This window comes from Anoplopoma fimbria, chromosome 19, assembly GCF_027596085.1.
Source record: "Anoplopoma fimbria isolate UVic2021 breed Golden Eagle Sablefish chromosome 19, Afim_UVic_2022, whole genome shotgun sequence".
In the NCBI taxonomy this organism is placed as follows: Eukaryota; Metazoa; Chordata; class Actinopteri; order Perciformes; family Anoplopomatidae; genus Anoplopoma; species Anoplopoma fimbria.
Window position 1 is genome coordinate 21,520,297 of NC_072467.1, and position 72,089 is coordinate 21,592,385.

General features: G+C 41.8%; 1 protein-coding gene across 2 annotated transcripts; it reads left to right on the top strand.

Annotated features, from left to right (window-relative positions):
• The first annotated feature begins 28,488 nt into the window (after positions 1–28,488).
• wnt7bb (wingless-type MMTV integration site family, member 7Bb) lies at positions 28,489–57,638 on the top strand. 2 transcript variants are annotated; one of them, XM_054619259.1, is made up of 4 exons: positions 28,489–28,559; positions 35,644–35,870; positions 53,252–53,523; positions 57,159–57,638. In XM_054619259.1, the coding sequence occupies exons 1-4, from the start codon at positions 28,489–28,491 to the stop codon at positions 57,636–57,638; spliced, it is 1,050 nt and encodes a 349-aa protein (XP_054475234.1). The 2 variants fall into 2 exon arrangements, with proteins under 2 accessions (XP_054475234.1, XP_054475233.1); XM_054619258.1 differs by lacking the exon at positions 28,489–28,559 and adding an exon at positions 31,155–31,237.
• Positions 57,639–72,089: the final 14,451 nt, after the last annotated feature.

A 72,089-nucleotide genomic window follows, 5' to 3' on the forward strand; every position in this document is an offset into this window, starting at 1 on the left:
CCTCTGAGTGCTCTGCTGACATACAAATGGCCAATTCAAGACCTCTTCTTTTTTATTTATGTATTTTTTTTACATTGCCAGGGGGTAGACGTTAAAAAAAGAAAAAGAAAACGGTAAAGATACCCAGTAAGAAGTCAACAGGTTGAAGATTTGCCACATTTTGAGATCAGTTAAGGTTGCCTTATATTCTTCACAAGACATGATTCCACAAGTATTTCAACCCAACAGCTTTTTTAACGATCTTATGCCAAAGACTGAACACATTGCACCATCAGTGCAACATCACCTGTCTCCGGCTTTTCACCAGCTCTGCCTCGCCAAATCATGAAACATCTCTTTTCCCTCCAACCAATCAGATCTCAATCTGTGGCTGTTCTCATGCAAAGAAAGAGAGGGGAAGGCCAATGAGAAATGGCCCTCCTCCTTCCCCTCGTATCCTACACACACACACACACACACACACACACACACACACACACACGCACGACAATCACCGTCTGAGAAATGCCAACGGACGGGCAATCAGTCATTGTAATTAGGCGGGCTGCCATTACCGAGCCTTCATAATTCAGGCTGGAGCTGGAGGACATAGGTAGTGAGAGCCCAGCTGCCGGCTGCCACAGCCCACCCCTGGCTCACCCAAACCTCAACACAGGCCATTCCCTCTTCCCTCTTCCCTCTTCCCTCCCTCTGATGGTTGGGGTGGGGGAGATCAGCAGAATTATAAGGGGGGCAGGCTGACTGCAAATTTAAAAACTCCCTCCCTCCCCATCTCCCTCCCTTCCTCCTCGTCTACATCCCAGAGCCGCTCCCACTCGCACTTTCTTTTCACTGCACTGCAGAGTTTTGTTCTCCAAACTGCATGAGCGAGGCAGCAGATACCTCGTGCTGAGAAAATGGCTGTTAAAAATAGGAAGGGTCTCAATCTAAACATGTGAAACACCTCTGTAACAAGTGGGCAAGTTTCATTTACCCCAGTACAATTTTATTTGAAGGAGTAAAGCCTGCAGATGGGTGTTGTCCACGCTGTTTCTAGGTGTTGGGAACACTGGATTTACAGTAGAGACACAGCTCCCTCTTTTCTCTTGGGAATTCACAGCTAAACAGGAAGCTTTAGCAGTATTCTGCAGAGATTTATTTTAGTTGCAAAAAGGCCGTGGTTGACTCAGAAACTGGCTTTGCCTGTCACATAGGACCTGAAGTTTTTTTGGCAGTGAAATGAAGAACTGCAATTTCAGCCAAAATAGACAATAAAGCAGAATGGAGAAACATGCCAAATTGCCGGGGCAATTCAGTCCAGAGGCTCATTTTTCCAAAATGATTCACACTGGAAAGAAAAGCATTTCCCTGTCCTTAGATGAACTTAGTGTGCTCTGTGTCGGCTTATACAAGGAAGCGATGGGGGGAGGGAGGAAAGCGCCTGCACACTCAATCACACACGCACGCGTACACATGACCACACAGCCATCACTGTAGATTCTTTGCTGACTGTGGAATTAGGTCATGCACAAAAAGCAGCAAAACACAGACATTCATATAAACATGCACTACTTTAAAATAAATAAATAAAAAAAAAAGACATTGTCAAAGTCCCAGGGGAAAAAACACAAACTTGGAAACTTTGGAAGAAAAAACCCAAACAAGAACAGCAGAGCCGGGTTAGTGCCATTTGGCATGTACTGTACCCTGTACTGTACACTGACAGCTTGTACCATAACTACGGAACAAACAGTTTGGAGGGAAGGAACAGCAGCAGCACAGTTGAGGAATGAGGGAGGACTGAAGGCAAGTTTTGCATCAGTCAGCAGTGTCCTGAGGCCGGTTTATTGGCTTGTCTGGTTCTGCGGCCTGACAGTGTTCACCTGTTCCTTCTCCCCACTGCAGGGTGACAGTCAACAGTCCAATGCTGCACGGCAAGAAGCTCAGACTCATTCGGCATTATTTCCATCATCCACAAAGACTGCCTTTGAAAAACTGAACACATACAGCTGTGGCCCAATATCAATAAATATCACAAAATAATAAAAATGCTTTTATGACCAAAAATACATCACAGCTTACAAAATAATAAAAATGCAGCCTACTTCTGTGTGTCGGCATTACATGATATCTAAAGCTTGTGATAGAGGAGCCCAGCTCACTTGCAGATATCCTCTCATTATGTCTAACAATTCGATCTTGCACTCAGCAAACATTAAGCGTTAGGTTACAGATCATAGCCTTCTGTAAAGTTTTTGAGTGGGAGCTTTTATGCACGCACAACTACACCGCTACTCATATTTGAGCAGCTGCTGTGCGGTGCATCAGTGACGTGTGACAGATATAATATGATATCAAAAGAATGATCAGTGAAGAAGGAGAAGAATGCCGAGGACCGAAAATATGCACTCAGCACAATCTATTGCATGGAAGTCATCAGGTTATTAGTTATTCAACTGTCAGGCTAAATCATTATCTATGCGTCGTCAGTGTTTAGACTTTGCTTACACAACAGATTATGGTAAAAAATCTTTAATGGCAGCTGTAATATAACTAATGATTCGCCCAAATGTTCCTCCTCCGCACAGCTATAAACTGATGAGCTTTCCATTAAAAAGCTGAATATGCAGCAGAGATACACACACATCTGGACAGAGGCATGGATGTGTTTGGACGACGGGTTGGAAGGGAGAATAAGCAGGCTGCGTCATATTGTATAACCTTTAATGTTGCTGCAGAAAGGAAAAATCCTTGATTTACACAAAATGTAGGTAAATACATAAAGATCTGGACAGAATTGCACAGGAGTTAAAGTATAATTTAAAATGTTAACATGAATAGTGAGCTTTGTTATGGCTGCCAAAAAGGTTTTTGGCAACGAGGGTTCTTTAAGACACAAAGCAGGAGTATGTCTCAACTTTTTAAAAGAGGGTTTCCTAAATGTTTGTTCCAGACGTTCCTGTTCTGCAACTGTAAATAAAGTAAAAGCAGCATTTCCTCTTTAGGAACGGCACGTGAGATTGGAGCTGAACTGCAAATCTGCTGAAAAGTCTTTGAGCGAGGAACTCAATCTGTGACCTTTGACCACCTTGGAGGTCAAAGAAAATGTCCAAAAGAGGAACAAGAGCTTCAGTGTTCAAGTTCTAATGGGCAGTTTGATGTGGTACAGGGTTTCAGACTTTGGGTTTGGTGTCTTGTTTTGTTAAGAAAATAGAACAAAAAAAGATCCTGATTTATTCTCAAGCGTCTTCAGAATGTCTGATATAAAAGAGGTTGTCATGATGAAATGAGAAATTTCCAGTCTTACTGTAAAAGACAGGGAGTCTGGTTACAAACAGTTATGAGCGACAGGTCATCACAGTCGAATCATATGTGTCTGTTTTCCTCATACAGGTCACAGCCACAGAAACTGCAGAAATGTCATCTGATAAGGCATAATGCAAGCTGCAGAAAAGTCGTTATTTTAATTTACGGCTCCACAACTCATGCCTGATTTTTTTAAACTCATGACTTCTTGTAAATATACAGTACATACTGTACTTCAAATTGTGTTGTACCACCTGATTCAAACTAGATATTGCATCTTGTGCTATTAAAGTGTTATCCGAAGACGCATTATGTTACCTTAAATGTGTACTGTGTGCTGTATTTTGACAATTATTACCTTGATGTTTTATGTTTTTAATAATGTCTTCATCTGGGCTCTTCCTCTATAGGTCGTTCTGACCCAATAGTCTCATTTAAATTTAATAAATCATATTTCTGTAGTCTTTGGACCAGACCTCTCTGCCTCACCTCTTTCTGCTGCATAAAAAAAGTATTAAAAAAGTTTAACGTAACTCACAATTTTCTCCGCCCTTGACACTAAAGCATTCCTCATCACAGTATTTTCCATTTTTCAAGATTTGAAAAATACACCAAACTTATAACCCTTGTGCTGGATGGATTATACCCGTCTGTGCTTTAGCTTTGTTCATGTTTGCACTCAACAACATACTGTATGCATACATTACACCAAACATTGACACTGTTCAGTCTCACAGAGTAAGCTTAATGCTTTTATTTATTTTTTTGCTTCCAATGACAGTGACCCTGAAACCACTTGACACCTACCAACTAAAAAGCACTGTGTGCAAGCACAGGAAATAAACTAAAAAGAGAGAAACCACAACTGAAAAAAAAAAACGTTACACCACAGAACCAGTGCAAAAATAGTTTCAAATGCTAGTATAAAATAAAAAAAAATCTATAGTGTTATAATAAAAATAATAGTATGATAATTAGAAAGTAACTGTGACACTAAAGGAACATCTACCATAAAGACACAGTCAATGTTAAGTCTGTAATGTGCACAAAAACACAAACATCTCCTATTGAGTATAAAACCTTTCTGCCTGCATTAATAAAAATAAAAATAAATATATATATATATATCAGAATAAACCACAACACGTCAAAAGTCCCTGCCTTGGGACAAAGAAGGGCTGCAGTGGACTCACCATAATAACGCACCATGTGCTCGGTGCCTGTCAGCTGCATGCCTCCTCCCGGCGCGTCGTCCACGGTGTCACGGAGAGCAACAGGCACCGAGGAAAAAGTGTCACATTAAGGCACATTCTCTCCGGCTGCAGCTGCTGCGTGTTTTTTCTTTTAATTTTTTTTTTTTTTTTTTTATTGTTTTGTTGTTGTTAAAGGCTTTTCAGACATAGTTGAGGGAAGCACGGTCGGTTTTTTGGAGAATTCAAATAGCTGTAGAGAGCGATCCTCAGCCTGAGCTATAAGCCTGCGGGTCTGCCTGACGACTTGTCGTGAGGACCAGGGACGTGAGGATTACTCACATCCCGACAAAAGCCTCTCATCTGGCTCATCCGCTGCGCACCCTGTCCCCAGTGTCTCCACACGGCTCCACGGCGGCTCTGACTGCCTCCGCTGTGCGTAAAGGCTGGACTGCAAATTATTATTATCACAGCCAACAGGGGTTTTTTTTTGACTGCTTACTAAATATGCATTATGCCTCACTCGTTTCGTCCTTTTTGTCGTCGCTTTGGTGGAGGATTCAAGTCAAGTTCTTTTTTTTTTTTTTTTTTTTTTTTTTTTTTTTGCTGGAGAATAACGAGTCGAGGGTTTTGGGTTCATATAGAGGAGTCATGGTGGCCACACTGTGCGTGTCATATGATTTGGCCTACATTCTGCCTGCAGGACGAATGAAAGTTAATATTTGATGCCAGAGGACTGATCAATATCACACATCTGCTGTAGTGAAGAAGTAAAGGGAACTGACTGACTCATAGGTTCATCTTACAGGAGCCGTTTAAGCTCTCTGAGCTGGGCTTGAAGTTAATATGCTTTGACGTTTTATGCAGATAAAATGTCATTATCATACTTAATCAGCTTGACCCTGCAGAGAAAAAAGAATATGCTCTTCTTGCCCGGTGAAATATATCTTAATGCATGCTTAAGCTGATGAATGATCATAGCACATAGATATAAAGTCATAAGTTAAAGTTGTGATAAATAAAAATCACCTCATGAAGTGCAGCACTTGATGCGGTTACAAGAGATTCTCAAAACAGCTGCCTGTGATCAATGCGAAGTTCAAACTTTCTCAATGCAAAGTGTTGACAAATGAAACAATGGTCATTATTAGCCCAAATGTTATTCTTTAATAATTGTACTTTTCAATTCCCACTATATTTCAACAGTTTGATGGCTCTATTTTGAAGCCAAATCATGTCAGAAATACTGCAACATTTATTTTTTCATATGTTTAGTGAGCTTTATCCCAAGTGTTTCTTAAATTATTTTATTTTGTTTTGGGAATAAACACATTCCCATTTGTAAATCCCAGCAGCCAAGCACCAAGCATCCTCCGGTATTCCTTGTGCACTTAAGCAGAGAGTTGATCACTCTGCAATCCTTCAAACAGACTAAAGCCTTAGGGAGGTTTTAATGGTGACTTGAGCCCATCACTCAGAATAACTCTCACTGTATCTTGACTTGCACCTGTTGCATGAACTGCTCTAAAATACCAGACTTGACAGACAGTAAACACAGGCTGTGCTCACTTTTCATCATGAGCACACAAACAACTTTGACCCAGCGGCATGTTTTGCTCTAAATCTGGGCCACTTAGACCGCTTGATAGCATCTATTAATACAAACACCACCTCTCGCGTTAAAGTGACTCATGTTTCTGTGGGGCCTCGCTCAGATTTATGATCATCTTGATCCCCGTGCAACGCTGGGGCCCGAGCAACACGACCCCGTTGACCCCGTACTGCATAGAGACAAGGGTAATGAGATTAGCCGTGCATGAGTGTGACTGTCGTTTGTGATGTGTCCTCTCCAGATTGTGCGTGCACAGCTTTCAGGCTCTGCAGTTCAAGTGACAAAATCACCGCGGTTAGGAGGAGGAGGGGATTACTGGGCGGGGTGATCGGGTTCACAGAGCGGCAAGCTCGGGCAAGAGTACGGCACAGCGAGGTTGGGCCAAAGGAAATTACATAAAATGTTAGGGATTTATGAATGTATTCCACAAAGAACTTCCTGCCTCTTTAGGATTTAAGGTAAGGCCTATTTTAATTCACTGGAACAAATGGTTCAGTTTTCAGGGCCGTGTTGTAAGCAACAGTCAGAGTTCAGTGTTTTATGGTATCTGCACATTTCAAAGAATGTGTCAAAACTGTCTTTTAATGTTTGCCTAATCATTTTTTTTTTTTTTTGCTTCCGTTAGGATTTCCTGCATGCCCTGGAATTCCAGATAAAGGATAGAGTTGTGTTGCAAAGTATTTAAGGCTGTTTCAAGATAAGATTAACTATATTGATCTCCGGAAACAATCTGCGTTCCTGATCTCATGTGGTGGTCAGGCCTGTTGTTACTCTTCAGAGCACTTGTTGGTTTGAGCCTTCATGTAAACGGACCAGCTCAACACACGGGAAGTCTGTGGAAGCACCACAAGGTTTTGCCCTCAACACCCACCCCACCCGTCTGGGCTGCTCCAGACATGGACTCAAGGACAAAGACACAACTATGATTCCGCACGTCAAATCAAATCACCTCCGTCGACTTGATATTAAACTGCTCGCAGACATCTGCCCAGCCTCGATACTTGGATTAATTATATGTTGACTACTGGATCAGAGCAGTGGTTATAGCTTCGTATCATCAGTGGGCAGGCAGTTGTCAGGCCTTTCATGCTGCATCATAAAGGCATTTCCTGATGGGGTATGAAGATAAGTAAAGGCCACAGTTTATGTCTCTGAGGTGGATTTGCACATTTAACATCTTTCTCAAACTGATAAGGCAAGTTGTTTGTCGTTGTATTTGTCAAATTGTGTTTGAAATAGTTTGTTTTTCTCCCAGGATAGCTGCTCTCCGTCTCCACCCTTTCCAGCACCACACAAGTTAAAAAGCTAGATTCTGATTTTGGATTGAAAGTCACTCCGACATTTGTGCGACGGAGCCTGAATGCACAAATCCGTACCCTGTTTCTATACTCTGTTTCAGACAATGAATCTCTTATGCCGCTCAATCAGGAGTCCAGACACAACATGCTTGCAAATGCAAAACCACTTGATATTTAGATTGAGGATTACGACTTACTTGTCCCACTGTTCGGCATCATCCGAAAAGCATGTGAATTCCAGCTCTGGGGTGAAGCGATGAGGTCGCCTGTGGCTGTGCCGAGATGTTTTGCTTGAACGCTCCTTGAGACTGTCTGGAGGCTCTTTACATGCTAAGCCGTGCTTATTTGTAAACAGAATGCTTTGCTAAAGTTCTCCACGCTCACCCTAGAGCCTCTGAATGAGGCCACTTTGCACAAAGAGGCCATTCTCACTGTTGACAGGACCACCTTTTTTGCTATTTATACTTTATATTTGTAGTAGAGGCCTGTATTTGCTTTGGATTGAGAAAATGGGGCTATTTCTTTTGCATAAAAATGCATTTAAAGCATGCATTAATCATCAAATTGAGCAAAGCATTGTGAGTGATTGACTTGATGTCAGTGATCTTTCACAGTACCCAGACCACCAACCTCAATGACAGTACACCCCTTCAAATACTGCATGAAATCAAACAAGATTGTAAACCAGAACTGGCACCAGACCTGCCCTCGTGTTAGTCTGTTAACTTTCCGAGCTACCTCCTCAGGAAAACATGTTCATTAAATCCCCAGCAGGAGTCCCTACGTGGGCTTCACCCTGTCATTGACAGATGCATGAATGACTCAATATGCGTCTGGATTTGTAACCTGCGAGGGCTTAAGGAAAAAAAAAGAGACAATGGCAGCCGAGGCGAAGCAGCAGAGCCTTCAGTCTAAACACAATCTCATTGTTCCTATTTTCCACAGCAAGGGGGTTAGGCATACTCTCGCCCACCCCCCACCCAATAACACCACCAGAACCTCAGTCCGCTGTCCCACCCCGGTCTCTGTCCTCCACCAGCTCTGAGTGCTGTTAGTGGGCCAGTAATTAAACAGGACTGCCTCTCACTTTCTGCAGCTCCATGGGGGGAGTCCCGCCATGAAATGCACTCCTCATTCTGAGTACAGACGGCAGCTGATGAGGGATTATCTGCTGGCCGAGGCATGGCATACTCCCCACCATAGTCTTCAATTAGTTCAGTTCACGGTGATGTATTGGATTGACCTGCCACTATACCTTTCCCACGGCTACCCCACACCAATGTATTGCAGCATATACTATATCACTTTGGTTTTTCCTATAAAGGGGCGTCAAAATTTGCTTTAAACGCCATTATTTTAATTTGGCAAAGATACAAGTGATAAGAGCCACACTTACAACTTGTAGGTTTAAACTAAATTGTATCCCAAATGGTATTTGCTTTTAAAATGACATGTGTTATACAGGATCATAATTCAAGTTCTCTCAACCACCTAACAAAACACCTTTTTTTTTTTAAATTTGGTTCCTTGCATCCTTAAAAAAAGACACCAAAACACATTAAAACACTAAAAAAAGTCAGTTTGATCCTGTTCTCTGTAGTTGGTCAATTATTTGGATGTCTAAAGCATGAGTTTAATGCATCATAAAGAATTGAAGTTCAAGTTCATTGCCTTATGCCGTTATTTTATCCAAATCAAAATAAGAAGATACCCGAAGACCTCTTTTACATGGAAAAAAAATGGCATTGGAATCCTGTGAGCTGTATAGTTATGAGATGGTTAGGGTGGAAAAGGTGTTTTATACCGACTGCCTTTGACAGAGACAAAAAAAAAATAATGAAACCGGATAAAGAACCCTAATTAGATATATCCAATCAAGAACAAAAAGAAATAGCTCAAAAGACATCACTGGCCTACCAATCTCAGCTATTATGGCTCAAGTTACTTTGCAGCAGCTACACCCGACTCTCTGAGGTAAAGCCTCATAACAGGCATGCTTCACAGTCTGTTCCTGTAAGTCTTGGTCCATTTACGGTTTGAACAACTGAGAATTCAGAAGGTGTGTCTCAAATTACAAAAAAAAAAGAAAGAAAACCTATTAATTACTTAGACTAAAAGATTTTTTCCAAAAGCTCAGGTTGGAATTATGAAACACAGCTCAGTGACTTGATGAGTGCAATACTTAGGCACTCAAGTAGTTCAAGTGCAGCACCTTTAGCTGTTTACATACAGTACATTATATTTGATATATGTAAATATGAATTTCTAGTTCTATTTCTCTATATTAGCGAGTACAATTATCATCCACTCATGTTACCAGCCCAGGCTGAGATTTGTTCATGCCTTGCTGCAAGTATTCTGCAATACGCAGAACTCTAAAAAACAATTTTAGTTAAATAGTTTATCTTTCAGCAGGCATCTCAAGTTCTGGAGACATGCATGTTAAATTGAATTGGGTCAGTATTAAATGAGTAGCAGTGTTTGGAGAGGAACAGAACAGAACATTTTGTTCAACCAGTTCTCACTGCTTTAACATCGCTTGGGAATACGTTGTAAAATGTTGGCTCTTATACTTAATGTCACTCATGATGGTCTGATGCCAAGAGGCTGTTAAACTGTGAAGAAAAATAGGGCCTTTTGGTACATGAAAATAATATGATAGGGATCAATAACTCCATGTTGTTAGCGCGAAGGTTATTCAATCCGCTCATCAAACGGCAAAGTGACAGCCAGTTAGGTTGGACTAGGAGGTTGTGAAAAGAACCTCTCAGTCACGTCTCCCTCTCTTAATGATCAGCTGGTTTTTCTATAATAAGTCACCAACAAAATGTCTGAGAAACATGGAAATTGCGAAGAAGACAACTCGCAAGGCTCAGGGTAAACCAGCATAATCTCATATTCAAATCAGAACACTTGGGACATTAAAGAATTACTTGTTGCTTACTGCTGCACTACTGCTCTGACTTCAGCCTTGTATCAACTTACTATTATAATTATTATATAAAACATAGCACATACTTTGTCAAACTTGAAAGATTTTACATAATACAAAAACACACATGGAATCTATTTTTGTAAAAATGTGTGAAATACATTAATGGAGCCAGTGGGTAAAGTCTCATAAATGTGGTATCTGACTGTAAGATGGTTTTATTGCATTACATCTCTACTTGCCAGACAAAGTTATATTTATATTCAAAAGTTTACTTTCATATTGGATAGTCAGAGCGGCACTCTCTATTGTTGCAAAGCAGCTGTGACGGTTGATGTATTGGCAGTTTAAAACCTAATTCACTAATGGTTATGTCATACTGTCTCATATCACTCCTGTCCCTCCAAGAGCTTGTCTCTTTTTACCTTCTGTGGAAACCAATTTACGGGCCAATGCTGTCAGAAGCAAAGTCATGTAGTTAGACCTTATACTATTAATTTCCAACAGACAGAGTCAGAAAAAGAAACTCTGTACATGAATCTTCAGACAAAACCTGTATAAGACTTAGTGAACCCTGAACTTCAGTCTACATATCTCTTTCTCCCTCTCTTTTGCCAGCCACCTGTGACATACATATTTGCAAATTTGAACCTTATTAATTACAATAAAAAAAGGACAAGCTCTCTCTTTGCAAATTCATCTTTTTAGATCCACCACAGCCGACAATATAAATATTGGTTGTAGTTCATGGAATCAGGACAAAATTAAGCACTCTAATATTTCTATTACTACTAACCTTTCTAATTCAAGCAAAAGTTCAGACTTGTGCTTCTGGTAGGAAACAGTTAAAAATATAGTGACTTAAGGGTGTGCCTGCTTCATGTCTGCTAATTGTAGATGATTTATCAAAATCTTTCATATCTTTTATCTTAGCTGCAATTCGGTTAATACCGACTTCATGAATAATTTCAGTGAATATTGGTTGCTTATGTAAATATGCTCCATCTTGTTAATCTTCACTTGCAGAGGCAAATCAAATTTATTAGAAATCCTACACGAAAAAGCTAAAGGCATTACATAACCTAGTGTAACCATGCATGAAGAGTTAGTTCTAAAAAAAAAATTTGCACTTATCTTCTTTAACAAAAATGACTTCAATATCTCAGGCAAAGATTCCACACACAGGGTTAAATGTTGTCATGCAAACTTAAATAAAATAAAATAAAATAGAGCACACTCAATGATCTTTGCAAGCTCCAGTGCAAACCATTCAACTGGTGGTTTAGTCTAACGTGCACGGCAGGTCATGTTACTCTATTATAGGAAGCAGGACGACCGTAGCAGCACCGTAGTGTGAGTCACATTCATGGTGAGAAGGGTCATCTCAGGTAAAGTAATCACGTGGGCTCCCTTGGCACTTCAACTCTGGCACTTCATCCTATTATTGTTGAGTAAAGCTCAGCCCATATGCTGTTTTATGCAAGGGAGTCAGCCTCACAGTGGCACAAGGCCAGAAACGCAGTGCACAAACAAGGCATACGACAGCCCTCGATTTACCTGTGACCTGCTTTTTGAGGACAAGTCTGAAAGGACGAGGGCGCGTGCCAAGTGTTTTTGTAGAAATGTGGGTTTTGTTTGTTTTCCCTCGGAGCGCAGTGATAGGCTCAGATAGGCTGGCAGACATGCCTTAACAAGATGTGGGGCAGGCCTTGATAACATGCTCGGATGAGCTGTCTATCTTCAGTCATGGGACTCCATGAACTCGCTCACCCCGAGCCAGCGCAAATGGAAAACAGATTCAAATATCAAAGTATAGCAGGGGATCTTGTTTTGTACCACTATTCATACAAATACGTGCAGCGTGAGTACAATTGTGGCTCATGCACGTGCACATTTATGTTTTGCATTCAATATTGCATTCAAATTGTGCATAGATTTCTCCGTGCGGTGTGTTTGCATGCGACAGTGCACAAGTGATCTTTGCATGTGGCGTCTAATGTTTACCTCATGTGGCCTGGCCCTGTCGTTTGTCTGGGCATTACCGCATCTGATCCCTGTCAGTGCTCTTGGATCATCTCCATTTGAAGGGTTTTATCCCTCCAGCTGACCCGGAGGATCTTTGCCGTTTCGTTTGCAGTCATTGGACCATCCCCACAGCCCTGCTGCGGTGCTCTTACTCAACATGGCATGTGTTATTCATCACGATGTCAAGAGCTGTCAAAAGCAGCCATGACAAATGCTGCCTTTCTGTTTATGAAACGATCATGTTGGCCTCTCACTTCAAGCCTCCATTATGATCCACGGTTGAGTGCTCCGCACTTGCAAAATCTGTTTTTTGTGGGCATGCCGTGCCATAATTCAAAGGCAGGAGGACGTTTCGTTTGCATAGTCGTTCTCCACCACATGTTGGTGCGGTGAAAAAAAGCTGAGAAAACAACAGGAAAGCCATTAGTATAATTAATGGTCATATTTGTGGACCAACATACTCTTTCCCCTTACAGTAAGTGACCTCAACGAACTTACAGCGTGAAGCAATCAACGCTAGTCACTGCACAATACGATTACTGTATATCTCTTAAACCCCCCCACCCCCCACCCCACTGCTCCCAGAGATGACAAACATGCATTGTCCTGGTCCAGGGCCAGAACAATCACTTCCTTTGTGGTGGATCGTCAAGGGTCGGGCAAGGTCAAAAATCTTTAAGAGCTGGAGGACTGTAAAAAATGCACTTATAGCAGGATACTAATAGAAGCATTTGCAGAATATTTGACTGTGGACCCATTACAGCCAGTTGGAATCAAGCCTCCTACTTGCATACATACATTTTGTTTTTGCATCTTAAGTTTTCTCAAATTATGTGTCCAGACAAAGCCTTCCCTCCGTCACAGAGCTGTGCTGAAGATATGTCGGCTGGTGCATGGAGACAGTTTTGTCCCTTTCCTGCGTCACTCCTTCTCTCCCTTCACCCCTCCTTCTCCACACAGGCTGAATCAGCACACTGCCCCCCCGGTGTCGCCTCGCAATGGCATCACCACAAATTAGCTTTGGTGAGCCGGCCCATGCCTCACAGACGGAGAGCTGTCTCCTCCAATGACAGAGCCGGAAGGGGACCCTTGTGGGCGGGGTATGAATTTGAAACAGCCGAGATGGCTCATGTGAAAGAATCAACTGAGATTTAAGGGGAAACAGGCATAATAAATCAAAAAGAGCTCATGGAGCTTCTCTGTAATGTTGGCTCTTGTTCGTATTTTAACATTTAAAAGACATCTGTATTCGCTTTTGCTGTGTGAAGACCACAGGGTATTTGTCATGATGAAATACATGGCTGAATTCTAATCATGCCTGATAACTAAACATCAAGCAAAAGGAAGGAGATCAGTGTAAATTGGCATTCTATGTGACCCGTATGATTAGAGGGGAGCTTGAGCAGCAGAGTTTACACGTGCAGAGAGAGGCAGAGTCAAGCAGTTTATTGCCTGCTCTGGTAAATGTGAGAATTGGTCTGGACACAGCGAAGATTGATTGTATACGCTGCACGCTCAGTCAGTATAATTTACTGGGTCAGTGGATCTTGATTTCTATCTTTCTCGAAATCTTTGAAGCATTTGGGGAAAAGATAATCTTATTAGCAGTATAATATTTTCTGCTATTGTATCAGGATGCCTGCTGACACATGCAGAAATAACAGATGGAGAAATCATTAGAAAACAAAAAAGAGAGTAGTAAATAAAATCCAGTGGAAGCAAAAATCGTATAATTTCATACCATATTAAAGGATAATTCCAGTCTACAAAAGTCTTCACGTTGCTTGAACTTTAGAAGCCAACAAGCCATGTTCATCACGCCTTTTTGGTTTCAGATGTTCCGAGTTCAAAACAGAGGCCATCCTCTTATCTTCTCAAAATCTAAACAAGTGGCAACACGAATCTGGATCCATCAGCACTTCCACCGAGTTCCCTCCATAACTGGCATTTCTACTCCGGTCAGTACTTCAGGATTGGTGCTGCCTTCCTTGGCCTCACATAATGGCATCCCAGAACACTCAATCCAGATCATTGGTCCTCCCAGGTGTATCTCCGCTACATCTGCTCTCAGATCTGCTCAATAGTCCGAAGTAACTGGGAGTTTTGGGGGTTCCCTCGTGTTGCTACGGCAGATTCCCTGTAAGATAAGATAAGATAAGATAAGATAATCCTTTATTAGTCCCGCAGCGGGGAAATTTGCAAGAAGCTACCCCAAAATTTGTAGAAGCTACCCCAAAATTAATTCAGCAAAGCGGATGAGCAACAAGTAGTTCAAGCCACTTGGAATACTTAAAAAAAATAATCTTTTAACAGCATAAAGATTACTGGTTTGAAAACTTAATGGGCTGTTATTGGACTTGCATTTCTAAAGTGCCTTTCTAATCCTCATACCACTCGCGCTTTACACTTCATGCCATCGTTCACCCACTCATGGGCTACCCTGCAAAGTGCCACCTGCCCATTAGGCCGAAACGCATTCACACCCATTCATACACCGACAGCACAGCATCAGGAACATTTGGGGTTCAGAGTCTTGCCCAAGGACACTTTGGATGAGCCAGGGACCAAACCTGGCTGGTCATATACTAGATTTTTTTATTTGTCAATAAATCCGTTGCAAATACCAAAACCAACAATGTGTTGGTCAAACTCAAGGAAAAAAAACATTACAAAAAATACATTTTTCAAGTTGCGGTTTCACCCCTGCATAGATTAAATCATGTGTGTTGTACAATACAGCAGTGGCTGTTAAAGACACACCTGGTTGAGATCTGGACTCTACTGTGTGCACCTTTCTCGTTGACATAATTTTTTTTTTTTATTTAATAAAGAGTCACCAGACTTAGCAGTGGCCTAAAAAATCTGACCGGGGAAAGAAAACACTATTTGTCTCTAAAGCTTTTGGTGCTCTAGGCAAAGAAGTAATGTAATGTAATGTAGTAACTAATGTTCCTAAGGAGTGGTGAACAAAAGACTGGGGTTGTAGGTTACTGGGGAGGGCCTTAAACCAATGCAAGGTGTTGATAAAAAATATTCTACTCCGAGAGGTTTAAAAGTTTCCTCTACGCAATCATGGACATGAATGACATTTCCTCACTGGGGAATAATCAGATTGCCCAGTGCCTTTGTGATTATTATTCAGTTTGTCGAAGTAGCGCACACCACTTTATATTCCAGGTTTTTTACGTCAGTCCGTGTAGAATGAGAGGAGACAGTTTTGACGACTCATTCCGGTCGAGATCGGCCTGAGATTGCGCATTTAAAGAATTTACATACGTTTGAGGTTTGAGTGCTTTGTGTAGCATGCTAAAACAGAACCCGGGCGCTATAATGCACTTTGACTCGAAGCAGTAGGCACAATGTCTATCTTTGATCAAGCTCTTTGTGAATCTTAATAGGGGGTACTGTTACTGTACATCGATACGCCTGGTGGGACTTGGAGCACGGTGTTTCCGAGGCGGACACTGTTTCAATCTCACGGCAAGGCTGGAATTGGAGGAGATGTGTTCCTCTGAAATTAAAAAGTGGTGTGCAATCAAGAGTCAAGAGCCCTCCCCCAAACGTTCCCCTTACACACTCACTTACACACACACACACACAGACACAATCCAGTTTGCAAACCAATCCACTGTAGTGTTGGCTGTAGTCAGGAAGTGCTAATGAAGTTATTAATGATATTCATGTGTGCGGTGGCGTGCAAGTAGGGACTGGGCCTCCATTGGCCAGCTGGTAGATCCGTCTCAACTTTAGTTGATTGTGACTAATAAAGTGGGGAAGAAAAAGAGAGAGAAAGAGACTTTTGCTTTCTGAGTTTTGTCCTAATTGAGCACAGAGATACTGCAGACAAACACATGGTAAAACGACCACTTCGACAATAAGGGAAATGCTGCATGTGATTAAGTGATTAGGGGTTAATCTCCTAGAAACACACTTTGATTGCATTAGATGGCTGCTCGGATAGTTAACACTTCAATTGTTTCCTTTTGTTTAAACTATTAAAAGTCATGAACCGTGTAGAAAACAACTTGAACAAAAACTATCAATGCAGACACACTTTTTTTTAATACAGAAGGAGTAACAGATGCACAGATATAATGTACCACTGTTCACCCGATCATATGAACGTTCCGTTATCGCAGCGGTAATTTTGAGCTGTGAGTCGCTCCTGCAAAGATGGCAGCAATTAAGATGGCGGAGGGACTAGGGGGACAGTCAGACCAAGGCTCCAGGCGGGCCGGATCCACTGGCTCAACTACTATGGGGACCTCCTTCCCACTGCTGCCTCAATGCTTGTCCAACAACTCCCTCTGCTGGCTGACCACGTTGGTCAACATTCGAGGAGCAGCTCAGTTTAATCCGACGCCTAAGAGTTTTTATGCATAGAAATAGTGTAAATCCATGATCAGTCCCTTATTTCAACATGCTTTTCCACTTCCAGTCTTTTCCTGTTTAAGTCTGTCTTAAAGCCATTGTCTCGAATTTGTTTAAAATCCACTTCAAAATCTATAAAAAAATGAACTAAAATTCTAACTTCATGCATGTCCTATGCAAATTTATATTTGATAGTCAGCTGAAGGAGACAGAAAATAAACTCAAAATGGAACAAGCTCATTGTGTTGCATTTTGTGCCGCATACTTTGTCTCCATCTACTGGGAAGAGCCGTCACTTTGTTTTCCAAGTTCAATCTAGTGGTTCTCAGTGGCAGCTAATATGTCCACAAAGGCCTCAAAATGTGGATAATTAACAATAACAAAACACCAAGAAAAGGGAAAATTGGGTAATTTTAGGTTTTGCTGCTAATGTTGGCAGTATTTAGGAACATTGCACTTGCCAGCATATTTAATGTCAGCACAGAAAAGTGATTTGTACTTGACTCCAACAGGGAGGTAGAGTCAGGAACAGATCGCATCACAAAGAACATATTTAAATATTTCAGACAAATCACATATAGATTATAATGTACCGAGCTTATTCTTTGGCATATTGCTCTAATTTATTGTACCACACACAGATGGGCAGCGATTCCCAAACACGTCATCATTCGGATGGATTCCTGATGACAGCGGTCAAGTCTGAATTTCATACAGGAGTGCCAGAATCCAACCACTCATTAACCACCAATATATCCCTCAATATATTTAATCGCTTGGTTATGAATGATTTATTCGTCCGACAGCATGCGGCGCCAGCACTGTGCACGTTTGGGAGCCATTATTCTGTTCAAGCAAAACCAAGATAAAGGAAAGACAAATTTATTGCCCTCGTGCACCATTGGTCCGAAAAAAAAGAGGAATTGCATTGTCCACATTTGCTATCTGCCACTTTCTGTGAGCTTTCTGTGCGTCTGCGTCTCTGCCAGCAAGCGTTTGCTACAAATTCCACTAGATTCCAGTAAGTCGTGTCAGACAGCTTTCCTGGGCTTAACGGGAAATCTGTCTTTAGGGGTGCAAGATTATAACCTCTGCAAACCGCTGGTCAATGGAAAAGTCCTAATCCACTCACAGGCCAACGACTCCTGGGTGTAATATTGGCTCGGGGAGATACAGAGGTGGCCGATTTGACCAAAAACAAATAAATTCTGTAAAGAATAAAATAAATACTCAGAGCAGAGCAGCATGTGGGGAACGGGAGAACATTTTGGTCTCTGTTTTCTTTCAGTCACTTTTGGTTATGTTACGACGAAGACTAGAAAGTGCTGCTATGAAGATGTGGGTCCACGTTGTCCCATCGGATTAACTTAAAACTGCAATTACCTGGATACTTCAGTATTGAAATTCATGAACTAATTGCAAATGACAATGTGATGTGGGAGTTATATATTCCACATAAATTCCTTTCACATTACACTGCCATTCCACTCTTACAACAGCCTCTCATCAGAAGCTGATAATGGCTTTTTACTCTTCCACTCGGCCTAATCGTTTTACGGCAGTCCGAACAAAGGAGACGTTTCTTTTAATTCTCTGACGGAGTGCATCTTGTAAAAAAAGTGTTGGACGCACCGCAGCAAAATAAAAACCAAATGGCAAGCCTTTCATGTCTCTGCAGCTTCAGTTTACAACGGGGTTTACTCTATGACTGAAAATGTCATTGTCATGCTGGTGGTGGCTGAGGTAATGGCTCCGGGCCTCAGTGCGGAGGATGGCTCCCCTCTCTGCGAGTCCGCCAGCCGCTGTTGTCATCTTCGCCCAAAAACCCTGAGACCAGACAGAAGGAGGAACCGAGGACGATGAGAGGGAGACATGCAAAGAAAGAGAAAGAAGAAGAAGAAGAAGAAGAAGAAGAAGAAGAAGAAGAAGAAGAAGAAGAAGAAGAAGAGAAAAGAAAGGGGGATGCCCTCAGAGCGGTCACAGTCCGAGTCCAGTGGAATGCCAAGGTGCCCTTTGACCTTGGCTCCAAAATTCTCTCTGTTTGGAGGCCCCATTTGGAGTTGAGCCTGCCGGCAGGGAGCTCTGGGTTTGGCAACGCTGGCTGTCACTCTTCTGTCTCCACGGAAATGTCTTCTTCCTCCCGTCGCCGAGGGGAAGCTTGAGGGCAGACGCTCAGACCGACAGACAGACAAACCGCAGGCAGTTGAAATAGCAGTCACTTTTTCACAGGAAGTCGTTGCTCACTGGGATGCTTCACTGCTCAGACACAACAAAGTGGGCTTTTACAGACCAAAACACACAGGAAGAAAATTGTGGGGTTAACCGGAGGACAGGAGCAGGACGAGAGTTGAAATAGAGTGTGTGTTGACTGTACATGCAAATTGTGTGGGATTGGTGTCCTCGAAGCAGCCTGGGAAAGGGATGAAGTTGAAGTAAACAAATGGCAAAATGACAAATGGCCTCAGATAGTGCGTTCACAAGGAGTTTGTTTCTCTTAAAGTGGCCCTATTATGTTTTTCCACTTTTTCCCTCTTCTTTAGTGTGTTATATATATTTTTGTACATGTAAAAGGTCTGTAGAATGTAAAACCTGAAGTCCATGCCTAAAAGGAGTTACCCTCCCCCTCAGAAGCTCCTGAGCTGCCTGAAACGGCTCCATTGAATTCTCTCCTTCACTTATGTAACATTATGAGGTCACAATGTTACAGAAGTGACGTAAAACTCCTTCCGGCTAGTTTGGCCCTCAAACAACAAAACAGAAAGATGGAGCTGAAGCTCCGGAGGAAGAGTTTTTTGAAATGTGAAACGTTGATCAATCACAACAGAGCGGGCTAGCTGACCAATCAGGGCAGACTTTTCTTTCTAGAGGGAGGAGCAAGCGCTACAACGGAGCATTTCAGAGAGAGGGGGAGGTGCTGCAGGACAGCCAGGATGAGCAAAACAAGGCGGATTATGAGCATTAACGCACGTAAACATGTTGTAACTGTAAGTTGAGATAAAAATATGCACCCGGAAAATAGCATAATAGGGCCTGTTTGAAAAAAAGGTTCATACAAGTCTCTGTGCAGTCTGGTTGACCCTTTCAACACATGTATTAGTATGCAAACTGATAGCCGGTAAGCTGTCAGTGTCTTTTACACCAATGTCACCTGGACGACGTCGCACACATTTATTGTTCTCGGCAATTTAAGTTATTCTGTCTGTGACTCTCCTGTTCTCTCTCATCTGACTTCCTCCTTATCCACTGCAAGGCCTGTGCGCACTACAAGAACCTCCCTGACCCAATTTAGATGTCAGATTACTGTTGTGGAGTCAAACAGGCAAACAAGCAGTGTGTGTGGCTGTGTAACGGATCCATCCAAACATTCCTTTGTGTACGTGAGGCCCCTGCAAGGTTCAGTGTGTAGCTGACACAACAAAGGGAACCTGTGTTTGTCAAGCAGCCCGAAGCCAGGCCCAACCCGGGGCTGCCAGAGAAGCCTGGGACACTCTGAACCCACCTGAGTCTGGATGTCCAGCTCATGGACACCATGCAAAAATTCATTTGCCATTAATTTGCTTTCTAATGTGGATCTTGTGACATGTTTTGAGTTATTTATTTTGTGCTGTTGGTCTGTAACTCATTGTAGCTGCAGGGATATTCAGTTGGGATAAATAAATTAAATGCTCAGTGACTTATTTTTTCAAACGAGGACAAGATGCTAAGAAAATGAATGCTTGCTGAGATGAAAGAGAAGTGGGATACTGATATATAAGATGAATCAATGAACTTCATTTATGATGATAAAATGAGAGATATTTATCTAAGAAGCCTTAATCCTTATGTGCCCAGTGGGGATCCAGTATTTTACCACTTAATGCTGAGACTGAACAATATGTGTGAAAAAACAGTGGTTATGAGCTCCTTTTTGTTTTCAATTAAACTTACGGACCCCACATTATTTAGTTTGGTGATATAATAACAGAAGAAGACTGAGATGAGGGAAAATGGGAAGAATTATCATGATCAAAACATTTAGCTTATATCAAAGGCGGTTGATTTCTTCCTTCAGCTAGTCTGTCATTTGAAATGTTGAATATTAAGATACCATGTTATCTGAAATGTAGACATAAATATAATGTCGTATTTGATGAGTAAGACAGTTTATTCTTGACCTTGAAAAATAAATCTTACTCAAGGTTCACTTACTGTTAGACTAAATACCTTGCAGACAGTAACTCAGTTTCACAAAGGTTATTTTATCGTCTGATGCTCTTCTGACACAACAGCAGCCTTATATATGGGAGACTGTGCTTACCACAGCAACTACAACCTCGACTGACATGGCTCTTACTATTCCGGAGCTTTTGAGTGCATCTCATGGTCGTCCTCAGTGGATGGATAGTTGTCCACATGACTTCAGGGGTTATGATCTCTCTCATTTATCATCTGGAAATGTGACAAAAGTTTTAAGATCGCATGCCTTGGTGAGGACAGCGATCAAACTTCATCTGCTAAGGAAGACTGTTCAGTGTATTTGAAAGCTCTGGAAAAAGCTAAATGGACATTGAGTTAATATTCAAGATTACTCGTGAACCGTTATTGGTGTTTTTCTTTTGGTTTTGTTGTGTGACCAAACAAGGCTTAATTGCTGCAATGAAATAAAATGTAAAGAAATGTAAAAAAAATGTCTAGCTGTGTTGTGCAATTGGTTAAAAAACAAAACACCAGTGGCGTAAGAAGGGGCCTTAAAGTGGGGAGTCAGTAGCCTTTTCCCTACTTCCTACACCGACCCAACTTCCAGCGCCCTTGATCAGACCACCCATTTTCAAACTCACCCTTCATTTTCATCTCAACTACAAAATCTTTAAAGTTTCGCGACTGCATCTTGCACCCTTGTGACACTAGCATGTAGACAAAAAACTGTCCACAGACGGACAGAAACACCTGGCAAAGTACTCAAAACTGCTTCTGTGGTAGTTCCCGCTACAGTAGGACCACATCTTGCCATGATGACACACACACAGATTCATAAGGCGTAAAACAATACCAACCACACACTGTAGCGGCTTTTAAGAATGTACCAGATATTGCATAGTTTTTTAGGCAGAAATGTAACCATTGCGTAACTCAAAATCTAGGCATGCGCCTCGATGCGATTTGAGGGATGATTGGTCAAGCTAATTGCTCCCTTATATCAACAGTAAATTTAGGTTGAATATCATTCGACATCAGCCCTCCTGAAAAGAGGCAGCACTGTAAGGAAACATTTTTGTGCCATTTCTCTCCACCGCAGTCTATCAGGCCGGTATTATTAGGCCTCACTATCCAGCTGCCAAGCCATCAGCGAGCAGGAGTGAACGCCACAGATGGCCTTTACATATTACATACCCAGTGTTTGATGTCAGGATGGTATACGAAAAAGACACACTGACAGTGCCAAAACAGTAAAACCGCATTTTCATATCCAAACATATCAGGCCATGGGTATAAAAAAAAAAAACTCAATCTGCCAAACGCAATGCTGAAGATAAACAACATGGATGGATGGAAGGGAATGGCATATGCAGAGACAGAGCAGATCGAGAATAGCCAAACATTTTTTTGAAATAAATGTTTTCGACATTGAGCTGATGCACTCACTCACTCACTCACTCACACAGAAGGGTTTATGTTGGGTTCGTCAGCGGAATAATGAAATTCTCAGAAAATTAAGACAACAGTAGGGCCTCTTCTTTTTGAATTTGACGACTCTGAAAAAGTCATTTAAACGTATGATGTGATTTACAGTAGGACAGTAAAAAATAATGTTCTTTTGAAAATGTCTTTTGTTCACAGTCTGGAGTTCATTGTTTGTCCACATTTTTTATTAACCTCCCTACAACTGAGCAGAGAGTGAGAGCGAGGACAACAATCTTCCACTGGCTTTGTGAGCTTGGTTTACCAGCTTCTTCCCGACAGCAGGTTTGTCTTTGTGACTGCCATTGTTAAGGAAATGAAATAGTGCACGACTAATATCTCTGTGACCCCGACTGGAATGCCAAAACACTATCAATTGCCCGAGGATAAAAAAACGCGGGGCGTAATGTATCAGGTGCATTTCTGAGATTCTAGCTGATTTCTCAATGAACTTGGCCCGTGTGTTTTCCGAGTGCGCCCTGAGGCCAAGCCTTCACAAAAGCCAGCCTCAGAGTGTGCTTGAATGGCAAAGGGGACGGAAACCAACGCTGTTTGAGCTAGGTGCAGTGCAAACACAGACAGTGCATGGGTCATTGTGTGAGACAGAGAGGAGAACGAAGGACTGCAAACACTCCCAGCTGTTCTGAGTGAAGTTTGTGCGTGTGTGTGTGTGTGTGTGTGCGTGTCTGTGCACGTGTGCGTGCACTTGTGCCCGTCCATAGCTGCGGTCAGATACAAATATGGAGCCACGCCTTATGTCAATGCGCTCTGTTTAACTTTCGCAGGTATGTAAACTCCAACGCCAAAGCATGCATTTGATGTATCCGCAAAGTTTACCCGAAATGGGAGGAAAGTTAATACCTAATTCGGTTTTGCAATGTTATCTCATCCATATTCCTGCCTATTGAGGCTCAGAACATTCTCTAATAGCTCTCGACCAATGAGACCAATGTGCCCTGGGATCAATGATGCAAGACGGTTATTTAAAGATCCATACAGGCCATGTTGGAGCGCTAAGAGCCCTCTAAATGTCATAAAACGAACCTCAAACTTACTGTTTTATGTCATTTATGCTTTATTAATGCCTTTTTTTCATCGTCAAGCTGCCATTTTTTGAAAACAAAACAGCAATTATCCAGTTGAATTGTTGCTTCTGGAAATGGGGAGCATGTCATGGTATCAATATTTCAGATGAAATCCCGTCCGAAGTGCCAAACTGACGAAGACTCTGTCTGTTCTCAGAACCTTTCTCATATCCTTGGGCTTATTAGAGGCCAACAGAGAGTATTGCTTGTGTTCGCTCCACTGCACACAGGGTCTTTGCTACAGACACAGACACAAGCCATATGTCTGTCAGATTTTATTGTGAATGTAATGCCTGGGTTCCATTCTCTGACCGAGGAGACTGGATGTGGTCTAATGTAGTTTTTATTGTAACATCAGTCCTTTTGTTGTTGTTGTTTTTTAGCGATGACATTCATTGTTTCTGCATTAAGTGATCCCTGTCCTCAGCTTTACTTCGCAGCTTCTATTAAGTCAAACAGGGCGGTATCCGTAAGAATTTAAAAACAGCAGTGACGTACCCTGAATGCACTCCACCTTTCACCGCATATCCCTTAAACGCAACCTAATGCCTCTTGGTGGACGTCCCGTTCTCGTTCCAACGGTCAGAGCCCATCGGCAAACTATGCCACAATGGCCTCAATCTTTCACATTACAATTCAAGCATGTTCTTTAATCACTTGCTGTATTAACTATAAGTTATCTTGCAGTTTGCATATCAAAAATCTTGGTCTGGATGTGGGTACAACCACTGATGATATTGTGATCTCTGGAAATAATATAACTTGAGTCCAATCCCTGACAGAGCGTCAACTCAACATTCTGGTTTTTCAGTCTATCGTTTCTGACATTTGGAAAGGGAAAGCTCAAAAGATTAATCAAAACACACTTTTGGGAAATCATCAATGAAACAATGGATTACATATAATTGAAGAATTGGCATGAATTGAAGTGCACAGACACATTTGTTTTTTTCACGATTATACTTTATTGTGCTTCAAGATCATAAGCAAATATGAGCCTGTAAATCAAAAGTGTTAGAATGGAAAACATAAACTGAGAAAAGAAGATGTTGTGTTGTGTGGCACCAGAGACTGTTCGAGCATAATGTATTCCTGGTGAACTATCACATTAAGTAATTATTAAAGGTATATTTTATTACTTCTGTGAAACATACATACCCAATACAGTCATGTACTCATGAGCCAGGTCTAGAGACATGGCACAGTAGCAACAAATCCTAATCTCTGTCATTCTCAGGCCTCCAACTTGAAACTGGACTCTTTTCTTTCCTTTAAGACGTTTCATTCATTTTACTGAGCGTTCTCTTGAATAGGGGGTTCAGTTTTGGCGTTGTGTTCCAGACTGTCACATTTGAGTAAATTGATCCTGCCTCCCTGTTCTGTCTCGGAACCCTGGCCTGATCAGGAAAATACCCATGACAGTTTGGCTAGCGGCCTTGCTTAGAAGTGAGTCTTATTTAGAATAGCAACATTGCAAATTAGTGTTTGAAGGTTTTAACATGAGAAAAAAAAGCACTGCTCTCCTTTTGAGTTTCTGGTTCAAACTTTATACAAGCTCCCCAAGTGGTATCGGACGCTTGTGAAGGCCAACCCTAAAATAAAAACCTGCTTTCCATGGAGAGGGCATGGCGCAGCATTTCAGCCGGGGCTAATCAGCCAGTAAGAAGCAGGTTGGGATCCATGCGGACCCGTCCTGCCAGATCTGCATGCATGTGTGTGCACTGATATATCAGCGAGCATGGCAAGGAATTAATCAGACTACACCCTGCTTCACTATCCACAGCTGTGTGACCGGGCAGGAGAGACTAAAAAGGTCAAACCCATTGGCCGAGATGGGAGGACTGGCGGAGTTGGTTTAACCTCTGACCTCACACTCAGATGTACGAGGAGACGTCTGACATCCAGGTCGAGGAGGTCACTTTCTCCCAAGCGTACTTCTGTGAATCGTCTTCCTCCGGGGCTGCTTCCTTTCACCGTGTCATGTTTTCTAACTGAATCTGAGCTAATTGACGGAAGTGTTAAGATTAAGAAGAATAGGGAGTAGGAGGGAGATGGGCCATGGAGGTGGAGAGGGGGACTATGCCACTGCATAATAGCCGTTTCCCCCCCTCTTGCCTGGGGCCCAGAGTAGATGTGGTGGACCCAGCCCCAGACGCCACTCCATGGTTTGGCACGCTCTGCATTTCAGCCCTCTCACTGTTTCCAGCTGAACCAGCTCCCATGCAAACACATGGGCAACCGGTGGGTTTTCTTATTTAGTTGTCGGTCAAGAGTACTTAATAATATTCAAAAAGACAGTACGACACATCATCCCGTGCCTTCCAAAATACGATCCCCCTTCTTCTTCCCTCTCCTTTTCTTTTCCCACGATTTTCCCATGCAGATGAAAAGGAACAGATACACAATGGTGCAATCTTGAAAAAAAAGGTTTGGCTGAAAGTTATTAAAGTAATAGGGCAGAATGAGATGAGGGTAAGTACGGAGCGAGGAGGACAGCAACCGCCTTTCAGGAGACTGCAAGAGGACTTATTTCAAATACAATGGGCCCGCAATGCTGCGTAGAGCACAAGCAGTGATGTGGCGTATGACTTACTCCGATTGATATGTCCTCGCTGACCCAAATGCTCTCATCCCTTCCCTCAGCTTTTTGAAGTTAAATAAACAGTGTGTCACAAGATCTTCCACATACCACCCAAGTGCTACAGTGTGTGTGAGAGTCTTCCTGTGTGTCCGCGGTGCATGTGTCTACAGCGTTTTATGTGTACTTACTGTATGCATGGACACACAGACACAGATAATGTGTGTGAGCGTGCACAGGAATGCGTGCGCCACCAACGAGCGAGCGTGGATGTGTGTGACATGTCTGTAATGACAATGGCGGGTGACAAATAACGCTGACGCACACTGTCCTCGGTCTCGATCCCGCTTTAATAAAAAAGTGTTGGCTCTTTGAACATTTTAATTAAACCAAACAGGACCATCCCCACCCAGGCCTCGACGATGAGCTATGTAGCTACATTTGAAGACAAACAAGACCATCTGTTACGGGGTAGACATCAAATGCACGTCTTTTTTTTTTTTTTTTTTTTTTTTGTCACCCTGGGCCCGCATGTTGACTTTCATTATTTCTAAAAATCCATCTGGAATTTTGATGGGCATGTTTTGAAGGAAAAGGCCTTGAAACCACAATGCAGGGATGTCTTGAAACAAAGGTCTCTGTGGTTTTGTCTGTTTCTCGTGGTCAACAACAGCCCGGCAGTCTCTGTGCTCAGATAGCTCATGTCTGTAATTTTAGTTTATTCCATCATTATTACAACACGTTAGCCATGTCTCGTGTAGTTTCTTGGAAATATACTGAATTGATGGTTCATGTGTTCTTTTAAGAAATTCAAGACCGTAAAATTTAGGGAGAAGAGAATAGGGTTCCTTAGAAAAAAAAATTAATTTTCTGATTTAAATTGTGCTGATTAAAAAAAACGAGTGAGGTATAAATTCTAAGACCTGCACAATGGCCTCATTAAAATAACATAATTATATTCTTCATATTTCTCTATTTAAGACTTACTCACCATTAACTCCAATTGTGGTGGAAGATTGATTTAAAAAATGGGATATGTTGGTGGTATTTAGTTAAATAGCACTTATAGTGAACTTTCTGCAGAGGTCCCACACTGCTACTTAAATTTGAGGCTTTTCCATGAAGTGGGTGATTTTAATTCAAAGAGTCAGGATGAAAAAAACAAAACCTTAATTCCATATGTTAATTATCTACTTCTGAAGCTCCTTTTAAGTTTAATTTTCCACAGACGTTAATGCATTCTCAGATTGAACCTTATAACTGCTCTGCAGAGCGTCCACCGTATTTCATTCTGTCCCACTGCAGAGGTCTTCACTGCATGCTCAACCACATCACTTCAGCAGTGTCTTATTGCCACCAGAGGGAGTCTTCTGAGTCAAATAATAGCTCCCAAAGGAGCAGACTCTGAATTCTGAACATCTGCTCAAAATTCACATCATCTTGAATCAAGCCCCCAGAAATTGGAATATTGATGTTTTGTTTGTGTTGTTTTGTTCGTGCTTTGCATCATTAATCAAAGTGACTGACAAAACCCCTCACTGACACATATTCATCATGACGCCAGTTCCTTATTATTAGTCATTATTAGTCATGCAATTGTCATTTTTATTCATGCAGCTGGAAAGCCATTCCTCCGTCTGTTTGACTTTATGGGGCTTACTGTTGTGGTGGAGCCCATCCGGGGAGCCCACACTGGTGGGGCAATGCCCAGTGTTCCAAGCGAAGAAGCACCAGCCTATAGCCGGGGCCACAGGCCTATAAAAAGGCCATTTCACTCAGTTTCTTTTTAGTTTTCTGTACAACAACTACACGTGTTGAGCTCAGACTGGAAGCCCGTCCCATACCCTGCATATCCACGCTAGAGGAGGAGGAGGAGGAGGAGGAGGAGGAGGAGGCGTGCAGCCCTTTTGTTACCTGTATTACCTGGCTGTTGCAAGTTAGTAACATGGACTGCGATTCTCTAAGATGTCTTCAGAGAACTGAAACGCCGAGCGATGTACAAAAGCTTTGAACTAAACGAAACCCACAGAGTTGGCAGAGCACGACTAGTTCTTTTTTTTTTTCTTTTCTTTTTTTTTTTCTTCTACCTGCGTGACGCAGCGAGTGGGAATGGTTAATTAGGCTTCTCTCGTGAAAAGTAAGGACGAATAGGAGGCACTTCCTCCAAAGAACTCATTCACCTCTCAAGTCCGACCCTCTCTCGAGTTTCATTTTTGGAGTTCTTATAGCCACCTTTTTTTTTTTTCCCAGGTCGCCATCAGCATCTCACCTGTGCTGCTGGACCATGGATTTCACACGGTCAAAGCTTCCAAAGGCAGCCCAGCTTCGTGTCGCGGAAAACAGGCGGTGTACGTGCATCTGGAAGGGTTAAGGGAACCGGCCAATGTGAAGGGGGGAACAGCTCGAGCACTTTATGTTACAGCGCATGGCCTCTTGGACAAAGTGGGAACGATCATGCACAAACCCCTCCGAAACTGGAGTCTCTACGTGTTCCTGTGTTTTGGCATCATATACCTCAGACTGGGGTGAGTTTGCATAACTTGTGATTACATGCATGTGACTGGGTTTTTTTCTCTCTTCTCTTCACCTGCGCAAACGCTGAATATCAAATGTATGCAACATTATGATTATTGGCCTTTTTTTTAACAGGGAAGCGTGGGCTGCCCTCTGACCTCAGACTTTAGAAGGATGTTAGAAATGAGTTTTTCAGCAGGTGTATGAGAAAAAAATAATAATAATTGTACCTTAACGCCCTGCACATGGGGAATGTGTCGTGCGTAAAAGTGCCAGATCAGGTAACAGTGCAATGCAATCGATTCGTATTCGCTTTCATGGAGCTATTTAGTTCACCTGACGAGACTCCTGCTCCCTTTTGTCGCACAGGATCATTTGAGCCGCTGTCATTGCTGCAGATCCAGCTCACCCTGCATACCTGCATTAATAGCCGCAGACTGAGTTGTATTTCCACATTCCATCGGCCAGACGGAGTTTTTTTTTTTTTTTTTTTTTTTTTTTTTTTTTTTTACCTGTTTTGCAATACTTCACCTTGATGCATAAACACAGAAAAGACTTCTTTCTGTTCTCTTAAGTACAACCATACCGCGTTAGGACCCTCAGGTATAGACGCATTCAAATCATAACGAGTTATGTCTTGTGAAAACCTATGTGGGGAAGTTTATTATGTAGTCGATTAATAATGAGTTAAGCCTAAAGGCAAACAGGTAGGTCTGTTGCTATGCATAGATTGTTGCAGTGGATGGTAAACCAAATCAATTATGTGTTATTTTCGGTTTTTTTTCTAACACTATTGCATATTATTCCTCAATATTACAAAGTTCATTTCATTGTCTTTTCTTGCACAACTGCCAACCAGTTGCGCATAAAATAATTAGAAGCTATTAAAAAGTAAGCCGTGCCATATGGAAATTGGTTACTTATTAAAGTCCATACAACTTGAAGGATTTTTTTTTTATTTTTTTATTTTTTTACTAATCTCACGGTGTATTTGGAGATCCCTGCAGCCACAGAGAACCAAACAAAACAAGTGTCAGCCCCGCCTGTGAGAACCTCGTGTGGAGTGAAGCGTGTAAATGACTTCAAGTTCCACAGATGCTCATATCACATGACAGCAGCTCCAATATGAGGTGGTGTGGGGGGGGATCACCCATCTCTGTGTTCACTGAGCCCCAGCAGTTAGCTCATTCCTTCCATCCTTTCACTCTGCATGGCTAAATCTTTCATGGTACCCTCTTCATTCACAATGACTTGAGCCTGCAGGTGTTGAGTGAGAGTCACGATGCTGAGGAGATAAAAGCCTTCCACTCACTGAGCTCTGCGACAAAATCTCCCCAAGTATTTTATTTCTCTTCTCAGATCCAATCTGAGAATGCTATTTTTAAGCCTTTACCGATCCTACAATCTGAGGAGAATATTATCCAATATTACACCAGGGGCACAAAATGAATATTTCAATATCATAGGGAGACGGTCATCAAATACCATCAGAGCACAGCAGACAGAGCAGACAGAGCAGACATATTGTAGACGCCTATAGGAATATTATAGTTTTACCACAGGATATAATAACGTCCCCCAAACTCATATTTGAGTACCGCAAATATGCCTTATTTTATGTTTCTAGGGCAAATGTTATAGGAAAACATGTTACAAGAGGATGTGGTCCTGTGTATATATAGGCCCCAGGAATATTATAACAATATTATAGGAATATCCAAGGTATAAGGACATTTCAGCAGGATAATGACTCTCACATTGACACACACACATACACACACACATACACACACATTATGAGCTGAATATCAATCATATTATTTGGACTTTATTGCTTTAATGTGACACCAACTTGTTGATTCAGAACGACAGATCCTGCCAGAGAAATGTGCTGATTTTTTTTTAATTTTTTCAATTTATTTATTTTTTTGCACACGGAGCTGTGATGATGGTGTTAGGCTCAAGCAGCCAGCGTCTCTGTTTGTTTATTTTTGGCTGGATGGTTTTTTGGGTGGCGGTGGTGGTGCTGCTGGTGGTGGTGGTGGTGGTGGTGGGAGGGGGGAGAGGGGGGGGGATAGATATGATGATGAATGAAAACCTCCCGCACGTCCACCGGGGGGTGGGTGGGTGGGGTGGGGGGGGGATCGGATCAGTGTCACCCTATTGTCCCCGGCTGTGGCAAAGTGGGCGGATAGCAGTGTCTCTCCCTCTGCCCAATGGCAGGCACGACTCTCATGAGAGTGGAGAGAGGCACTTTTCTGCCATGCAGAATCCCTAAAAAAACCATCATCATTCCGGCTCGGGAGCCCACAGCACTGTGTAACAGCCTCCGCCGCTGAGAGATGACAGAGCCAATCCCAGCGCACACACGGCCCTGGGAGCTCGGAGCTGCGTAGAGCCACCGCACCAAAAAAAAAAAAAGACAAGGAGACTCACGGCACCTTTTTTTTTTTTCCACCTTTTTTTTTTTTCCATTTTGAGCCAAAGGGGGACTTTAAAACTGGGAATTAAGGGAGTCTTTTTTTTTTTTTTTTTTTTTTTCTTCTTCTCATCCTGTCCGCGTCGTCTTGACTCTATCCGATCGTGGCCATTTGCTCAATGTCATCATGATCATCTTCTCGTCGCGCAGTGTACTGCTGTCTGTCTATTACCCGCAGATCTTCCTCATCCTGACGAGTGGCAGCTACCTGTAAGTTTCAGCCAATTAACTGAAGGTCCTTAATTAACTTCAGGGGAGTGCGAGCGCTCATCTTCAGCAATACTGAGACGCACGGGGGTTTTTTTTGGGTTGTTTTTTCTTTTGCTACCGTGCAGCTTTCCTACCGGACAACTGAGCTTTTATATTTCCTTTTTTCCCCCCTAATCATTAAACGCCGGTTGTGGGATGAATATCTCCAGTTCTCCGCATCCACGGGTTGCATATTCACATTGTGTCATAGGACTGTTACGGCGCAGGGAGCAGCAGGCGTTGCAAAAGTGCAATTTTTACAAGTAAATGTGATTTAATTCTAGGATTTATATATTTTCACACACTTCTCTAATGTTATGCAAGCGCAAAACTCAGTAGAGAGAATACCCATCAGTGGAAACATCGCCTTAAAACGATCCACGTGGGAATAAACTAATTAGGTGAAAACCTGAACGCGTTAATGTGCAGTCTGCAGGGCGAAATATCATGTATTGTGAGTAAGCAGTGGTGGTCTAGTGTCTAGTTGTAAATATTGTAAATATTTTTTTAACATGATCAGAACACATTTGGGTGACTGCTACATGGGTTCGTTTTGGCCACAGAGTGGCAGAGATGTTCAAGACAATTGGATGCTGAGAGTCGCTCTGTTGCTTTCCTGCGAGGGGGATTCGAACACAATCTGGGCACTTTTTACACACCGTCGACCGGTCTGAGCGTGTGAAAAGATCATCTCTGTGAATGAGCTCATCTCGGGTTAATTCTCAGTATTTTCTCTGTTTTCATTTGAGCCCACATCTTTAGAATATCTTGCCTGCAACATGCACTTGATTGACACCCTAATGCGCTGCGGCTTTTGAATTAAACGATAATTACTCTTGCAGGAGAACACTGGCTTTTTCTTAAAGTCGTCCAGAATAATTACTCACCCATGCTCCCTCGCTCCTTCCTCTGCTGCCCGGAGACCCCAAAACCTGATGCCGAAATAGATGCGGTTTTTTGGGTTTCTGTTAAAAGTGGGCTACCCTTCTAAGTATAGCAATGGCATTAAAACTGCATACCATTGTTTGTTTGGATTATTTGAGTGTGTTTTTTATTGAGCATTAACCACAAAATATATGTTTTGAGGAGAACATTTCTATTTCTACGGGTACAAAATAATGCACTGCCCCTTCCTCAAAGCTTATGTTTTGGCTGCAAAATGTGTTGAGCTGTGGGCGACAAATGAGCCGTCAGCAAAAGGATCTGACCATGTAGAGTATTTGGGCAATTGCACCTCAAGCTCTAATATCCAGGAATTTTACACTTAATGTTCCAATGGCTATAATCTGATCATTTCCACTCTGTTTTCTTAATATCATGCTGGCCTAACCATTTAAAGATTTATTTTAGACAGACGCAAATAGGATTTTGTGAAGAATTAAACACCTTCAGTGCACTGATCATCTTATTTGTAGATGAGCAGCAAAAGAGGAAAATCATTTTCTGCACGAACATAACAGTTCATTTCCTGCTCTTGGAAAAAAAAAAGAAAAGCATTTATTCACTTGGTCTAGTAAAGTTGTGTCATTTTTGAGAGTGCATTCCTCGGTGCAAGATGCATGCCCGGGAGCTTAATAGTGTGTCAGTTGTGTTCAAAGTGCTCCATGTGATGGAGTAGGTGGCTGTGAGCACGCTGTATGCCATGACGTAGACTACAGTTTCTCTTAAGGCCAAACTACCCTGTGATGGGATCTGTAAGCTCCTCACCGCTCACACTGAGACTGCATTGATTTTTTTGGATTTTTTATTACGTTTTTCCAAAAGAAATGAATTTTTTTTATTGTGAGGTCAAACTGGCAGAGGCCTCTGTTTCTGTGACGTTTAATGTCGGCTGTGTAGTGTGATGTGTTCTCTACCACGTCACAGGCTTTGTGATGAATATAACAGACAGTCACCCATGTTTTGTGAAAAATAAAGATAAAAATGAAGAAGGATAAAGATTTTTTTGTGCACAGCCAGTGTATTGATCTGCAGATCTGACAACATCTCATTTTATGTACTTGACAGTATCAATGCAAGGCATAGAAATGACTGCCACCTGTTGCTTAGTAATGAACAAAAACAAAAACTACTTTATGTCTCCCTCACAGCTGCTAAAATGACACCAGAGATCACTCAGAACACTGCACGCTTTGCATCAATCTGTATATTAGATCCAGCGCTGTAATACATTAAATCACACTTCTGAGTTGCGGTCCATCTGATGGCAGACCTGTGACCGTGGGTGAGCCGTCCCCAGGCCGCCGGCGTACACACAGTGCATACGCCAAGCAAACAGAATCGCATCTGTGCACTTTGATGATTTCAAGGATTTAAAAGCTTAGCTCTGGAATTCTCTGTCTAGTGCTGTCTGATGGCTGCCCGCGGTAGACTGCGATTCTGCGAATTAGCAGGTGAATGACGTGAGAAAAAAAAAAAAGCCAAGAGGGGGAGTCATTAGGAGTTCTGTTTTGCCAGAACAATGTGCAGTTGTTTGAGCTTTTAAAGTGGCGCGCTGGAACATCGGAGAGATATAAAAGACTCTAATGTATTTTATTGCCTTTGGATTTACATAAACAAACCAGTTCCATTCACCCATAGCATTCATTATGCAAGACGGCGAATTTCTCCAGTCGCACATTACTTGTCTTAATGAGCCTGACCTTTTTTTGGTTTGCAAAAGACTTCATGTCATTGTTGCCATGAACAACCACATATACAGCAGAGGGTCACAGAGGGTCAGAGGGGTTCAAGCTTGTTTAACAGCAGCGAGAGCGAAAGCAGCAGCAGGCCTGAGTGTTTGCTGCAGACACTTGATGAATCTTTGGTTACGGTGTTTTTGTATTTTGGAAGTGACAGCTTTCAGTTTTACTGAGAAAAATGCTTATGGTTCTTTCTTTTTTTTTTTATATACATATAACTATGTTTACTGTAACTAAAGAAATCTAAGCTCAGTAAGGTTTTGTGGTGACTTTTAGAGCAGAGTTTTGCAAAATCAACACAATGGCTCTTTCCCCTTTATATACTTGTTGTGCGTTCCCCTGACTGCACCGAGAAGACAGAGAGAATGTGCGTAGTCCTCAGTGTGGTAACAGATATACTCGCCTCGCTGCAGTTAGGATTTATTTTAACGTCATGTGTTTGAAATTGAGATTTATGTTTTTCTGTCTTTGTGGAGGAAATCGAGCAACTAGCGGGAAGTGAGCACGATTCTCCAGAGGGCGATCTAATCATTGATTATATGATTGCTCTTAGTCAGTGGGTCTGCTACCAAGATCACCGTGAACTACGATCCACAGAAACCGTTGTGTCTGTTCACAGTGTCTGCCCCCTTCATCCATTCTCCCTTCCTCACTCTTCTTTCGCTGCCGCTGCTTTTCGCTGACACACAACTTGCCTGCGTTAGTTTTCCCCGTTTGTGGTGAAGCCTCTGGAGGTCGACGTCATACTTCAAAGCCGCCGTTCTTTGCCTCCACGCTCTTTTATGGCTCCCCGTCCCTGACATGTTTGAAAAGTGTGTATCTACATGGTTTTGAGGGCTATAAACAAGAGGTTGTGGAGATAGTCAGCGCTTTGTTTGGCTCTAATCTGTTTTTTTTTCTTCTCCATGGTTGCAAAGGCATCTTTAACACATGTTTGGATATTATCACAGAGTGTGATCAGATGTAATAACGTCTCCCTCAGGAGAAATGAGACGGGTGTCATTTACTATGCAGTGCATTAATACTCTGCAAATGACATATTTTCCATGCAAACCAACCTTAGGATGTGGCTAAAGTAAAAGCAGTCTAATTTATAGGCAGCACTTTACACCCTGAATAACTTTCAAAAAACATAATCACACAAATCATGAAGAATAATACTTTGTGTGACATTTGGTTAAAATTTGAAACCTGCATCTACATAACGAGACTCTGAGCAAGTGTAAATACTGTATTTGCGTAGGTCTGGCAACTCTTCATGCCACTATGTTACCTAATAATTAACAGAAAAAAACCTAATTTATTGCTCAAATTTCCACCATCCAAACCAATGTGGAGTGGCGTTGTCTGGAGTCAAATAAGCATTTTGTTTTCTCTCAATGGGCTGTTTTAGCAAGTTTCCCTGTATGTTTTTTTATGTTTTATGTTGGATTACATTTTCAGGTTTTTTGATTGACCTCAAATCCACTAAATAGCCATACTTTCATATAGTCGCTTCATCACTTCACTAAGGACCATGCATCAATCATCGGGTGTATTGAATCCTGTTCTGGAGCGTCTCACATAAATGACTCAGTCTGACCGTCCTCTGAAAAGTCCTAACTGTGTCTGTGTTTGCGTGTGTGTCTGTGTGTGGGTTGATGTGTGTTTACGAATGCGTGTGGTGTGTTTCTCTCACTTTGGCAGGGCCCTGTCCTCGGTGGTGGCTCTGGGTGCCAACATCATCTGCAACAAGATTCCCGGGCTGGCACCTCGCCAGCGGGCCATCTGCCAGAGCCGCCCGGACGCCATCATCGTAGTGGGCGAAGGCGCCCAGATGGGCATCAATGAGTGCCAGTACCAGTTCCGATATGGACGCTGGAACTGTTCGGCGCTGGGAGAAAGGACGGTCTTCGGTCAGGAGCTGCGAGTAGGTCAGTCTGGGTTCTATCACAAATGGGAAAAGGCACAGTGTACGCTTGTGTCTGCGATTGTGTATGTGTGCTCCTGTTTGGCTGTCCTTGGGAGAACCTTTTTAAGTTTTAGCTCTTAGAGTCAGGATATTTCTGCCAGTACTCACCAATTAAATTATCTGTTAGTTAGAACTAGAATTTAATTTAGGTTTATGCGCATTCAAAGGTTAGTTTTGAGTTAATTCTTTGAATAACAGAGGAATAGGACAAAATAATAGGTGAGATCATAATATCATATTTTGACGCAAGGAAGAGCCACAAAAATAGGCATTAATACAGGACCCGTCACACTGTACTTAATTGTTGCAAATTTCTTCAAATTTGCAATCAACCAAAACACCCCCCAAAAAAATTCAACATGCAACAAAATCTGAGTTTTGGGATCCCAAATATTCCAGAAAACTGTCATTCTGAAATAAAGGTACATGCATCTAAAATCATGTATGCACGTAATATTTTTACTTTTGTTTTTTTACAACTTTGAAGCTGCATAAATGATGATTTTAGGGGAATATAAAGGTCCATGGGGTTAAAGCTTGGAATGTTTTGTTAAGGATCAGATCATTGCTTGTGAATAAGGGATATTATTAGGGACAGATATTCTGCGTTGTTCACAGCCGAGCATTACATGAATACACTGAAAACACATGACAAACATGGATTACAAATTGGATGTTGTTTGTGTGTGTGTGCGAGATTCAACGCTTAGATGAGAGACATCTTAGAGTTGATCACTGATTGTCATTTGGTAACCATACTGAAGCCAACAATGATAACGCCAGTGACCTTCCTCCTGAAGAGGGAACAGAAATGACATCGTGCACGTTTCAAGCCATCCTATTGTCTCAGTTTTACGAAACAGCACAAGAGGAGTATCAGAAAATGTGGTGCCAGCCCCGACCCTCTGAGCTCCATGAAATATGGCTCATCACAAGCCAAAACCAAGCTGCACACATCACACAGTCAAAACTCAAACCAGTAACACACAGTCTCTTTGACTCTCTATTGTATAACCATTCGTGTTGGCATTGCTCAAGAGAACTTGGTATATTCCAGCCCATCTTACTTGTCCTCCTTTCAATTGACAATGTTGTATTTCTCCAGTACGCTCTGGTTTCTGTTGATGTAGGTTCTGCAACGAGACCGTTGGTTAGCAGCATGCCGACCATTGCTGGCCGTGCCAGAGTTATGGAAAAGCTACCGAAAAGGCACTGGGGGCCTAATGGGGAAAACGTATGGTTGAAAAATGATATTGCAAATAAGGAGACAACTAATGGTATTATTGCAGGCAGCACTCGTTGAACCAAAATAGATGGACACATCTGTTGTTAATTGGGCTCAATTGGTTGTGTCCATGCCCGGCTGTGCACATACATGCAGACAAACATTTACATTTACGATGCTTTTGTTCGAAGAGACTTAGCTCTCCGTAAACCCTCTTTTGCATCGCTTTTGTTTTACAGGGACTTTTATATATTTCCTTTCATTTAGGAGATGCTTTGTTGCCATTACGTTGCGGTTGGGCTGTGCATTTAATCCAGTGGCTCTGTTAACAATCACTCCTCTTAAGGAGTAGCTGAATTAGCCCCAGCTCTCTCTCCAAAAGCATTTTTTTCCTTTGTTGTGAATGCGGCGCTTTTTTTTGTAATGGGGCTCATGTTGTTTTCTTCAACACTCAACATCCCCTTTCCTCCTACTTTTGGGTGTTTTTGTTTTTTTCCCTTTTGATGAACGTAGAGATTTTGGAATGATATTAGGGACTGGTTCATCAGAAGCATCTGTGTGTCTCCGCTGTATTTATTTAGGACTGATGTTCATGTTTTTATGTATTATACTGTTTAGCTAAAGCACTTTGTTGGATAAAAATCTACACTTAGGATTCTAATTCACATAGTTCTTGTTCTCGGACGGGGATTGTAAGCATTGGCACTTATGTCTGTGTACATAACAGCCATTCAACACAACTTTTTATCAGTGATGCGACATCAACATCCCCTAGCAGGGTCATCGGAGTTTGCCGTCGCTCCTCTAGTCTGGTTTCCATAGTCGATCTACACAAATAAATGCTTCATGCGCCCACGCTGAGCGAATGGCTGATGGTGTCTAGCTCTGGTCGGAGAGAGAGAGGACTACTGGGCCTTCCATTATTGTCTAATAATGATGGGACTTTGTGGCCTTCTCAAAAAAGTATTCCAACGATGACGTCTTTATCCAGTCCACTGTGGAACTTGATTTCGCTCATGGGTTCCCATGACAGATTAACATAAACGTTATTGATTAGGGTTTTTGTTGAATAAAGAAAATAACGAGCGAACGAAAGACTTTTCTTTTTTTCTTTTTTTTCTTCTACATGATTATCATGAAGAATCTGCCCCTAATATACAGCAAATAGAAAGTTAAATTCTAAAGATTTTTGTGAAAGGATTTTATGTTTATCTGATGAATCTTGAGAACATCAAGAGAGATAATGGCTCCATTTATGTGTCATTTTCACCCTGTGATCTCACTCACAGTACTGTAACTGCTGTTCTTGATAGTTTGAATTAAATGTAATTGGGATTCAGACGCGCCTGGATCTTCCTCTCTCCTTCAAGTGAATAGATTTACTCCACTATTCATCAGGGGCAAAAGGGAGAATCGTTTGTGCCTTTTGACAATGTTGGCTTATTATGTGGAACCCATAGCTGTACTGAGGGATACACAGCAGCTCTTTGTCTGTCGGGGCCGGTAAACTAGTCTAAACAGAGGCTTGTGCTCTAGTTTTGTGAACGTGATGTGGGTTCATGGTTTTTGAAGGTAACACAAAATAGCTTCAAGTGCTAAAAGCATCAAAGTGAATTCAAGTGCATGTTTTACATTTGAATAATAGTTATGTCAATGAATGCACTGGCAAGTGACAGATCAAAATAACACACACCCATTCACACAAAAAGCATTGTTTAAAAAATGTGCTTTTGATAAACTGTGGTAAAAAACAAGACAAAAGTTCAGAGATGAGCAATAAATTCACTCACTGACTGGAACATTAGCTGCACAGAAAATTCAGCTGCATTGAATTGACATGAAGTGAATTGAGGAATCATCCCACCACTGGCCATTGCGTCATTCTGGAGAATTTAAATATGACAAATCACGTCCGAGCTCATTTTCAGCTTGCACGGGTCTTTTAATGTTACCTAATGAGTAAGTTATGAGATTGTTGTTTGCTATTGTGCATTTTAAGTAGTTAAAATAAATAAATGATCTGATGATTGATTACAACTGCACTACACTTTAGGACACAACAGCATATTTGGCTTCCACAGGATATCACACAGACTAAAGTTATCACAAAGTTCTTAATCAGAGTATTTTTGTCTTGGCACAAAGGTCATCATTACTATAAATTAATACTTGATTGATGTAAGGGGGGTCATAAAGGATAATATGAGCAGTCAGACAATTGAACAAATCACTATAGTGTAACCATATCTATAATCCAATCAACTTTATTGGAATGGAAAAAAAGCAGCTGAAACGCTCAACACTTAACAGGGACGTGTCCTGAAAATCTCACTTTTAAAACAAGACAACCTAGTCAGTGATTGTGAGCTGCACCATCTGAGTATCTTAACTCGAGGATGGAGAACTACCTGCCATATTTTTCTCACAAGCCAATCAGAGCAGACTGGGCTTAAAGAGACAGGTGCTAAAACGGAGCGTTTCAGACAGATGGTGAATGCAGGTATATTCAGACTGTCATAATGAGAGAAATAATGTTTTTTTTAGAGAATTCAAACATGTTAACAAGTTCTACTAGAATGCCAAAATACAAGTATGAACCTCAATATGAAAATAATATGTCCCCTTTAAAAAATACTTTTAAATCCAGCAATATGTCAGCTGTGCCACCTACCATCACCACATTTGCTTACCAGAAATGATGAGGTGAAGTGTGCCGGCTATTCCCCTTGACTTTCTACAATGATCTATAGTAAACCAGGCTTGTTTTAAACAGCACACAAGTATTGTCTGATTATCTGGAGAGTGGCAGTGTTGTTGAATGCGCTCATTTTAACTGCATGTTTTTTGTGTTAGTGTCACAGCAGGGTAGAAGTGATCGAGTTTTGCCCCCTGGAGCTTAAATCCTGTGGGAAATAAAAGCAGAACAATTGAAACATATTGAATCCCACATTTTGATATATATCAAACCGCATTGTTGTACAGACTTTTTTATCTGCAGTTCCTTAAATGATTGAGAGCATTCGTATAAAGTTCGAGTCATTCACAGTATTACTAATTAACCATAAATTGATCTTTAAGCCTTTTATGCTCAGTTTATTCAAACCGAGTTATTTAGTTAGCATGGAGATACGTCATTTTAACAGTGACGGCTAGATACAGGCACGCGGTGAGCTATTGCATCTTGAGGCAGTCGGACGAAGCTCTCCACTGCTGTAGGTGGAAAGGCTGTTGGTTGGGATACGACAGTGCTCCTTCAGTTTAGCAATGTCCCACTAGGTCATCGTGGGAGACCACAGAAGCCACAGCTACTGCAGAACTCCACTGCCAAAAGTGGGCTATTTAGCGTTTTCTCTCAACACCTTAATGTCAACATGCCATCCGCTGGCGCACAACATTCCCAGTTGTGATAGTTTCCAGTGTTTGTTGCTCACGATTGGAGATGTTACCATATTTTCTGATCGTGTCTGTCTGTATTATGGATTCCTCTAGCATGGCATATGAAATCATGGAATACACCCTTTCAGCAAAATGTTCCAATCCCTTCTCTGAATCTGCAAAATTCCCACATCATCATAATCAAGTGCAGGGGAAAAGATATTCCCGTTCCGCTCCCATTTAAGTTTTTCATTCAAATCCCCCAAATTATGAGCACTAAACCTTTCCCCCCGCTCTGTGATCCAGTCTTAGTTTTGGACTGGAGGGAGGAGATGTCGGCATTTCTTCAAGAACTGAAGATCAGCCGACCGCAAGTCTAATGCATTCTCTCTGTGCTGCCGGCTCTTGGAGGCAGTCTTTCTGTTCTGGAGCTTCTCCACGGTATTACATTTGCTTTCCAAGACAGCACACATTAATAGTTGGGTTATTGAGCATCACAGAGCCTGAGATATCTTCATTCAGCAGAGGTGATTCAGTTTCAAAGGGTGGTCATTTGATATTTATTTCAGTCTTCTACTGTAAACAGACAAAGTGTATTCAGCTCAGTAGATGGCTTCTGCTGGCACCTTCTCCGTCGCTTGAACACAAGACTTGAGCGTAGATGGATTGATGGAAAAATTAAAGCATCCCCATTCTTGTTGCAGATCCAACCCCCCGACAGTTGCTCTGTTTTGCAAAGACGATGGCTCCCTCATAATTCTCTAATTGACAAATTAGAGAACGACATCCTTAAACTTGCAGCGAGATTTGAAACTGGCAATTTAAGAGCGTCTCTGTCTCCTCTGCCGAGCAAAGCAGATTTAGTGATCTTCTCCATGTGCCCTGCTATGGTGTTGGCACGAGCTGGTACTTTCAGTCTGTAAAAATGTGGAATGAATTATCCCGTGCTAACAGAAATGGGTGTTATGGAGTGGCTTGTTGCAGTCTATCAAGAAGTAATAATGAAATTAGAGACAAATCCGTCAGCGAGTCAGGGGGAAAGGAGAGGGCTCCAGGATGAGAATGGCAAACGTGGTCAATCCTCCAATCATAATCCTTGGCCTGCTTTCTGGTTGAATCATTCTATTTTAAATATTTCTGTCAGAGACTGATCCCAGGGCTGTGATTTGTTGATGCCGTTTTATTATGCGTATTTAAGTGTGTTCACCCACGCGTGAAGTGCATCGAAAGCCCCATGTGGTTTCTGTTACACATCTCACATAATAAGTTGACGTGTCTTAGATCCAGCCAGCGATCTTTGCCCCATACCTCAACTTTTACATATGAACAGTATTAGACTGTTGGTGTTTTGATTTTCTGTTACATTTATTCTATTGCACAACTTAGTGTGTGGTAATCAACCCCACTATTACTGTATATTTGTACTTTTTCCTTCTTTAATGTTATGTTTTGATTTGACTTTAAAAAAAAGCGTCTACCATCAGACATTCCTTCGGTTAACCACCTGTAATAGAGATGCCCTTTACTTAAAAGACCTGCTTATGAACACCTTACAGCTCTGTTCAAGTTGCAATGCACTTGATGTTGGCGATTAGGGCTTGAAAATGGACACCTTTCAACGGCTACACTCAGCATCAAAGGCCAACTCTGGCCCTCTTGTCATAAAAAGGCCTGCTCTAGTTACTCTCTGTTTGACTTTCCAGCCAGTTTGTCACCGTCCTGATTCATGCTTTTCATGCTGAAAGAGGTTTCTTGTTGTCCCGGCAGTGAAATATAACAAAAGTTCAATCAGCCTGGCATCTCAGGTCCATTGCGCAAGAATAGATGCAGCACTTGAGCAGGTGAGCCTTTTTGTTGCAGTGGAAATATGGAAGTGTTTTTATTTATTTTTTAGCAGCGCCAAAAAACAGAATACAACTGTTGTTAAAAAAAACACAAGATTAACGTGTTGAGGTAGAATTGCAGGCAAGACATTTTTTTTATTCATGCTACGTTTTGGCTTTTCTGAAAAGATGCAATGAAATGTCTGTTTTGCTCTGTGACCTACATCATGCCTCTCTTCCCTTTCCCTTTCTCTTTAGTTTACTCTCACTCTCTCTTTTTCATTTACCTCAGTGAGTTGTTGCCCCAAGCTTTGCATCATTACTAGAAACTCTCAGGTTGAGAACAAGGGAAACTGGATACGCAATGTCTATCTGAGTTACCAAAACAGTTCAAGTATGATACAATGTGGAATCTTAGGCTTAAGGGAGGAGACTAGAGGGTGTGTTCATGTCTGGAATCCCCCCCTCCCCATCCTCCTTTATAGTATCATCTCCCAACCAGTCACCCCCTCCCTGTCCTCCATCGATCTCCCATTGGACGCTCAGACTGCGGTGAAGGCAGTGGGCGATCCACCTGCCAGGACTTCAGGGCTGCAGGGGCCAAACCAACGTCTAGTAAGATAAAGGATGTTCAAGTCAGCAGGTTCATTGAAAACCACTTGTGTGGAAAGAACTCCCAGACAGGCACGTACCTGATCGGGAGCTGGAGATGCAGGACTCCCTTTTAAACAGAGCTCCCCTCTCACTGCAGACAGACATACCTCAGGGCTGAGGTTGTGTTTTAGTATTACCAGTTTAAACAGTGGAGAAGGATAAATGCAAAGAGGATGTGGTTAATAGAAGTGTTGGGATTTTGGTTTAGAGTTTTGGAGTCATTGAATATTGAATGTTTTTGTGTTTTCACGCTTGGATGCAGTATATAAAAGACAACAGATGCACTGCATTTGGGGTTTTGTGTCTTAAGCTGTTCTGAACTTCCACAAAAAATCTTATGCAAAGTGTTTTTTCCCCCCCCCCACACAAAAATGATCGGCAAGAATTGTTGTCTCAACCCAATTTTCCTGAAAAGTACTGAAGGCAGCTCTTTGGCATTTCAGACCTCTTTGACTACTGTAATAACAGAAGACAAAGGTATCACAGCAGCTTTCATAGGTAAAAACGAGTCGTAATAATTCGATACATATAATCAGGTGGGGTATAAAAAATTCATATTACGATCCTCACATTATATTTGTTGTTGAATGCTTAAAATAGCCATTTGTTTGCTTTTCCCCCAACCTTTCTTTTCTCATACGCTGCGCTAGCAGTTCCTGGTTGGAGCACAACAAAATACTTGCAGATTATAAACGCATTGGCGGAGCTCCTTCCCCTTCTCGGAATCAGTTGATGGTCATTTGTGGTGAAATCATATCCGAGCAAGTACAACATCACAGTCCAACCTAAGGCTAATAATGAACGGACGAGGAAATCTGTTCAAATGGCCATGTGGTTCCGTTCGTGCTTTGTTTCCTCATTTTGACAAAGTAAAAGAAAATGCAAGTTGAAATATTAATTTCGACCAGCTGAGCATTTTTCAACAAACTCTTTGATTCATGTGACATTTGAGTAAAATGTCAAGTACATGATAAACAATCTTTTTTTGAAAGCAGTCGTACAGTGTAACTGTAGCCACCTACAATGTCAACCCCGTGCTTATTCAACATTACGAGGGGAGAAAATCTATTAACCCAATAAATTTATTTGCTTCTATATATATATATATATGTATTAATCTAAAAATGTATTAATCTAAAAAGACAGAGAGAGAGGCTTCACAGTTAAATTCTTCCCTGAACAAACAACAAAGTTACCCTGTTTGACATATGAGCTTAGTGAGTTGGCTATGAGTGTTATACCTAGGACTACTGTACTAAAGACAGTCTAAAAGTCATTCTTCAAAACTGGGTTTTTTTCAAGAGCACACAATTGGGTATTTTGGCACTGGTGAACTCTCCTAAAGCACCATCAATCATCTCACTGCCGCCAAGGTTTTTCCCTTTGCGGGATTAGTTCCTTGTTGGTTGTACACCCTTCAGGCACATTGTGGTTATCGACTCAGATATGTAATCTTTCAGCTTATTCTGTTATCCCGTAGGGATAAGTAAAAAAAAAAAGAAAGATGTTTTCACCATCGTAAAAGGATGCTAAACTGCAAATATCTCTGATGCGTTTTAGTGCAAACCTTCCAGTAAAACTGCGGATTCACTCCCAGGCAGCCAAGTACTTGATGCTATGCGGATAACAGCGTGGAAATGATGCGTGCATTGTGTTATGGTGGAACGGTGGTGGATAAAAGGCCTATTTTTCAGCCCGTCATCATGTGGGTAGCCGTAATCCTCTCTGCCCTCCTCTGTGTGAGTCCAGAGAAAACAGAGCAGTTGTACAAATGTGTGTGTGTGTGTGTGTGTGTGTCCCAATGTGTAGGATGTTTTCTCCCTAACTTTTATCAGATAAGGGAGTCTGATGTGTTGCTGTTCTGCAGTGTGTGGGTTGTGGTCCTCAGGGCTTGGTAAAGGTCATCTCTTACTCTTTTTCTTTCTCCCAATTTTTTCGCCTCACATCCCCTGCCCACAACATGTGTCTGGATCTAGGGTGGGGCCTCTCGTCCTACGCGTCCAAACAGCGCTATCATCGCCAGGCCCCTTGTTCATTCATCAGCTCTGCCTCTGTCTCAGACTGTGTGGGTGTGTCGGGAGCTGGGGTCCCTCTCTTTTCCCTCACCCCTCTCTCTCACTCTCTCTCTGTCTCTCTCTCCTGCCCACCCACCGTCCGTCTGCTGACTTGGCCTGGGGTCGTCCCGGGCCCTGGCCCTCGGGCCCTGTGTGTGTGTGTGTGTGTGTGTGTGTGTGTGTGTGTGTGTGTGTGTGTGTGTGTGTGTGTGTGTGTGTGTGTGTGTGTGTGTGTGTGTGTGTTCGCCTCTCCCTGCATCGGTTTGTTATCGGTGGGATCTGCGTCTGTCTGTGTCTGCCAGTGCTGCTAGACGCAGGAGGAAACAGGATGCGAGAGGATCAACTGTAATCTCACAGTGCGCTTTGTTCCACACAATCCCAGGCCGATCACTGTATTCTCTACACGCAGGGCCGCCACTGGACATTTACATGTGCCAACAATCACACCGCGACTGGCCCACTTAGGTGAGAGCTCAGAGAGAGCGAGAGTTAGTGGGCTCGGTGGCAGAGAGACACTGGCGGGAGGGAGAGGATGTTGAGAGACCTAGTGCTTTATTTGAGGGTTTGATGACTATCAACGTATATGGAAACCTTGGGTCTGAAAGTTTCTTTTGTATTGAGAAAGGAAACATGTCATCAGTGGCATATTTGACTCGCTGATTATAGTGATGATGATAATGATAACCTCGATGATACGATGTGGGATAGATTTATATCTCAGTAAATATGTTTCCATTGAAGATGAAACAAAGTCCAAAGGGATCGAAATTGAGAAGAAAATCCTCAACTCTGTCCTCAAATGAACTTGATGATTACCGTGTGCAGCACATACAGGCCTACATTTCCAGATCTGAGCAGGTGAGGTCCTGATTTCGGTCTCATTATTAGGATGAAAGGGTAGGAAGAAGGATTTGTGCCTGTTTTAGCAAGTCTCGGTATTCAGTGAAAAAAGGCTTTATCTCCACCTCAGGGAGATCAGGGAAGAAAAAAAAGGATGCTTTTCAGATGTTTTCTGCCAGCCCAATTTTCTATGCCTGGGAGGCAGCTTACTTAGATTCTCAGCATTTAATACCGGCAACGTTAAATACCCTCATAATTGTTTTAGCTTTACTGCTCAAAGCCCTCCTTATTATATGAATCAAACTCGGGACCCTACAGTAAGCGGCTGTGCCAAAGCGTGTCACTTCCCCAGCTCCATGATGTGAGTACATGTGAGACTGTGGAGCCTAGTTCTGGTAAAACAATATTATTTTATTGTACAGGAACACGGCTGTGCTAATTCCTCAAGCTGCAAACCTCACGGACCACAACTTTGTCTATAATTTGCTGGGAGCATATGTTCATAGCAACGGTACATAAAGCGGAACGGAAAACAGTAGTAGAGAGCGCATTAGTCAGTTCAGTGATTGGTATACAAAGCGAGGGGTTTTCCTCCAACTTTCTTCCCCTTCCATGGGGCCCTGGAGACACAGCCTCAGCGCCGGGAAGGCTTTGGTTAGAGCTTGTTTTCAGTGTTTTGGGTGTCATAACATTATCATATATGTACTGTGTGGAAAATTTACTTTTTTTAATAGTGTGGGCATGAACTATTTTATACAATTAGTGCGAACACAATGCCAAAAAGCATCTCAGATTTCTATTTGATTCGCTCTTTTGCTGAAGTTTTGAATTTATCCCCTGTAAAAAGTTTCGTTTTAAAAAGAAGAGTAGGGACTTTCTTTGCTTTAGGATTTTCACTTTATTTGGGGAGTGGAAGTGCAGCAAGGCAAAGGAGAAGCAGAGGGGAATAATTAGAAAAACCTTTAACAGGATTTACTTTAAAGTCAGTAAACCTACATGCAACTCCAGAGCGTACTTTTCTTATCTCACTGTCCACCTTAAAAATAAAGTCGGTGGGGAATTGAGGAGAACTGCTGTGTCGTCTGGATTTAAAAAAAAAAAGAGATTCCTGTCCTGTTTGTAATATACTGCCAGTCAACATCACCACAAGTGTAGGGACCCGTGGCCACCAGCAGGTGACACTTTCCCCTTTGTTCACTTTAGTGCCATTTGTCCGTGACAGGATGTCCTTGTGCTTAATGGATATGAAGCTCCCAAACTCCTATGTATCGTTGCGTTGTTGAGATGTTATTTCTTATGCAATCCTGTCCTCCTCTGTCCCCGGGGTTGTGAGTGCATGTCCGGGATGAGGGGGCCTTTAAAAAGCTTTTCCCTTCACTGCTCCACCAACAGGCTTGGCTTGTGTGGAGAGGCCATTCAACTGCACTGCTGGGCTCTGCCGGTCTGGGAGTGTTATGTGTGTGTGCGTGTGTGTGTGTGTGTGTGTGTGTGTTTTTTCCTGTTGTTTGACAAGACCCCCACCAGTATTCCAGCCTAAACTACTTCTCTCACTCCCTTATTTCATCTGCTGATATTCTGCCCTCCTACTGTAATGCGTCCGGTCCTCCTCACCTTTGAAATGATTATGTTGCAGCCTATCTGTGCTGCAGCGCTCTGACAGCACGCTTCACTGCAGCTCACACAGACCCACAGACCTTCTCATGCGATTGTGCAACCTTAAGAAACAAGTTTTGTGGCTAACACACGCAAGGAATTAGAATCTGGTTGTCATGAGCTTTCTCAATGCCAGGAAATAAACGTTAACATACAGCTAACAACATGAAAAAGAACAAAACCAGCACCACATATACAGTAGCTACTCTGTACGGTTGAGTTTAGTCATAATAGTAACCATGAAATACAAAATTGTATTCAGAAAGTGAGGTATAAGATGTAATATTTTGCTGTGTACTGCCCATTTGTTGTCTAGAAAACGGAGAACTTAAGTTTAGATTTCAACCCTTTATCTAGATAGGCAGCAGTATTGCTTCCATGGTTGGATGGGGAAGGAAGGGGGGGGGCACGGCCACCCTGATACAATTGTTGGCCCCCGTCGCAACTCGCATTTGCATAAGATTTTAAACTTGAGAAGGCTTTTTCCTGACTGTTGTGTTCCTTAGAATCAATGTACACCTTCAAATTAAAGCTTTATATTTTCCTTTTTTAGGAAAAGGACAACTAGCCTCTTTTGAAGAATAACAAAACACCTGACACATACAGATACATAACATAACACAATAAAAATGATGTTGTTGTGGAACTTACGATGTCTACTCTACTGGTATTAGTCTATGCACTTCAGATATTAAGGAAATAAGAACGCAAAGTATTTCCTGCGATTCCCTAACTCTCATATTGACGAAAATTACATCAACAGCATAATAGAATTCATCAAATGTAGTCATGGCCCTTGGTTTTGGTGTGCCACCCCAAGATTTTCAGTGGCCCCCATCATGTTCCCTCCTATGAGAGATTTCAGGGGGGCCTTAGGGTTGTTTTTGGGACAGAGCAGTGTCCTCCCCAGCCCTGTGTCGAAGTCCATTCAGTGTATCTTTTCCCTTTCCTCTCTTGTCAGCAACATAGCCTGACCATGGCCTTTGAGCGGTGAAGAAAGCGAGGCCCGTTGAGGTCAGCGGCGGTGTTACTACATCAGCTACAGCCTATACTACACCAGCAGTACGGCCTGTGCAGTGTCGTCGGTTGTAAATCTCCTGTGCTGTGTCATGTGAAATTTGTCTAGCGGTGTGCCTGCCTCCGGCTCTAAACACAGATTGCCGTTTTAGCGGCGAGCCACTACATCCAGAGATTTCTTTTTGTGTCCCAGTTTTTCGGCAGATGGTCAAAAGACACGACGGGCAATGCAGCAGGGGCCGCTGTCCAAAGCGGTGTGGTCACTTAATGTGAAGGCCAAGGCACTCTGAGTCAGTAACTTTCACTACATCTCTGGTTTTAGTCCTTGACACAGGGAAATAGCAGGATACTTTGGTCTTATATACACATGCTTATACCTGTAAAGCAAGACTCATCTTCTTCCTCCCTACGGTCTTGGATAGTGTAGCAGACACTTGCCACTAAACTCCATTAGACATCTGGTTTAATATTCCCCCATTCTTCTCTCCTGGATGTTTCCAAGTTCATTGAGGTTTTTCTGGTCACTCCAATTTTCCACTGGCAGCTAGTGAGGCTATCCCAGGGTGGTTCCTCCTGGAGGGCTGTCAGGACTCTGGGGCCAGACTCTGTAGGGCTTTCAGCTGCTGTTATGGGTGCTTTTTCTCCTCCGCTTTTCATCAACCACATGGCTGTTCAGAAAACCAAGGCCTTCCTTTCCTGAGGGCAGAGCAGTAAAATTATGTTGCGCACACAAACATCCAACACAAGAGCATTGTTGTTGAAATACAGAGTTTCCGGGTAGTGGTTTTTATTGATATATTTGTTTTTTTCGGTTAAATCTGAACTTTCGGGGTTAGATTTCTATCACCTTGGGGCACCAAAATGCATTCTCTATTCATCATGTGTTTCTACTTAAATTCTAACCTTAAAATAAGTTTGACAACAGTTCAAGCATTTAATATGGAATGAATAACTTTGATTGTCATTTTTCATGTTTTTGATTTATAGAATCGTCATGCATAATATGATTGAAGAGGCAAGAGGGACATTGAAGGTTCCATACTCGTGGATATTTATACCCAACTGACAACACATTTTAGAAATCTGATTTTCGATGTCTTCTTCGGTTCATTGCACAAAGAAAAAAAGAGGGTCTTGATAGCCACAGTCCCTTGGCTTGCGTAATTGGCTTTCATTATGGCCAGGGAGAGCCTTGGCAGTGCCAGACCCACCAGGGGGTGACAACCAGTACAAGCCCCATCATCATCATTTTCCCCATGAGCAGCACAACTCAATGGGCCCAGAAATGGGCATGCATCTAAGGCTCAGGGAACCACCCTTTCTCTGGAAACTGCCTTTATCCTGTTTTAAACATTACAGTGACGCTCTGTTTGTGCCTTTATGTGCAAGTGCGTTTTTTAACAGAGTATGTGTGTGAGGGTGGCGGGTAGTGTGAGTGTGTTGTGTATTTTTATTATGTGGCCGGTCACTGAGTATCTGCGTGCATATGCATGCGCGTGGATGCACGTACATTATGGTTGCGCGCCACCATCCGTGCATGTGTGTGAGGTGGGGGCAGCAGTCACCACAAGCTGGTGGGGCACAGCTCTGCTGCTAACCGAAGGAGCAAGTGGTTGTGAGTCAGTCCCCATCGGGCAAACCTGTGGCCGTGGTATTAGCACTGCAGCACCAGTGCCAAGATAGGAAATTAACAGTGGCTTTTGGGTGAAAACGTCTGTGAGAGTTCAGAAAATGCCCCTGAGACTAGAATAGGAGGTGCAAAAAAAATCCCTCTGAAGAAAGAAGAGGAAATGAAATGAAAAACATCTGCAAATGACTGCAAAGAAGAAGTTTATTCAAAAGTACATAACGCAAAGAAGCTCCATAAAACCAGGCAATAGGCAAATAAGTATGTTTTACTATGCTGCTTTATGTAAAGCTGTCATGCCAAGGCTGGACTCCAGCTAATGCTAGCAGCTTTGGCTCTTTCTGACCGCACTGTCTGGGCCCGTTAAATTGAGTAAAATAAGCAAAGATTTTACATCCAGTAACTTTAAAAATTGTTAAAAGTTTGTTTGGTCAGGGAAACTTACACAGGCCACACTGAGACATTTTGTGTTTCATTTCCATATAATTTCCACTTTATTGTTGTACTTTGCTGCTGCAGATGTAAACATTTCCTCCATATGCTCATTTTAGGATATTATTTCATTATTTTTTTTGGTGGACTGTGGGTCCGTCTGCAGAATCTGACAGTTTATTTATTGTAGGCACTGAATGTTTACAAGGTTTATTTCTTCATTTGATGTTTCAACAGATTTAAAACTGTTGCAGCTCTGTTTTGCACAAGTTTTGTATATTTCTTTAAACACATCTTGCACATGTGACATGTTGGAGCATGTTGCAGCCAAATTGTCATATACATTGCGCTACGATTTAACGGATTCATATTCACCAATAACTCAGCATAATTTGTCAAGAATGAATACAGCTGTTCTAACTAGACATTACTGACAAATATATACGTATCTGATGAAACTCTGATAACAGAAGGTTCCATATATCCTTTGCTCTTCACACCCAAATTTTCGGAGGAACATCAACTCACAATGTCCAGAACCCTGTAGTTGCTGTTTGGATCTGTACAACATGATACAGTGACTTTTGTTTTCTAACTGATCCGACAAGCTTCTTTGCTGTTTCTCTGAAAGCCTTTGAGGAAATTATAAATCATCAAGGAGCTTTTTGGCTCTCTGAAGGGCAGAAAATAAAGCATTTTACCTAGAGAGATTCAAATAATTGCGACTGAGTACATTACACAACATACATCAAAAGACTTATAAAACATTCCTCTCTGCTCTGCGGTTAGCCTTGTTTCTGCTGCTCAGCCGATTCCAGATTACTGCCAGTTGAAGGGAGACGGGGGTTGTAATAGCCCACAGTCTGTTTTAGACCATGGGAGGCCTTTTAAGCCAGCCCTCTGTAGCCATTAGGAGAGTAGGAGAGGCCTCTTGAGATATTTAGAAAGAAAAAGGAATGGTATGGCATAGTTTTTGTCATCAACCTTTGGCTAAATGTGTTCCATAGACCTTCCTTTTCATCTCAAATCCATACTGAACTGTTATTTAATAACGTGATTCCATGATAAATATAGTAGCGCTGAAACAATTAGCAGATCAACAGAAAATGCATCAGCAGCAATTTTGATAACTAATCGTCTTTTAGGTTATTTATCAAGAATAAATGTCAAACATTTGCAAATTTGACCCCCTCATATTTGAGGATTTGCAGTTTTATTTCATTCTAAATTCAGTTGTTTTTGGATTTGGGCTATTGTTGCAGCAAACCAGGCAATTTGAAAACAGTTTAAACAGTTGCTCATCTTAAGTATTTTGGACGGTGTCTTTGGCGAACAGTGTGTGTGCTGGAACTACCAGTACACACACTGCTGAGTACATCACTGAAAAAACGGAAAACTTGATAGGTTTACTTTTATTATTTGGCAAGATTGTAGGACTTGCCTTAAATCCCTTTGAGCCAATTGCCTCATACATCGCCGCTTGTTTTTAAGTTTAAATGAAGTGTGTTTTACGAGGCCTTCCAGTCCATTACTGTCTTGATGAGGGGTTTGCCAATTGCGGGTTGTATGCATTCCATCACACAATGCAGCAGTGGTCGTTGCAGACACACCTGACGGAGATCTGCCCTCTTCTAAGTGTACCTTACTAGTCTAACATTTGTGGTTGTGGTTTTTTTGCTTGATAACGTCACTTTTTGCCAAACAGGCCCAAGCAGTCTGATCATTTTCCCTACTCATAATCCTTTAATTTGTATCGATCACATGATCAGATAATAGCACAGAAATAACCTTAGATTGATAAGATGTTCAAACAGCAGTACTTCAGTATAACACACAGCAAAGGTAAAACATATTTAGCTGCTCATGCTATCCTGTGCAGTCTTTGTACCGCCAGGCTCCTGCTCCCTTCTTGTCAGTGAGCAGTGTGAGTGAGGCAGCCAGACCTGCAGACCCCAGCTGTTTGCAGTGTGGGCAGCAGAACAAGGTGCTCCTGTTGAGGAATTCAGCACTTTGGACAGCACCTAGACCAGCTCTCCCCACACTGGAATCCCAACACTGCACTCTCGCAGGCTGGGCCCAAGGACTTTGCGGTCGGAAATGTGACCACATTTCTTCCAAGGTGCAGGAGGGAAGCTGTTCAGGAGGGGGAAGGAAATAGTTGTAGCCTATCAAGGGGATGGAGCAGACTTGACATTTCTCTGCTGTTTATCGAGGTTAAAATCTCTGCTGCAACTCATAATGGCGACAGGAGTGGAGTGTTGAAAGTTGCCAAAAGGTGACCATGGTTAACATTAGCATGGTCAGCATTAGCAGTAGAATAAGCACATACATATATACTATGTTATAAAAGCAAGCTAACATTTTCACTAAAACAACTTTGGAAGCCATTGTGAGCCTGATACATGAGAGATAACTGGGTTCACAAAACAAAGGTAGGATGGGTATCTGGTTGTCTGATACATTACATAAATGAGTCTTCAATAGTTAAACATGTACTCACTTGGTTTTGTATTTTGCCACAGTAAAGACAAAGGAATTACAGCAGAATCCTTGAGGCGTGTATCTAAAACAATCCACAAAATGGCTTATATGTCATCACATCCCACTATTTCCTAAAAAAACAACCTATTTTCTCTCTTTCAGGCAGTCGGGAAGCAGCGTTCACCTACGCCATCACAGCAGCGGGGGTGGCCCACGCCATCACAGCAGCGTGCAGCCAGGGCAACCTGAGCCAGTGTGGCTGCGACCGGGAGAAGCAGGGGTATTACAATCAGGAGGAAGGCTGGAAGTGGGGAGGCTGCTCGGCTGACATCAAGTACGGGATCGAGTTCTCTCGCCGCTTCGTGGATGCCCGCGAGATTAAAAAGACCCCACGCCGCTTGATGAACTTGCATAACAATGAGGCAGGGAGAAAGGTAAAGAGGATTTTTTCATAATCTTTTTCATGATCTCAAATGCTTTGCCACAAGTGTTTTTGAATGTGGTGACATTCCTAAAATGAAGTCAGATGGGGCAAAAAAACACATGAAACCCAAAGTGACCATTAAAATCATCCATCACAGACATCATTTTGACGTATGGTACTTGCAGCAGATTTTCTTGGACAATGAAGGGTTATTACCAACATTTTGGGAAAACTTTTGTTTTCATTTCCAAATCTAGCGGTTAAGATAGTAAAGTGCAATGTTTAAGTAAGCGATAGAAATGATGGAAATCAGACCCAAGTTGTAAATAATTTTCCTTTAAACGAAGCATTGCATGACTCAATTCATGACAACTTTGATGCATACATGCGGTTGTTAATGTGCTCCTTTGCAGAAGAGCAAACAGTCCTAGATAAAGAGCTACAAGTCACGCAGTCATGCGACAAAGGACTGTGATTGACCATGTTGCAGATTGATTGATCACCCAGTCAGCCTTTCAGCAGCTTGTTTTGCTTCGGCCAATTATTGACATTTCTTTCATTCTAAGAGGGCGTCTTTTATTTCTGAGAGAGTGCATTGGCAAACTTCATCATGGACATGTTTGTTTGCTATTAGTCATCTCAGAAGAGTCTTGGAGGAAAGAAACACAGAAAGAGAATGAGTGTGAGAGGTAAATAAAAGAGAAAAGATGATGTTATGTTGACAAATGGATCTAATTAATAACTTGGGCTTTATCGTGTCCACTGGGACAATAGGGCCTGTCCAGATGGAGGACTGCCATCACCTCTTTCCAGCTCCTTTCATGGAATTATGAAGTTTAAAGTCGGGAACAGGATATTATTGCAGTTCTCTGCACAATACCAAAACATGTCACTGCCATTTGACTGCGTCTATTCAGGGTGTGAAAGCAGGCCTGACAATGGCAGTGTTAACACAGCAGACTGATAGGGTGCTGGCATGTTGGACTGCCAGGGTTGGAGTTGGCACTGTTGCCGTTCTCACTCTGGGGCTCGGAAACTCGCATTCTAGGAGGATGTGCAAAAAGGCAGATTTCCTCTTTGCTGAGACAGTAAGAAGCCAAAATCTCTCTTAGATTGGTAGTTATTAATGTCTGAGCCTCTGAAACTTCAGTGTCGCTCATAGTCCAGATATTTGTTTTTGTTCATGGGTAGTTCTTAGCTAGCTTTCCATTAATTCTCACTGTTAAGAAACTGCTGCAGTTCACAGGTTAGTGTTTTTTTCCGCGCTCTTTGCCGTTACCAAACAGCTTCTAGTGGATTACCACCAGGCTTTGGAGCAGAGTTCAGACTGTGATTTGCATGTAGCTCAGGAAAACTTGGACAGAAAGATTCGACTAACAGAGACACTAATTTGTAGCTCAGTGTAAACAGTGTAAAAGAAAGTGCTTCCAATCACATGTGGATTTTGGATGGATACGAGAAACTTGAAATTACATCAAGATCATCTTTCCCTTTCTGCATGGGCTTTATTTGTTGTGAGTTTTTAAAGTTTACATGTAAGCCGTACAGATCTTGTTTGTCTTCCCAGTACACTGCAAGTGAGGTCCACTCATTCACGTATCATGTGCCTGCAAGTGCCATTACATTTTGCATAAAAAAAAGAATCTCAACAACAATCTATTGAAGTCAAATGAGCTGATTAAAATGATCCCGATTGTGATGATGGAGGAAGTGGTTCCTCGAATGGGATCCAGCTGAGATTGTGTTTTATAAATCACTGATAAGAAGCATCGTTGAAAGAGAAAACTAAAGTTACAATAGTTTCCGTGACTGAACCGAAACTGTAAGAGAACACCCAGTGAATCACCAGATCTCTTTCATCTCGCATCTGGGCTTTGTGTTTGACAAGTGATCTTTAGATGGAAATCTGGTCATACTGGACTAATTAATAACAGATCAGAGGCTTTGATGGACACAGTTTAAGTAAATGTTTCCATGCATCTGTCAGACTCCTTCTACCAGGCATTCCTTGTGGTTTTCTTGCCTAACATTTTTGGAAATCCTCATTCTGAATCAACATGCGAGGCGAGATTGACAGCTGACCCCGGCTTTTATGAAGTCGGCGGAGCTCATGTTTTTTCAATCAAATGTCGTCAAATCTGGGAAACTGTGACCACATGAGTCCGTGGACAAGACAGACCGAGATATTGAACAACTCTTGTGTACATTTTGTAAGTGTCTGATAGAAATGATGACTTGTGCTTCTGGCGAGGCGAGGTGCCAGGAAAAAAAGCTGCACTGGAAAAATGCCCTGCCAACCAAACTTACATCTTATACAACAAAGACACACGCTTCGTTCGAGCAAATCGAGGGATCCTAATTTGGTTAAAGAAGTCATGTCAGGGTTATTACGGATGTGTTAATGTGACCAATTCAAACTCCTCCCCCTTTTTCTTCTGTTCATTCGCCTTTTAGAACAGTTCAGCAGAAAACGAAGAGGGCACCGTTTTTTATTTTGAGGTTTTTTTAGTTTCTCATTCCCACGGGGCAAAGGATCGACACTTAAATTATGACGACAGCGCACAATATTTCCCATATGCCCCAGGCTTAGGCCTCAGGGAGAAGACATTTTACCCTGTGTACCATATGTTGGACATAACCTCAAAGAGAAATTAAGTTCAAGACTGAGTAAGGGAATAACCTAAAAAAATGGATATTATTGCATTTAAAATGACTCTTTGACTAAAAGCATCTGAATCTATAACTGTGATCTTTTATGCATTTGGCAACATTTTACTTTTTTCTATTTATCACATTATTTAAGCTGTCAAATAAACCTCCCTTGTCCAGCAGTAAACAATGAATTGACTTTGTCTCCAGTTAATGATCCAACAATTTGGATTCACATTAAACAAAATGGTTGATAGTTGTGTTTGTAGTTTTCTATCTCATTGATTTGGTTTAAGCAAGGTAGACAAATTTACAGGATGGAATATAACCAGTAAGTGCAATTTCCCTTCCCTCAGGACATGCAACTGCATGTCATCCATGACTGAAAATTCAGATATTCTTGGATTTGTCTACATCTCAGAGATCTGTCACTCTGCACTCAAGCCAGTTTGGCATTTTGATTTAAGTACTCATGGCATAAATGCACTATAAGCCACCAGCACAATCACCACTTACTAGAAGCATGAATGCAAATAAGAGATGTTACTTTGCCAGCACAGTTTTTACACAGACAAAAAAAAAAATCTACACAAAATTAGTCTTTAATGAATTGCGTGATAAAACAAACTATTATATTAAATAGAATACATCTATTCATGCAGATACCAATGGGAGTTATTTTTAAAGCATGTTTTTTTTCCTCCATAATTTAGGTGGACTGACCTTTTGTTACTTTGATGTTGGGAGTTTAATTTTAGTTAGTTAGTTAGTTAGTGTTTTTTATTCAGTCATCACACACAATACAATGTATACAGCCTATATATAATATAGTATACAATATAACTGAAAAGGCATAGGCAGAAGCATTAAACTTATATATGCCTATCCTACTTTCCCATCAATCAAGCCACCCTCAAGAAAACAAAATATATTATTATTTCACGTTTATATTTGCAGCAGTTCTACAACAGTTTTGTTTTCTCTATTTCTGTCCAGGTACTAGAAGAAAGGATGAAGCTGGAGTGCAAGTGCCACGGCGTCTCGGGCTCCTGCACCACCAAGACCTGTTGGACGACCCTTCCCAAGTTCCGAGAGATTGGCTACTTACTCAAGGACAAGTACAACGAAGCCGTGCACGTGGAGGTAGTCCGGGCTAGCCGACTGCGCCAGCCCACCCACCTCAAGGTGAAGCAGACTCAGGGCTACCGCAAGCCCATGGAGACAGACCTTGTCTACATCGAGAGGTCGCCCAACTACTGCGAGGAGGACGCAGCCACGGGGAGCGTGGGCACCCAGGGACGCCTGTGCAACCGCACCTCGCCACATACAGACGGCTGCGACCTTATGTGCTGTGGGCGGGGCTACAATACACACCAGTACACCAAAGTGTGGCAGTGCAACTGTAAGTTCCAATGGTGCTGCTTCGTCAAGTGCAACACGTGCAGCGAGAGGACGGAGGTGTTTACCTGCAAATAAAGGAACTCAGTGCCAGAAAGTGAGGCTCCAAGGACTATTTGAATGAAGAAGACTCGAGCGAGCGAGACAAAAGTGTGACGTGGACCAGTGAGAGATTTTGAAAATAAAAGGAATGGAACTTTACGCTATCAGCTCTTCATGGCATCGTTTTGCACAGCAGAATCTATCTAATTTCTTTTCAGAAAGTAAATGCTAAATATCAGTAGGTAATACCCCAGAACTTTACTGTCACATAGAGATTGTGCTCATGTACTGATGTATCCGCAGTGATGTTGGGACTCCAGGTAACGAATGACTCCCTCGTTGGGGACTGTGCTTTGCACTCTGGGATTTCTAATTGTTAAATTCAAAAAGTGACTCATGCATGGAGAAGAAAACACAGTAACCTGGGAGTTGATCAAAATGACAGCAGCTGATGAGGGGTGACTGGGAGAGATTTGTCAAGTCTTTGATTGAAAAAACTTTTATCGTATTTTCACTAAAGGGGAGCAAAAGTGAATCTTGACATGAATGACCCCCCAAATTGGCTGGGGCTTATGTTGGAGGTTTGTAGAAATGAAGAACATTTTGTAAGTATGGTGCGTTGGGGTGCGCCAAAATCTGAGTGGAGAACTCTGTTAAACCCTCTGCTGCCAACTGGAATATGGTGGAGTATGTTAGTTTTCCAGTCACACTGGAACTGTCTGTTCTGAACACTGAAAATAAATTGTTTATTTATGTTATAGTATCTTAAAACGAAGCACTAACGGGTAGAGATGTCTTTTTTTGTACTAAGTGTAAAGAAAAATACTTTTTAGAACCTCTGACTGAAAATGTTTGTCTATTAGAAAATGACCCCAATCCCTAAAACACCAATTTCTTTCTTTAAAAAAAGAAAGAAAAAAAAGGTTTCATTGCTACTGGTGTGTTCACGTTCAAACACCTTGGTTCTATATTTTACTGTAGAAAAGTTTGTTTGTAGTCCTTCTTTCCCCCCCCTCCCCCCGAGCAGTAACATTTAGTTGGATGCTTTTGCAATTTCAAACATTTGACAGTAGCAAGACAACTCTTTTAACTGCAGAGATCCTTCCTCAATTCATTAAACATGAAGCTGATATGTTGCTGGATGTGTTGTCGAGTGCTGCACTGATGATATTTTCTATTCGGATACGACTCATGAGAACTAAATAAACTCCCATTTGACTCAGTTCGGCAGTTCATTGCTAAAATATAGTTGGAGTTGAACCTGCAGTCTGCCTTTAATTTATAGAGAGACTTGGATCAGTTCTTTTAAACATGTCTGTAAAGTTGTGTCAGTGGAGTGATGCTTCGTAACAACTGCTCAACCATGCATATAACAGCAGAGATAATAAACCCATACAAGAGATTATTATTATTTTTATTAAAGCTGATGTGCTGCCAGACAGGTGTTTATAGTTCAAGTATCATTTTTTCCACTTAACACAAAGATAACTCGGGTCTGATGATTTACACACACTTACTCACATACTCATCAAGGCTGTGGTTGTTTTCTTCTGCTCAGCTTTAAAGGGCAATTACACTTTGTAACAACTGGGATATTATTTTAGGAGTTTTGGATATAATTTCTTTCTGTTATTTAACATTGTCTTCACCACAGTAACAACAGTGACGTCGGACAGACCCAGATTATCTAAACCACTTTGCTGGTACCCCCAAAATGCAGGTTATAATGAGTTCAGAGCCACAGGTAGTACAGTCGGTCAAAGTTGAACCAGTCTGTCAACTGTTCGCCCTTTGCTTTCTCTTCCAAATAACTTTAGCCATTCTCCTTTTTAGCAATCTCAAAATTCCCAGGTCATTACTATTAACTCGGTAAATTCAATGTTATCGTAACTGATAGGTATAAGGGCCAAAAACTATAGAAATGAGTTGGAGGCTGTAGATATTTTGTGATGAACAGTACTTCTGTGCAGCGTCTCTGCCTGTTGCTGTTGATAACAAGACTGCAGAAAGTCAGAGCGCCCCGATGTTGTTCTCCAGAAATCTTTTACAGCATTTAACTCCATGAAAAACCATAAATTATAATGAATTTGAATCTTTCACTGAGTTAAGCTAATCTAAATGCCTCCTGGCTCTGAAGCTCTAAATTTAACACACATGAGAGTGGTATCGATCTTCTCACTAAGTGTCAGCAACAAAGGGAATAAGCAAATTTCCAAAAATGACAGTGCAGTGTGAAAGACGCTTTTGAGGCTATTGACCAATAGGCTAACACTTTCTGATTTGGTTAATTTAGGTTATGATCGCTATTTGTTTTGTTGACATATTCATGTTGCTGCTTTAATCTATAAAACCATATTTTTCAAATTACAGACTATTGAGGCCAGTTTATTTTTTGGTTTACACATTAATCAATTAGTTTTAGAATGTTATTATAACTTTTGCACATTGATAATAACCACACATTTTAAAGATTTAGAGACTGATGTGGCCTAGCCTTGCACTTTGCATGATTAGCATTTTGTGTGTGCATCAGTCTTTAACTTATTTTAATTCAGTAGAGGGGCTACTTAGATGGATCAAACACAATTGTTATGTAAATATATTTGCATATTTACTCAATTAGAGTAACTTATTGATATAAGATATCTAGCATATAGCCTCATTCTGACATTTATATTTCGTGTGACAAATACATTCAAATAATAACTCCAATTGGAGGCATTTCAGATAATCATGTTTCCTTTGAAAGGGATGATAATGTATTTCCTCACATAAAAAGCTGATGTGTCTTTAATTTAATGATGGATTACGAGTTTTATTATGAAACACACAAGAAAGTTCATCCTTGAACCCTGAATAAGGAATCCACATTCTTCATTTTATTGTTCTACGCATGTTGGTACAAGAATGTTCCCGCTCAGTGTTCAGTTGCCCGTATCGACTGTTTCAACAAATATCCAAAGCAATTATTTTCATAAATGCTCTCCCTGTGAAGAAAAACAGACACAATAAATGTGGTCATTGTGTGTGTCCATGTCTGAAGCCAAACTTTATGCAGAAGTCTGTTATTCAAACATTCCAACAAAGCTTAATATAGCAACTGGCAAATAGAAGAGTATAAATCATTAAGAAATCAAAAATAAATAAATCAAGCCGTGTGTTGACTTGCAGATGTCATTTTGTACACAGCGCATTTTCATAATGTGATGTGGTCTTCTGTCTTGATTGTGGCACGCACGGACCAGAAGTCAATTATCTCTCCCCGCATGGAAAGGAATGTCTTCTCCATGTCAGTGTCAAGCAGAATATGTGATCAGAAACACAGAAAGAGAAGGGGGAAAAAAACTAGAAGGATTATGGAAAACTGTAATCTTCCATTTAAAATGAATAAAAAAACAATGGCACCCCATCCCACAAAAATAAATACGGAGCAACTCTGCAAAATGTGATTATTCATCAATAATTGGAATTGTTTCTTTTGTTTAAGGATGGAAAGCACCCATGCTGATTTCTTCACGGGTAATTGTGGCTGCCTAACATTGGGTGGTCACACCCACCTGTGACACTAACAGTGACTCTTTACATGTTTATTCTCTGTTGTGGTTGGATTCGGCATTTTATATTAGCAGTGTATTCTCAAAGGACGATGCAGTACGATTCATGATCCTCTGAACAGCTCTGCCAACACAGAAAGCACAAGGAGACGCTCGAGTGTCGAGCCAGCTGTCCTGGTCGTCCAGAGTCCTAAATCCTCGTTCAGTTCGGAGTCACTAAATGGGGAGAGGACCTTTATGCAAATTACCTGATGTGAATAGGAAGTGGCTCAGTGTGCCTCTTGTTTTTAGACACACAAACAAGAGTGTACTTCTTTTGTGAGGGTGTTTTTTGAGATGGATGGGATGGCTCGATGAAACAAGGAGGTGCATGTGTAGCCGGAAACTGCTAGTGAAAAGAGTGGTTATTTAGGAGAGGAGCTAATTGAGAGTGGTTTGGAGAAAGAGTGGGTGCACTATATAAGTAGGAGCAGCTGTCGCACCAAGTGAGGGACTATGTGATCAGCATAGTAAAAGATATGGTGAGACAGTTTTCAGCCTAGGAAGTATTTCATGATAGTTAATTCATCATATTCACTCTTTCTGGCCCTCAAAGTGAATGTACTCTGTATTTTTGGAGGAAGTGGCAGGATTCATAAATTACCATTTTGAACATGATCGCTGTCAGTGGTTCCATCCAGCTTCTTTCTATGAAGAGGCTGGGTGAAAGAGAGCCATGCTATTTCATTCATTCGCTGGACGCTCCCACTCGTCCTCCTGTATGTGAAAAGCATTGTAGGCGGCCAGCAGAGCAGAAGTAAGATGTGTTTTGTTAGTTGTCTGAAGCCCTGGGCACCGGAACCGAGTAAGCTCCCCATACTATGCCCTGGATTGGGGAAAAATAAATCCATTTGTTTCTGACAAACATTTTGTCATTAAAAATATGAGATAGAAAAACAGAGTCTGCTGTGTGGGCCTTCGTCTAAAGCGGCTATTGTTTGGGTGTCAGGATCATTAGTTCATTGGGATATATTGTGCAAGCTAATGCTTCTGGTCTAATTCACACTGGGAGCGACGCACTTTCCAATTCAGGGCCCAATTGGGAGGAAAGACAGTCGCGAGGTAACATAACAGCTGTCATCGCTGTAAAGGATGTCGCTTATGTCTGCCAAGGACATGCATTTACTATATGCAAATTCATCGTATGATCCTGCTATTCAGAGTTCACTGGCAAGAAATATCAGGGTCTGTAGTGCTTTGGAAGTAAAAGGGTAGCTTCAGTTGATCCCGCTGTTTGAAAAGAACAGGAAAAACTTAACTAAACTTTTGAGCCAATAAAGTAGCTCAAAACAGGTTGGTCCTCCAGAGTGATTTCTTCATTTGGCTGACGAAACATTTTACTATCTGCTGTAAAGAGAATTTATTATGGTTGTCTAGGTAATTGACTGGGTCCAAGCCAAAGGCATATAAAACAACTTTTAGTTTAGTTTTAATTTTAAGAGCAACATAGCTTTATGCCTTTTTCTTTCTGTTTTCCTTCCCTGTTTTTTGAAGTGACAAAAGCCCCCCCAAATCCCTTGAATTAGCTCCAACATTCTGCCTCCTCTTGTAATTTGTAACTCTGGCAAAGTGGGACGGGAATGTTGAGATCTCAAGCTTGGCCTCTCAGAGATAAGACACATCTGCAAGAGTGGGGGGAAGAGAAGCAGGGTGGCAAATAAAAATAAATTGTCCAAATGAAGGGATTAAATTAAAAACGGAGGAGTCAGAGGTCTTCTGAGCTGATGCTTGAGATTAGCCAGATACCAACTGAGAAGAAAAAAGGATAGTTATCATCCAGACGCCGCACTTCAATTACAGACTTCTCCTCAGTTGAGAAAAGGGATGTTTAGCAGTCCAATGGATGATGGATTATTCTGGGGCAATCCTTTAAGTCATGTTTGTTATTCCAGGATGTGAAAGCTTTGGTTAAGGTGATACAACATGGGAAAACATGGAAGTACTTCTGTGCTGAATCTCTTAGCAGCCCCCGTGGACAGAAATGTAAACCGTCTTTGCGCCGTGATAATGCTCATTTAAAATGTTAAAATTCTCAACAAAGCAGAAGAGCACAAAATGCAGTTTAATGCAGCCCGCAACACAGCCTGCAGCAATTAAGAACATATAGTCCCTCTCCTTTCTTGTTGTTTTTTTTATGTGATCGCTTGGTGTTTTTCTGTGTTCCTTTAACTTTGTTTTGACTGCTTGTCTTAGCGAAAGACCATCATTTGGAGGTTTCTCATCATCTGTTTGATATTAGTGGTGAGGAACACATGGCCATTCAAAGGCAGAGCCCTGTGTGACATCATAAACCACAAGGCAAAGTGGGGATCGTCAAGACCCCAGACTGAGGACTCTGAACGCTACCTGACTGCCTCCGTCCATCTGCAACTGTATTGTCCAAATAATGTGCCAGAGTGTGTCTCCGCTTTTTTTTCTCTTTTCTGCAGAACTGTGTCTCTTGTGCACAGAGATCTGAGAGGCTTTTTATTCTGGATAACCTCTGTGTCAAACAGCATGCAGAGCACAATAAACTGAACTGAAATCAGCTGTCAAACATAATAGCAAGGAGTGTTCATGGTAATTAAATGAGAAGAGGCAAGATTCAACAGAGTTTTAATTTTAGTTGAGGTGTAAATGCCCTACCGTATAAAGACAAGATCAACACAAGGCTCTGACTGAACAGGTTCAAAAATGTCTGTCACAGACCTTGTAAATTACTTTAGATTTGCAGATATTAAAGTGAATGTTATTACTATATATATAAGCAGACAAGACATTAGCCTGCGGAGTAATGACGCCCAATTTGGCGTGCACACCTGTTTATGTTGGACTGGAGCAGTGAGGCTGCTTGTAAAATATGAGCGAGGTTAATACTTATGCGGTGACGCCCTCAGGCCTCACAGCTACAGTAAGGACAGCATCAGCAGTCTGAGACGATGGGATGGGTCCAACCCCAGGCAATGCTGTATTTGTGTCTGTGTTCACTTGTGTGCTAAGCTAGTTCTGTTGATTTAAAGAGCATTAAGCATTTATTTGTCTGCTCGCCTCACCTGGTCTTTCTGTCTGCATGGCATTTTTATATATTAGAGTGTGTGTGTGTGTGTGTGTGTGTGTCATGCTTCCGCCCGCTCGTGTGTGAGGCAGACACATCCCTACAGGAAGTTGGTTTTCTACGTGGAGACATTTGGCAGAGGGAGTTTCGAGGACAGCCCACACGCGCTTTTGTGTCCAGTGGTTGGCTAGGCCACGGCTTCTCCTTGAGGTTATTTTCCTCCTCACGTTTTGTTTTCCTGAAGTGAGGTCGGGGTTTCTAAAAGCAGACTCCACCTAGGGAAAAACTACAAGACCCTTTAAGGGCCCTTTTCTTAGCACTTCACCCCTCACCCTCTGTGAGAAGGAGCAGGAGACAAACTTTCTGGAAGAAGCACATTACTAATTTTCACAAACATGATCGCAAATCATGTCTAGGAAAGGGATTTTCCATGGCCTGTTGCTTTTAACATGCACTGAGGTATTTTTCCAAGGACACAGCATGAAGTTTTACAGCTAATTGGTTGGTGATTTATTTTTCTAAACCATGATTCATCTTTTAAGCAAATTGAATTTGGCATTTGATTTTAAAGCTGCAGATAACCAAACCAAACCAAACTAAAATTGCAAAGAATTTACTCAGTCCAAAACATACTGAAGAAACCAAGAACGGCTCCAACTGCTGTACTCTGAATGATCTGTTGTGATAAAACACCAATATGCTACACAGCTGAGACCACAGAACTTGACACTCCACAGCTGCCATTTGGAAAATATTGGCATTGTTAATGTTTTGGTTAACTTACACAGCACGCAACTGTTGTCAACAAGTTCCAAAAATCAGTCTTGAAGTAATTTGCTCACCTCAAGCAACTTCTCTTCATCCATGAGCTCACAGAGAGGAGGAAAAGTTAGTTAGTTTGCTACTGTAAAACACAAGAGCAAAATTAGTCAATTACTCTTTTGCTCCACGAAAGAGCAACACTTTAGAGTCAGATCCAGAGAATAGTCCAGGAATAGCCAACCCAACCGATTCACTGCCAGAGTATCATCCTTCCCTGTCTAGCCTGTGGAAAGAGCAGTGGTGGAGGTGAAGAGGTTCCATGATGTGGGTCATATACATGGAAAGTTCTGCTGAATCCTTCGCTTTTCCATGTGGATGGAAGGTCACCGGAACAACACACAAACAGCTCCAACTAGACATGTGGCTAAGTGCGCTGCTGCTGCAAGAAACACTGAGCCCTGTTGTTCAAACTAATCATCTTACCACTTTAATTGCTTTTTCAGCTGTGTCAAACCCCAACAAGCGATCCAGACTTTAAGCGCTCATGGCAGGTAATGATGAGCCGAGTGGTGACAAAGTTTGCTTAACACAAGTGAACTTGTCCATCTCCCCGCTCAGGGAGTTGATGGCTAACTCAGTCTGTCAGCGGAGCGCACCGCATGGAAAGCAACATCAGAGAAACCGGTTGCCCAGCGCTTGTATATTTCTGTCTCCATCTGTGTCACCGGCTGGAAGTGGGCTAGTGTACATGCCTTTGAATATGTAGGGCATTGGACACCAGCTCCATGTGGTTTGGGAGAAGTTAAAGGCTGGTTGGGGCTTTAATCCGCCAAACCCTCCTCCCAGTTTTTCCCCTCTTTTTCTTGTCTCTGCGGGTCCTGTTTTCCCCCTACCAGCTCTCCATCTACCACACGGCCCGTCAGCACCCAAACTCCAAAAAGACCCCTCAACTTCCCCCCTCGCCCCCCCTCCCTCCACTGCCTACACAAAACTGGGCCTTGCCTCGCCGCAGTCCTGACGTCCTAATGGCTGATGGATGCACCGAGGTCACACTGATGATCTAGAGAAGTCCTTTGGTCCATCATTGAGCCTTTGATCAACATACTTAACCCTTTCTTCCTAAGAACCCCCCTCAGTGGATGAGAATGTGGGGAGATTGAGTTACACAGTGCTGGGGAGCGGGCAGGCTGACATCCCTTTGGTAACACATGTCTTTGTTTAAAGGCAAAGCTCTGGCACTGACAGTCCTCTTCCAAGCTCCTCTCCTTTTTCTTAATACCCAACCAGAGTTGCAGGGAGAGGATCTAAAGAGGAGATTCCAGCAGAAAGTCTATGAGAAAAACCTGCAGCTTTTTTCCAAATGACCTGCATAGTAGGTCAGTCAACCATACTGTAAAATCAATAGAAAGCAACATCTTGGGAAAACACTTGTTTGCTTTCTTGTTGAGAGTTAGATGAAGAGATCGATACCATTGTCATTTCTGTCCATCAATGATACTGTGGCCAGTTGCTTAGCCTAGCATAACAACTGGAAAGCCTAGCTCTATCTGAAGGTGCAGCTCATTGATCAACACAATGCAAGGAAAGTGAATAAGCATATTGTAATCCCCAAAATGTCATGCTAAATATCTTTGAAATAAAAAGAAAGAAGATACTAATATTTTATGATCTGCGAAAGGCTTAAACAATGCATTTGTTACACGATTCAAATGAACTCTAATCATTTGAAATTAACTTTTACATTTGCTTTACACATTAAAAGCTTTTACAGCTGTTATAGGGCGCCAGTATTGTTTGGCTAATGCAAAAGCAGGTTATGGAAAGATACATTGGAAGCATGTTCTGTAAGTCAATTTCAGCCAGCAATTGAGTAATCATTTTGTCATTTTGCAGTGCAGGTGTCAGCTTGTTGATGAGGAAAACAGTTTTGGTTTTTTTGTAGAAAGCTGCGTGCTACCACAAAGTAATTGAATTAAATGATGCTTCTAAGAAACAGGGTGCAGGTTTTGATTAAAGACAGAACTTGGCGTTAAGAATTATTTACAGTTCATCGGAACAATATTTCAAGTCATTCTCTGAATGAAGCTTGTTTCTTTAACCAATTAACTTCTGTGGGTGGGGGATTATTATGACTATGAAGTGCATTATGGGTTGTAAATCTAATGGGAGCATAACAGAGCTCATTTGGTGTTAATCAGGTCTTTCACTTTGAGTTCTGTAAACACAACAAATCAAATTTATGTTTTTCAAATTAGCAAAGCAAAAAAGAAATGTTTAAAAACAAATCCTCATTTTGAATTTGCTCAATGATGATTTTCAACACATGAAAGGAAATGTGGTTCAGAAAGAGCAGTTGCTCCGTGTGTTCATTTTAGGATCACCTTACCAGTATTCAGATATGTTCTATCAATTAGCGGGCTTGGGCAGAAAGCAGAGGAAAAATTAATGTGTTTCTAATTTTGAGTAATATGGTTTCTGCATATGGACCTGTATATCATCGTTCCAAAGAAAACTTCTACCCTTACATTTCTCTGTTTTATTGAGCTGAATTGCAATAAAATGTAATCCGCAAATACATAAACGCATTAGACCTCATTGGGAAGTGTTATTAGGTCTGTCTTGGAGCAGCAGTAAAATCCATTTTTAACTCCTGCCAGTTTTCTGGCCTGAGAACTGCAGTTACACCTCTCATCACTTGGGCCATTTAAGAATCCTGCCTGCTCCATGTGGAGTCAAAGTGATAGTACAACCCGTCTCTGTCATGTCCCAAACCGTCTGCATGCCGTTCTTTGGACTTTTCCCATGCGCGCAGGTTGTTGAGGCAGCAGCAGCTGTCAGACAGTGGTTGTTGGCAGGGCGTGGTGCCTGACCAGCGGGTCTGACCAGACACTTGTGCTCCTGCGCTCAGCCACGGGAAGAGAGTTGACCCCAAAGCCTGCATGCCTCAGACTACTGGTTGACGCGCTGCGGTTGTCGGGTTCCATGACAGCGCGGATGACACTCGTCAGTAAGGATGAGCTGGAGTTCTTTGGTGTGCTTTGTCGCATCAGGATTGGTCACTTCTGACAGAAGCTTTCCGCAATTCTTTCACATGTGGATTCATCTTCCTTTGATTGAGTTTATATAAACTGGCTAAGTAACTTCACAGCTAAACAAACTGTGATTTGTGACCCACAGTAATCCTCTTCTTGGGTCATATCCCTTCTTTTCTCTTTCCTAAAATATGCTACTTGAAGTTCCCTCAAAGAGATCTTTAGATCTGGCTAAAGAATAAATAGCGAGCTCTGTTTGAAGCGGAGTTGGTTTGAGTGATGACTGTCACTATGGCAACCACCTTATGTTTTCAATCTGAAGCTGACATCTCAATAGGTCCTGTTGTGTCCTGATATGTGGGGATAGTAAATGTTATAAATGTATGAGGTGAGTTATTAGGAAGTCTGTTAATTATAGGGGTGGATGAGTTATAAATCTTGCAGATTAGAGACTGGATGTTTAAGCAAAACAATCTGCAAGCTCAACACTTGGTACTTTAGAGGCCCCGTGATGGCAGTGCTGGATACCCACAGTATAAAAGACATGGCATGGAAGACTCAATTATCAAAGTCAAGCTGAGTCTGCATTAAATTGAAGCTGATGAATGTAGATTCATAAAAAAGGTAGCGGGTGGCCATGTTCAGGGAAAGAAGCAGTGCAAGTCATTCCATGTTTTACATGTGATATTGAATTATTGCCATACGTATGCTAAGTGTGTGAGAAATGTGCGTTTAAATTTAAGCTGCTGATATAATGGTGAAGGAACACAAGCTTCCTGTACTAGCTAATGCAATATGTGGGTGCATAAATCACTGCAGTACCTTGAATTTAAGGAAAGCTAAGGTTTATTACAACTTATTATCAGTTCAGTTTGCACATCATTTCTGACTGTTATAGAAGTAATCGCTTTACAAAGCTCCAAGTTCATAGGCCATGTAGTCGACACAGGGTCTCCATTTTGATTGGGCTTCAATTATGTCAACATTTTGTGAATGAAGCCAAATGAAGTCACAGGATGCAGAGAAAAAAATAAGTTTTATTTGAACAAAGAACACAACAACCATTACTGACTTTATGTTCCGATGAGCTATAATCTGTTTTCATTATATGGTATCACGCAGTCAAAAAGATATTGCACTCAAAATCTACGTAGACTTTTGAGCATCTTAACACCACCAAGTTGTCAAAATCTTTTTTGTGCACTAAAAATTGCATTTTGGTACTATCATCTGTCATAAGTAGTACGCTGTCTGTATTGCACCGTTTGTTGTTGGTAATAATCCCTAATTGCACAGAAAAACTAGGGAGGCACTGACCCACTGATGCTGATCTGGATTAAATACAGCTTCTTTGTAACTTTCATAGTATTAATGAGTTGAGTTGAGGTGTTGATGAGTAGAGAAACAGTAAAATCACATGCGTCCCTAAGAAAAACTACAGGAAGTGGATGTAAACTGTGAGGGGCACAGACAGCAATCTCCTGGATGAAAGTTCTGTGTTTGTCTGACCCATCCACCTCCCCTCCTGCCTACCATGAGGAAGAAAAAAGGTGAAAACAGTAAAAGTGATTTACAGAGCATATATGTTAGCCGTAGAAGACAAATAAAATGCAATTTAATTTCAGTTGGACTTGAACTGCTATTATTAACAATATAAATGATCGCCAAAACCATGAAAATAAGACCAGAATGATCTTTTGTGCATATGTATTTGAATTTGACGAAGTTCTTTCACCCGGTATAAAGTGATGTGTGGTTTTATGGAAAGGTATGCAGATCTGAAGTGTCAAATGGATCACAACAGAGGTGAAAGAAAGTGAGAGAGGTACACAAACACAAACAAACATTCCTACTGGGTGAGAGCAGGCGAGCCTGGGTGATGAGAATGGGTCAGGAGGGAGGCTGATGCCTGGAGCTGGAGAGACAGGTCTAGGGGTTTGAGCATTCATGCACAATGGGCCATGAGAGGCTCCTTTCTCCGTGGTGGCAGGCCCTTTCACAGGTTCCTCCTCCCCAGCCCTGAAAAGGACCCCACATGCGTCCCCACTGGCCTGTCAGTCCACTTTCGATTCCCATCCCTCCCCAACAGCTGTTTCTGGGTGGCGTTCTGTCATTAGTTGTACTCATTTACGGCCCCCTGCCTGTAAAGAGCTTGGTTTTGTTAAGAGTTGTTGTGGTAGCTCGCTCACATTTGGTTTCAAATATGTTGCGTGTAAGTTATTTGATGGTTTGGCTGTTGACAAGCGCTGGTTAAACTAATTTGGGTGCTCATAGAAAGAAAAAAAAACAGGAGCCTCCGATTCGAGCAAACACTTCAGTACATTTTTCAAAAGTGACGTATTTTTTTCTGCGCTGCTGTTTCGACATTGTAGGAATGGTTTCCTTTAACCATAATATAATGTTGCTGGCACAAACTGTTTGAAAGAGATATTTCCTAATTATGACTGGGGAACATAATCTGTGATCAGATATCAAATGAAACCAACAGGGCATGTTTTTCGTGTTGAGAGCAACCCTCCGCTCTGCAATTTTGGCGAAGCAATGAGATGTCTCAGACACTCACTGACACTCGCTCTGACTCGAAAAGACATGGCATCGTCTACCACAGCAGCACTGACATTTTCTGGGTTTTGGATAAGCAGGTGCACCACCGCGACCCTCATGGAAACAGTCTTATGTTGAGTATCAACCCACTATCACTCCCAATCCACATAAATACCTTGTGGATTGCCCAAGAGGACAGCAGTGGATATATATCACGTGAAGAAGTGATATGGCATACTGTTATGGTTTTGTGCCAGAAGAGCTATAGGGGAGCCACGTGTGGTCAAAGTGGTGAAGGAAGGCCTCACAGTGTTGGCAGCCACGTGTGCTTTACTCAACCAGATGCTGCTTCCACTGTCATTTGTTTGAGGCAATTGCAGATTTAAAAGATCTACCTGCTTGCAATATAGTTGCAGTGCAATGTTTAAATCAGGCTAGTTCTTACGTCAGTTCAACTCTGATTTATTCTAAATTCATAATAGTAATATCAAAAGTCACAACAATCATGTGCAAGGCTAAAAACGTGTCCAATTGCCACGCATTTTACATTTGGACACGGCTTGCGGCTCATGGAATGCTTTTAGAGGTCGATATAATTAGTCGTTGTGTAAACACGTGGAATTTGTTACAAGGATTTCAGTTATCAAAGCTGTACAGCAGTTCTTTCCCCCTCACATTTTTCATATTTTTCATTGCTTTGTTGTTGACTTGGTTTCAAGCTGTGTTTTGTGAATGAGGGTTCTGGTATGGCCTCCAGTGTGATCAGTAATCTTAATATTTTGTGACTTACAAGCGTTTTTCATCACAGTGGGAAATGAGCTGTAACATCACAGAGGAAAAAGCTGGGAAGTTGAGTGTTTGGCCATATTTTGGGTGAAAATATGACTGTTTGGATCGCATTGAGTATACACATGGAGAGCGGAGCGTTGGATAATGTTGCAGGATTGATTTGAGAAGTTTGTACGGACATTTTCTTCCACATTGAAAAGTGGTCAGTATTGAAATCTATTGTAGCTGAAGTGAACTCAAACTGGCTATGGGCTGGAAACAATTCTTGGGCTCATGTTACCTACTTTGTCCTAATGAACTCAACACATTAGATTTTATTTTTTTTCATAAGGAAAAACTGTATCAGATCAGTATTTGGTAATTGCAGATATCTTGAGCTCTGGTATCGGACAAGGTATTGGAAAAGAAAAGGTATGTATGTGCAACAAAAAAATGTGTTTGTTTCACTGTTACACACGATTTACAAATGATATAGCTGTTACTTCACTAACACTATTCAGGCATCACACCAGAACCCAACAGATCATTACCATGGTGATAACTCATTCATTCAAGTAGCAGCTGACAACTCAAGCTAAATACCTCCCAAGCTTCCTTTCCATCATTGTAATAGGAAGGTCATGGCTAATGGTGGAATCAGGGCCATAGGATTCCCCTGCCTGTGTATGTAAGTGGCCATGCCAGTCATGAGGCTTGGGTCACAACAGCCATTCTAATCAGCGGTCATCATGGT

Coding starts and splice junctions, on each gene's coding strand:
- wnt7bb (XM_054619258.1), top strand. CDS start 31,155: ATGATCATCTTCTCGTCGCGCAGTGTACTGCTGTCTGTCTATTACCCG. Junction 35,871..53,251: donor CGGTCAGGAGCTGCGAGTAG/GTCAGTCTGGGT, acceptor TCTCTCTTTCAG/GCAGTCGGGAAGCAGCGTTC. Junction 53,524..57,158: donor ACAATGAGGCAGGGAGAAAG/GTAAAGAGGATT, acceptor ATTTCTGTCCAG/GTACTAGAAGAAAGGATGAA.